A 72,089-nucleotide genomic window follows, 5' to 3' on the forward strand; every position below is an offset into this window, starting at 1 on the left:
TTGACAAAGAAGAAAGAGATCTGAATGTAAGATTAAACATTCAGCATGATCTGAGAGAAATTATCCAGCATTGGAATTTATAATACTTGATTTTCAGAACCCACATTAACTGATTGTAGAACACTGGATGTTAACTTGAATCTCTGATACCGCCTGTCAACTCTACACTAAGCTATCTGTATCACATGGATGGTATGAGGATAAAGTGAGGAAGTAAATGTGCGTATGCTTTGAAAATGTCAGTAGCTATACAAGGGTAAGTTAGTAGCAATAAATGTGGTGAGGTTGTCTGTCTGGCCCCACACACTCTCACACATCTCACCTCACACCACACTGCTCCTCTGGCTTCAGCCACACATGCCTCCATTCTGCTTCTCAAGGCATACTTTCTCTTGGGAATGGTTTTCACACATGCAGTTCCTTTACCTGGAGTATGTTTTCTTTCAGAGTCTTATATATATCCTCCAATCCCTGCTTTCAATACTCTTTATGTGGTTTAACTTTATTCATCCTTCATGTATGAGCTCAAGTTATACTTCACAGGGAAGCCTTCCCTGACAGCTTGAAAGATGAAAACTCAAGTTGAATTTCTATGTTGCAGTCTAGAGGCAGTATAAGAGGTCACTGGCCTCTTATAGACTTCAGCTGACTGAGTAAAACCTACTCACATCACAGACAGTCTACTTTGCTTAAAGTCTACTGATTTAAATGCTAATCACATTTTTAAAAATATCTTCACAGCAACATCTAGGCGGGTGTTAGACCAAACAAATAGACAAAATTCCCTAGCCAAACTAACACAAAAAATTAACTATCTTAGGTACAGATACCCACATGCCTCACTTTAGCCTCCTTCAAGTATATTCTTAAATGTAATCTTAGTGAGTACTTTCCAAACCAGCTTATTTAAAATTGTAACCTAGCCACCTCCATGTCACCTTCCTTCAAACTATACCTACACTCATTTCCTACTTCATTTTTTTCACAGAACATATTGCTAAAAGATATACAGTATAATTAATCCACACACCTATATAGCTACAATAGAATATAAGTTTTATAAGGACAAGGATTTTTTGGTCAGTTTTATTAACATGATCTTTGGGAGGTATATAATAAATACTTACTGGATTAAAGAATAAAATCATAAATAAGATTTGATTACCAAATATCTCATTTCCTATTTATGCACCTTGAGAAATTAGTGTTTCCAGGCCTAGGCTTATTAATCTATAAAAAAGTTATTATAATACTATTCAATTATATACTAACTATAATGACTGACACAATAGCACTAATGCTATAATTACCTATACTTGACAAAATACATAAATATTTAGAGAACTGTGAAACTGCTTTGATTTCTTTTTCACTGACCATCTCTAAATTGGCTTTGCCAGGCAGGGAAGTGCAGGCAGGGAAGAGAAATAGACTTTGATGCTATTGATAGCAGATTGATCAATAATCAAGAGTTTATTAAAAAGAAGTATGGTTTTGGCCTTTTTTATTGGTATTGTCGAAATAATGTTATCCTTTTCAGAGTATAATAAATTCTGGCTGAAAATGCTATGGTACACTCCCTAGATCTTGAGATTGCAGTTTTGCCTTCAAGAGGATGAAAGAAGGTAAAGAGACAATATTACACAGTGACTTTGAATACAGACCCTGAACTTAGGTTTTATAGACAAGCTTCATCACTAACCAGTTATGCAATTCAAGTGTATCAAGTAAACTCTGTAAACTTGTTTCCTTAAATGTAAAATTAGAGTAATAACAAATATATCTATCCTATAGGAGTGCTCTAAATACTAGAATACATAATATTTGCAAAGTACTTGGCACAAAATTTCATGCACAATAAGGACAAAAAGTTTGTTTTTGTTGTTTCTGTGGGCATTATTCTGTCATGTGATCATCTTCAAAACTGAGGCAAATATAAAGGCATTGCTCAAGTTACTCTAAGGCTTTTTACTAGAGTAATATTCTGACCTTCCTATAGGGACATCCTATATCATCTTCACTGTATGAAACACCATGAAGCCACTTGGGTTTCCCTGGTGGCTTAGCTGGTAAAGAATTTGCCTGCAATGTGGAAGACCTGGGTTCAGTCCCTGGGTTGGGGAGATACCCTGGAGAAGTGAACAGCTACCCACTCCAGTATTCTGGCCTGGAGAATTCCATTGACTATATAGTCCATGGGATCACAAAGAGTCAGACACAACTGAGCAACTTTCACTTCACATGAAACATTAGTTTCTAAAATTAAACAACCTATATATTAATATTGTACTATGTGCCAAATCCTAAGTAAAGTGCATTTAGTGTGTGCATTGAGGTAGGTGCATGATACAAAATATTTCAGACACACCCACTTGATGCAAGGGGTTCAAAATTTTTACTGTAAGACAATACAAAACAATAATTTGAAAAGTCATATGCACTTCTATGTTCATTGCAACATTATTTATAATAGCAAAGGCATGAAAAAACCTAAATATCCATTGACCAATGAATGTATACAGAAAATGTGCCAAATATATGCAAAAGAATATCATTCAACCATAAAAAAGAGAATGAATCTTGACATTTGCACAATGTGGAAAACCTTGAGGGCACTATGTTAAATGAGATAAGTTAGAAAAGAAAAGATAAATACCTTATGATCTCATATGTGGAATCAAAGCCAAAACTAAATAAAACATGAATAAAGTCATTTTTAAAGTAATTCATAAATAAAGAAAACAGAAAAGATTGGTGACTGACAATGGATGTTTGGGGAAGGCAAAATGGGTGAAAGAGGTCATAAATAAAGAAAACAGAAAAGACTGGTTGGTGATTGACAATGTATGGTTGGGGAAGACAAAATGGGTGAAAGAGGTCAAAAGGTACAAATTTCCAGTTATAAAATGAGTAAGTCACAGATATATGATGTATAACATGGTGACTATAGTTAATAATGCTCTATTTCACATTTAAAAGCGGCTAGAGTGTGAATCTGTAGTTTTTATCACAAGAAAAAAAATAGCTATGTCTGGTGACAGATGTTAACTGGACATACTGTTGTGGTACTTTTGCAAACATATCTTCCTCAACATAAGATGGGGTTACAAACTGATAAACTATTTGTAAGTTGAAAATACTCTGAGTCAAAAATGTTTTTAATACACCTAACCTGCTGAGCATTATAGCTTAACCTAGCCTATCTTAAATATGCCAAGATTATTTACATTAGCCAACAATTGGACAAAATAATATAACACAAAGCCAATTTTATAATAAAGTACATATTTTATAATAATTTATTGAATATACAGCTCCACCTGTCAACAGAAAATTAGAATAAAGATTTACTGAGCATGGCCCTGCCCATCAGAACAAGACCCACTTTCCCTCTCAGTCAGTCTCTCCCATCAGGAAGCTTCCATAAGCCTCTTATCCTTATCCATCAGAGGGCAGACAGACTAAAAACCACAATTACAGAAAACTAACCAATCTGATCACATAGACCACAGACTTGTCTAACTCAATGAAACTATGAGCCATGTCATATAGGGCCATCCAAGACAGACAGGTCATGGTGGAGAGTTCAGACAAAACATGGTCTAATGGAAAAGGGAATAGCAAACCGCTTCAGAGTTCTTGCCTTGAGAACACCATGATTAGTATGAAAAGGCAAAAAGATGAACTTCCCAGATCGGTAGGTGCCCAATATGCTACTGGAGATCAGTGGAGAAATAACCCCAGAAAGAATGAAGAAACAAGGCCAAAGCAACAGCAACAGCCAATTGTGGATGGGACTGGTGATGGAAGCAAGGTCCAATGCTGAAAAGAGCAGTACTGCATAGGAACCTGGAATGTTAGGTCCATGAATCAAGGCAAATTGGAAGTGGTCAAACAGGAGATAGCAAGAGTGAACATCGACATTTTAGGAATCAGTGAACTACAATGGACTGAAATGGGTTAATTTACCTCAGATGACCATTATATCTACTACTGTGGGCAAGAATCCCTTAGAAGAAATGGAGTAGCCATCATAGTCAACAAAAGAGTCTGAAATGCAGTACTTAGATGCAGTCTCAAAAATGACAGAATGATTTCTGTTTATTTCCAATGCAAACCATTCAATATCACAGTAATCCAAGTCTATGCCCCAACCAGTAATGCTGAAGAAGCTGAAGTTGAACGGCTCTATGAAAACCTACAAAACCTTCTAAAACTAACACCCCAAAAAGATGTCCTTTTCATTATAGCAGACAGGAATGCAAAAGTAGCAAGTCAAGAAATACCTGGAGTAACAGACAAATTTGGCCTTCGAGTACAGAATGAAGCAGTGCAAAGGCTAATAGATTTTTGCCAAGAGAACACACTGGTCATAGCAAACACCCTCTTCCAACAACACAAGAGAAGACTCTACACATGGACATCACCAGATGGTCAATAGCAAAATCAGATTGATTATATTCTTTGCTGCCAAAGATGGGGAAGCTCTATACAGACACAAAAACAAGACCTTGAGCTGACTGTGGCTCGATCATGAACTCCTTATTGCCAAATTCAGCCTTAAATGGAAGAAAGTAGGGAAAACCACTAGACCATTAAGGTAAGACCTATTTCAAATCCCTTAAGATTTTACAGTAGAAGTGACAGATAGATTCAAGGGATTAGATTTGACTGACAAAGTGCCTGAAGAACAATGGACAGAGGTTTGTGACATTGTACAGGAGGCAGGGATCAAGAACATTCCCAAGAAAAAGAAATGCTAAAAGGCAAAATGGCTGTCTGAGGAAGCCTTACAAATAGTTGTGAAAAGAAGAGAAGTGAAAATCAAAGGAGAAAAGGAAAGGCATACCAATTTGAATGCAGTTCCAAAGAATAGCAAGGAGAGATAAGAAAGACTTCCTCCGTGATCAGTGCAGAGAAATAGAGGAAAACAATAGAATGGGAAAGACTAGAGATCTCTTCAAGAAAATTAAAGATACCAAGGGAACAATTTCATGCAAAGATGGGCACAATAAAGGACAGAAATGATATGGACATAACAGAAGCTGAAGATATTAAGAAGAGGTGACAAGAATACACAGAAGAACTATACAAAGGATATCTTTATGACTCAGATAATCATGATGGTATGACCACTCACCTAGAGCCAGACATCCTGGAATACAAAGTCAAGTGGGTCTTAGGACGCATCACTACGAACAAAGCTAGTGGAAGTGGTGGAATTCCAGTTGAGTTATTTCAAATCCTAAAAGATGATGCTGTGAGAGTGCTGCACTCAATATGCCAGCAAATTTGGAAAACTCAGCAGTGGCCACAGAACTAGAAAAGGTCAGTTTTCATTCCATTCCTAAAAATAAGACCCAAAGCATTTCCCAAGGAATGATCAAACTGCCATACAATTATACTCATGTCACACAATAGCAAATTAACACTCAAAAGTCTCCAAGCCCGGCTTCAACAGTACGTGAACTCTGAACTTCCAGATGTTCAAGCTGGATTGAAAAAGGCAGAGGAACCAGAGATCAAATTGCCAACATCCACTGGATCATTGGAAATGCAAGAGTGTTCCAGAAAAAAAAAAAAAAAAATCTACTTTTTTTTATTGACTATGCCAAAGCCTATGACTGTGTGGATCACAACAAACTTTGGAAAATTCTTAAAGAGATGGGAATACCAGACCAACTGACCTGCCTCATGACAAATCTATATGCAGGTAAGGAAGCAACAGTTAGAACCCAACATGGAATAACAGACTGGTTCCATACCAGAAAGAAGTACATCAAGGCTGTATATTGTCACCCTGTGTATTTAACTTATATGCAGAGTACATCATGAGAAATGCTGGGCTGGATGAAGTACAAGCTGGAATCAAGATTCCCAGGAGAAATATCAATAAATTCAGATATGCAGATGACACCACCCTTATGGCAGAAAGCAAAGAAGAACTAAAGTGACTCTTAATGAAAGTGAAAAAATTGGCTTAAAACTCAACATTCAGAAAACTAAGATATGGCTTCTGGTCCCATCACGTCACAGGAAATAGATAGGGAAACAATGTAAACAGTGAGAGACTTCATTCTGGGGCTCCAAAAGCACTGAAGATGGTGTCTGCAGCCATGAAATTAAAAGACGCTTGCTCCTTGGAAGAAAAGTTATGACCAACCTAGACAGCATATTAAAAAGCAGAGACATTATTTTGACAACAAAGGTCCATCTAGTCAAAGTTATGGTTTTTCCAGTAGTCATGTATGGATGTGAGAGTTGAACTATAAAGAAAGTTGAGCACTGAAGAATCATTGCTTTTGAGCTGTGGTGTTGGAGAAGACTCTTGAGAGTCCCTTACACTGCAAGGAGATCCAACCAGTCCATGCTAAATGAAATGAGTCTTGAATATTCATTGGAAGGCTTTGGCCACCTGATGTGAAGAACTGACTCACTTGAAAAGACCCTGATTGAAGGGTCTGGGAAAGATTGAAGGCGGGAGGAGAACGGGATGACGGAGAATGAATTGGTTGGATGGCATCAGAGACTCAATGGATATGAGTTTGAGTAAACTCCGGGAGTTTGATGGACAGGGAGGCCTGGTGTGCTACAGTTTATGGGGTCGCAAAGAGTCGGACACAACTGAGTGACTTAACTGAACTGACTGAATGCTCTACTGAAGGTGAAAAACAGAATGGTTGTATGAGTACAGAATGGTTGTGGATGTATCGGTCGTTCACCCTTGAGGTCCTGAGTCTGATTGGGAGCTGTAGCTTATTGCCACTGCTGCTATCATATCATTGCAAGACAGTACTGTAATGCCTATGGATAACCAGATAAAAGATAAAAATTAAAAATTCAAAGTATTGTTTCTAGTGGGTGAGTATAGATCTCATACCATTGTGATTTGAAAAATCATAAGATGAACAATCACAAGTTGCGATTGCCAGTACTGTATAAACAGATATCAAAACATTATACTGTGCACCTCAAACTAATATAAGGTTATATCAGTTGTACCTTAATAACAGAAAATGATCGCATTTGAATCAGTTCTAATGAGGTGGATGAAATTGGAGCCTATTATACAGAGTGAAGTAAGTCAGAAAGAAGAACACCAATACAATATATTAAACCATATATGTGGAATTTAGAAAGATGGTAACAATGACCCTATATGCAAGACAGCAAAAGAGACACAGATGTAAAGAACAGACTTTTGGACTCTGTGGGAGAAGGCAAGGGTAGGATGATCTGAGAGAATAGCATTGAAACATGTATATTATCATATATGAAAAAGATTGCCAGTCCAGTTTTGATGCATGAGAAAGGATGCTCAGGGCTGGTGCACTGGGATGACCCTGAGGGATGGAATGGGGAGGGGGTGGGAGGGGTTGCAGGATGGGGAACACATGTACACCCATGGCTGATTCATGTCAATGTATGGCAAAACCCACTACAATATTGCAAAATAATTAGTCTCCAATTAAAATAAACAAATCAATTTTAAAAATATATAAAATGTCCCTATAGATGCTGTAGTTGAGATAAAGGAGCCATTTCCCATCCTAATTTCTGTTTTAGAATTGGAAATTAAACCAATTTCAAGTTTAATTCCTTAACAAAATGAGAAGAAAGGCTGTTATTACATTAGCACCTTTGTTAATTTCTGAATGTTGCTGCAGGGTATTTTTCTAGTCCTGAGCAAATCTCCTACTATTTCATCTTTTCTGTTTGCATGATCAAATTATGGTCCAGTTGATTTTTATTGGAAATGCTTTGGGTCTTGCTTTTAGGAAACTTTGCTTACTTTGGGAGATTTTTTTGGACCCTTGGGTTTATTATGCAAAGAGAACCCTCAGATTTATTTTGGCTTCCTTCTGAGTTGTTGAATCAGCTTTTGCCATTTGGATTTAACATTTGAGTTTTTAACCAACAAGTCCATAAGTTGATTTAGGTTAGATAACCATACGCACCCTAAAGAATTCTAAACTTTTCTATACATATGTGCTGGTACTTAATGGATTTAGTGAGTGTATTCTCAGTCACTAAGTTGTGTCCAACTCTTTGCAGCTCCATAGTCTGTAGCCCAATAGGCTCCTCTGTCTATAGATTTAGACAAATATTTAAATATAACTCCTAATTCAGCCAAACTCCAAGGTGTAAACTCTGTAGTTGCCTAAACACCTGGCTCATGGGAGGGATGGATCTTTACTGGTAACTGGTATTTGTGGTTTTCGGAGATCACTAATTAAAGGCAGGAATTCTGGACAAGGGGAAGAGAAGGGAGAAGTCAACTGAGGTGTAAGACACAGATCATAAGGAAAGAGGGGAAAAGAGAATGCTGAATACAGAGAGGCAATTGAAAGACAAGGAAGGGGAGAGTTTGCTAGGAAAAGAGTCTCGTTTGTTAATTGCTTAATTGCCAACACCCATTGGATGTTGGATCATTGAAGAAGCAACACAGTTCCAGAAATACATCTATTTCTCCTTTATTGACTATGCCAAACCCTTTGATCATGTGGATCACAACAATGTGTGGAAAATTCTTAAAGAGACAGGAATGCCACACCACCTGACCTGCCCCTTGAGAAATCTGTATGCAGGTCAGGAAGCATATATGTCCTGTATGCAGGACATGGAACAACAGACTGGTTCCAAATTGGGAAAGGAGTACATCAAGGCTGTATATTGTCACCCTGCTTGTTTAACTTACATGCAGAGTACATCATGAGAAATGCTAGGCTGGAAGAAGTACAAGCTGGAATCAAGATTGCCAGGAGAAATGTCAATAATCTCAGATATGCAGATGACACCACCCTTATGGCAGAAAGTGAAGAGGAACTAAAAAGCCTCTTGATGAAAGTGAAAGAGGAGAGTGAAAAGTTGGCTTAAAATTCCACATTCAGGAAACTAAGATCATGGCATCTGGTCCCATCACTTCATGGCAAATAGATGGGGAGACAGTGAAAAGAGTGACAGACTTTATTTGGGGGGGGCTCCAAACACACTGCATATGGTGACTGCAGCCATGAAATTAAAAGACGCTTACTGCTTGGAAGTAAAGCTATGACCAACCTGGACAGTATATTGAAAAACAAAGACATTACTTTCTCAACAAAGGTCCGTCTAGTCAAAGCTATGGTTTTTCCAGTAGTCATGTATGGTTATGAGAGTTGGACTATAAAGAAAGCTGAGCACTGAAGAATTGATGCTTTTGAACTGTGGTGTTGGAGGAGGCTCTTGAGAGTCCCTTGGACTGCAAGGAGATCCAACCAGTCCATCCTAAAGGAGATAAGTCCTGAATATTCACTGGAAGGCCTGATGTTGAAGCTGAAACTCCAATACTTTGGCCACCTGATGCTGGCAAAGATTGAAGGTGGGAGGAGAAGGGGACACCAGAGGATGAGATGGTTGAATGGCATCACTGACTCAATGGACATGAGTTTGAGTAAGCTGCGGGAGTTGGTGATGAACAGGGAGGCTGAACAGTCCATGGGGCTGCAAAGAGTCAGACACGACTGAGTGACTGAACTGAACTGACTTGGGCAAAAAATATTAATGAAGACGTTTTTGATTCAGAATTTCATTTGGAGGACTTTGTGAAACTGTACCTCATACTGTATACACTCAGGACCACAAGATACAAACAAAATAGAAACAAAATGATTCACCAAGACCCTCCCAAGCTTGCTTTGCAGGGTACCAGAAAAACAACACATAAGAAAAAAACTTGCTGTACATCTGGGAGGCATTTTGTAGATAAAGAAAAACTGAAAATGAATTTTAAATATCAAAGGTCGAAAATCTGCCACATATAATACACTGGGATCACATGTAAAAACACTGAACTTCACCGCTGAAAATTAGCACATGAAACCCATGAAAAACAGTCATGGTTGTGCAGAGAACTCTTGAAATTTACTATTAATTTCTACCCACCATTTCCTAGCCTTCTCCACCTCCTGCTGCTGCTGCTGCTGCTAAGTCACTTCAGTCGTATCCGACTCTGTACGACCCCATAGACAGCAGCCCACCAGGCTCCCCCATCCCTGGGATTCTCCAGGCAAGAACACTGGAGTGGGTTGCCATTTCCTTCTTCAATGCTTGAAAGTGAAAAGTGAAAGTGAAGTCGCTCAGTCCTGTCCGACTCTTCGCGACCCCATGCACTGCAGCCCACCAGGCTCCTCCGTCCATGGGATTTTCCAGGCAAGAGTACTGGAGTGGGGTGCCATTGCCTTCTCCCTCTTCACCTCCTACAGCCTACTTAATGAAATAAATATCCATTCAAAGAGCCAGCTGAAGAGACAGATCTGAGAGTTGCTCCCTGTCATCACTGCTTGACGACCCACCCCACAATAAAGCTTTTTTTTTTTTTTTCCCTCACTGCAAAGGCTGTTGCCTCAGTATTTGTTTATAAATTAAATGGCAGGCAAGGAGCCCACATGCTCTGTCACATCTTCATGCCAACAATACTGCTGCCCAACTGGTCCTGAAAAATCTTATTCTTTACTTTTCTAAAGTGAAAGAAAGTGAAAGTCACTCAGTCGTGTTGGACTCTTTGCGACTCCATGGATTATATAGTCCATGGAATTCTCCAGGCCAGAATACTGTAGTAGGTAGCCTTTCCCTTCCCCAGGGGACCTTCCCAACCTAGGGATTGAACCCAGGTCTCCCTCATTGCCAGAGGATTCTTTACCAGCTGAGCCACAAAGGAAGCCCAAAGCACTTCCCAAATGAAAAATTTTGTTCAAATTAAATGTTCTCCAGAAGAGAGAAGAGCCAAATCATTCTTAAGTGAAGTAATGCTACTTAGAAAAAGAAATGCAAGAATTACTATATATATATATATATATATGTATATATATAAATAGTTTTCCCTGGAAGGGAAAATATTTAGTCTTCAATGATCCCATAAAAACTGGCTACCATTGGCAAGAATATAATGCTTGTGCACCCTGAGTCTCAGGTCCCCAATCTTACAGTTGGTCATCTCTGAACACATATGACAATCTGCATGCCCCAGCAGAGCAGAAAACCAAAGAGAACACTCTCTCTGGATCAAAGCCAAGATCTCAGGACCAAAACACCAGGTGAAAGGAAAACCTTTTCTGATTGTATTGATGACTCAGCAAAACTTCTCCAAACACAGAATCAGGAAGAACAGCAAACTTATTGGTCTGGGTCTGTGAGACCAGCTTGACAGGTTTGTGTGCCTTTTATCTATGTCCTACCTTGTGATTCTTCTTCTTATGATAAATATTTTAAAATAGCACAACACAAGCTAGTACCAAAGAAAGCAAGAAGGAATGAAAAGGAATGCCTCATTCTACAAAAGATGCCAAACACATGGAAATCAATAGCAAAAGCCAGGTTAGTTAGTCAGTTCAGTCACTCAGTCGTGTCTGACTCTTTCTGGCCCCATGAATCGCAGCACACCAGGCCTCCCTGTCCATCACCAACTCCTGCAGTTTACTCAAACTAATGTCCATCGAGTCAGTGATGCCATCCAGCCATCTCCTCCTCTGTCGTCCCCTTCTCCTCCTGCCCCCAATCCCTCCCAGCATCAGGGTCTTTTCCAATGAGTCAACTCTTCGCATGAGGTGGCCAAAGTATTGGAGTTTCAGCTTCAGCATCAGTCCTTTCAATGAACACCCAGAACTGATCTTTAGGATGGACTAGTTGGATTTCACTGCAGTCCAAGGGACTCTCAAGAGTCTTTTCCAACACCACAGTTCAAAAGCATCAATTTTTCGGTGCTCAGCTTTCTTCACAGTCCAACTCTCACATCTGTACATGACCCCTGGAAAAACCATAGCTTTGACTAGACAGACCTTTGTTGAAAAGCCAGGTACCAAACTACAAATCAATAGCAGTTTACTGATAAAGGAACTCATCACAAAAGAAAGAGGAGGAGTACAAAGCCCATATTGACTCATCATCTCAGCATAGACTCATCAAGCCACTCACAGGAAGGAACAAGAAGCCTCTGTGGGTAACATACCTGGAGAAAGGCTGGGGTTCACAGCAAAAGCAATGCAGATGTTATGTTGGTGGAACCTCCAGGAATTCTATAAAAATTTAGATCACCAAAATGAGGTTATTTACTCAGAGATCACTATAACAAGGAATCAGCTATCATCATATATGTTTGGCAGAGACTCAAAGGCAAGCAGGAGACTGGGAAAGCTTTATAGTGGGGGAAAAAAAAAAAAGGACAGGTTCAGGTATGCTTTGATTTGAGGTTGCTGGCATGGGAATCTGGAGTAAAGTAAAGTGGAAATGGGGCATCCTATGTGATTGGTCTGTGAAGCATTTGTCTTTCTCTAGGTGGTCCTGAGTTGAAAGTGGGAGCGAAAGTTACAGATGTTGGGAGTTACTAACTCCTAATCCAAGTCTCCTGCATTGCAGGTGGATTCTTTACCATCTGAGCCACCAGGCAAGCCCAAGTTCTAACCACTTTTGGCCAACTGCTGTAGAAGTTGTGGTTTGACTTCCCCGGTTGGTTGCTTCAGAGGTTGTGAGTTAGAGTTTTGTTTTTATATGTGGTCCAGTGAGTGTCCATTTGCATATTCAGTCACTCAACTATAAAATTTCTGGAGGAAAACGTAGTGGAAAATATTTTTATCTTGGGTTTGGCAAACATTTCTTAAAGTTGACACTAAATGCACAATACATAAAAGAAAGAAGTTGACATATTGGGCTTTAAGAACTTCTCCTTTATGAAGGACAATGCTAAGAGACTGTAAATATAGACTCCTGATCAGAAGAAAATATTTGCAAATGATATATCTGATAAAGAACTTGATTCTAGGTTATAGACAGAACTCTTTAAAGGTAATTATAAGAAAACAAACAACCCAATCAAAAATGAATAAAAGATTTGAACAGACACATAAAAAAATAAAATGATGTTCAACCTCATTGTCATTAGGGAAATGCCAATTAAAACTACAATTCTCCTACACTACAAACCTATCAGAGTGGCTAAAATGACTACCCATACCAAGTGTTGGTAAGATGGGGAAGAAAGGAAACACTAATATACCTCTGGTAGGAATACAAAGTACAGCCATTGTTAAAAGATGTCTGGCAGTCTTATACGTTTATCATATAACCCAGCCATTCTACTCTTAAGTATTGAAAAAGACAACACGTGATTCACTGCAGATGGTGACTGCAACTATGAAATTAAAAGATGCTTGCTCCTTGAAAGGAAAACTATGACAAACATAGACAGCATATTAAAAAGCAGAGACATCAGTTTGCCAACAAAGGTCCGTATAATCAAAGCTATAGTTTTTCCAGTAGTCATGTATGGATGTGAGAGTTAGATCAAAAAGAAGGCTGAGTGCAAAAGAATTGATGCCTTCGAATTGTAGTGCTGGAGATGACTCTTGAGAGTTCCTTGGACTGTCAAGGGAGATCAAAACAGTCAATCCTGAAGGAAACAAACTCAAGATTCATTGGAAAGATTGATGCTGAAACTGAAGCTCCAATACTTAGTGACCACCTGAAACAAAGAGCTGACTCACTGGAAAAGACTCTGATGCTGGGAAAGATTGAAGGCAAAAGGAGAAGAGAGCAGCAGAGGATGAGATGTTTAGATAGTACCACCAACTCAGTAGACAGTAATCTGAGCAAACTCTGGGAGATAGTGAAGGACAGGGGAGCCTGACTGCTACAGTCCATTGGGTTGCAAAGAGTCAGACATGACTTAGTGACTAAACAAAAACAACAACAATAAATGATGTATGATATGAAAAGTGTAAAAGATCTCTGTCAGTAAGAATACATCAGGCGTGTGCTCAGTCAGGTCTGACTCTCTGCAATCCCACGGATTGTAGCATGCCAGATTTCTCCGTCCAGGGAATTTTCCAGGCAAGAATACTGGAATAGGTGGCCATTTTCTTCTCCAAGGGATCTTCTCAACCCAGAGGTCAAACCCGTGTCTCTTGCAGCTCCTGCATTGATAGGTGGGTTCTTTACAATTGTGCCAGCTGGGAAGTCCTACATCAGGCATAGAAATCCTTATTAACAGGTAAAGTGGGCTGGTTTTAAAGAAAACTTTTCAGCCAACAATGACAGAAACATGGTTAAAGTATCCTGCATTGACACTGAAATTACTTGACACTAAAAATTTTAGAGGGAAATATTTGTAAAATCCCAAAGAACCAATTATTCTACCTCATTTCTTGAGAGTGAACCAGTCCATGTACTCATATTCCATAGCCATTCATACAGACCATGGCTCCTGAAATGATTCTACCACATACCTACAATGACCCTTCATTGGCCAGTGAGCTGAGGTAATAACCACCATGGTAAGAGTTATTTTTTGTTCCCTGTCTCAGAAATAATGTACTTAATTTCAACTTTCCTGGTTAGCCATGCACAGACTTGGCATACTTCTTGTACTGTCTATATGCTTTGCTTTTATTTTTGTTATATAATTTATTTTTTGCTTAAATAAAAGGAAAAGCAGCATCCCTGGTTTGGAAGCTAGGGAAATAATTATTAACATTTATATCAGAACTCAAAGAAAAAGATTTTAATTTTGGCTGATACTTATTAAATACTTGGCTAAATCCTTCAGCCAAGAATAAATTGTTGTGTTCTTAGGGAAAAAAGCTAGTACTAGTCTTACCTATAAATACTTGAAAATTGCATTATCTTTAAAAGTCATCTTATTCATGAGACAGTCTTATTATTTAAAAATAATGATAAGGATGCACATAAGGATATTATTTTTTGTCACCATATTGGGAGGAGGAAAAAAGCAAATAGAAAAATAATAAATTAAATACCCATCATTAAACAAATGAGTAAATTGCTTGATAAATTACATATACATATCAAGAAATATTGCACAGCCATTTGGAAGAGGGAAAGACTGTCCTCCTCAGTAATTTGATGAATTAGGTTGGATTGAAACTCTTTCTAAAAATTCCTAGAGAGGTAGATGTTGACTTTAAAAATAGCAATATGCTTTCCTTGTTTTTTAAAATTTATAGCTGAAAGCTCAAGAAACAAACAAAAATATTCAAGTACCAGATGCAAAATATAATGAAAACTAGAGCAATAAGCATGTGAGCTGATATTTCTACAGCCATGAAACAGCTATAGATTCAGCAATGATTAGAGGGTTAGATTTTAACATCCACTCCTCCAAGGGATAAGACTCCAGGCTTCAATCCGTAGTTTACCTGGATTTATAACTTAAGTCCTTGTGAAAAAATTAAGGCCCTTTAAGGAATATATCTAATTAAACAAGGAATAAAAACATAATACATTGGCCCAGAAAATGTACACTATCTAATGCATTTTCTTGCAAGTGGGAAGGAAAAAAAAACTATCGTATGCATAATGAAACCATATTTCACAAAGTTGGAGTTAAAATTTACCAACTTACTATAAAGTAACCCCAAGTTCAAAATTGTAATTTTAAGAATTTGTCTCAAACAAGTGATGATCTCAGAAAAATATAAGTTCAATTGTTCTTGTTCTGGAGCTACACTTCAGAAACAGAGGCCATATAAGACTCTATGAACAATTAAAAATCAATATGCACTTTAAAATCATCTTACAGAGTAAAATCTTAACACATATGAAGAAAAAATACAAAATGAATAGGAGTCAGAAGATGCCATTAATTAAATGATTATGATACTAAAAAGAGAGAAAGTGTGTGAGATATCAGAACAACCTACATTAGACAATTAAACAAGTATATCTGAAAGTTTTAGGTATATACCTTTTAAATATATATAAACTACATGTATATAGAATGTTCAAACTAGCGCACAATTGCACTCATCTCACATGCTAGCAAAGTAATGCTCAAAATTCTCCAAGCGAGGCTTCAACAGTATGTGAACTGTGAACTTCCAGATATTCAAGGGATCTTGATTTAGAAAAGGCAGAGGAACCAGAGATCAAATTGCCAATATCCATCGGGTCATCGAAAAAGCAAGAGACTCAGAAAACATCTACTTCTGCTTTACTGACTACGCCAAAGCCTTGAACTGTGTAGATCACAACAGACTCTGGAAAATTCTGAAAGAGATGGGAATACCAGACCACCTGACCTGCCTCTTGAGAAACCTGTATGCAGGTCAGGAAGCAACAGTTAGAACTGGACATGGAACAACAGACTGGTTCCAAACAGGAAAATGAGTACATCAAGGCTGTATATTGTTACCCTGCTTATTTAACTTATAGGCAGAGTACATCATGAGAAATGCTGGGCTGGAAGAAGCACAAGCTGGGATCAAGATTGCCGAGAAAAACATCATTCACCTCAAATATGCAGATGACACCACCCTTATGGCAGTAAGTGAAGAAATACTAAAGGGCCTCTTGATGAAAGTGAAAAGGGAGAGTGAAAAACTTGGCTTAAAACTCAACATTCAAAAACCTAAGATCATGGCATCTGGTCCCATCACCTCATGGGAAATAGATGGGGAAATGGAAACAGTGAGAGACTATTTTTGGGGCTCCAAAATCACTGCAGATGGTGACTGCAGCCATTAAATTAAAAGACACTTGCTCCTTGGAAGAAAAGTTATGACCAACCTAGACAGCATATTAAAAAGCAGAGACATTACTTTGCCAACAAAGGTCCATCTTGTCAAAGCTATTGTTTTTCTAGTAGTCATGTATGGATGTGAGAGTTAGACTATAAAAATAGCTGAGCACCGAAGAATTGATGCTTTTGAACTGTGGTGTTGGAGGAGACACTTGAGAGTCCCTTGGACTGCAAGGAGATCCAACCAGTCCATCCTAAAGGAGATCAGTCCTGAATATTCATTGGAAAGGCTGATGCTAAAGCTGAAACTCCAGTATTTTGGCCACCTGATGCAAAGAACTGTCTCTTTGGAAAACACCCTGATCCTGGGAAAGATTGAGGGCAGGAATAGAAGGGGGTGACAGAGAATGAGATTGTTGGATGGCATCGCCAACTTGATGGACATGAGCTTTAGTAAGCTCTGGGAGTTGGTGATGGACAGGGAAGCCTGGCGTGCTGCAGCCCATGGGGTTGCAAAGAGTTAGACATGACTGAGCAACTGAACTGAACTGAGGATTAGATAACTGGAAGGTTTTTGACACCTTCAGCATCAACTTGTGTGTGTGTGTGTGTGTGTGTGTGTGTGTGTGTGTGTGTGTGTGTGTATGAGAATGGAACAAGTATAAAGAATAGATTTCAAATTGTTAACTGAGGCAAGGAAAACAAAATATATCAAAAGTAAATATAATATTAAGATTAAAAGTAAATATTATTTAAAGAGATACATTTAAAAATGATAGCCATAGTTTTAATGGAAGTCATCTTAAGGTGACTTCAAATGATACGCACTCTACTCTTTAAAATTGTATAGAATGTCAGAAGGCTTTAAAGTGAGCATGAACCACTTATGCAATTAAAAATAGGTTATTTGATTGTGAAAAAAAATTTTTCCTTATTATTATTCCATCTCTGCCATCTACCTAGTCCCTAAGATTTTAACAATGAAAGAAGGGAAAATTTGTGTTTTTGTGCTCGTGTTTACTTCTACCCTGCAGAAATCTAATAGCCTTTGCTCAGATATCTCAGTATCTTTTCACTTCTCTTTCACTTATGACTTGACTCTGCACATCACCCTACATCTTTCACTGGACTTTAGCTACTGAAATATCCATTTCCATAAGTAACTTATAAAAATAACTTTACCAAAACATATCTTCTTCAATGACCAAAATATTTTCTCTGAAAAAGGACCATAAAAAATCATCTTCACACAGATGATCAACATTAGTTACCAATTGCATGAGGATTTTTTTTCATCACTTCTCTACACAGCTTAAAATTTATTCTTGGCATTTTCATGCAATAAAAACTGTATAAAATTGTGTGTGTGTGTGTGTATATATATATATATATAGTATAATCATATAAATCACATATAATTTATAAATTGTATACATATATACATTTGTATAAATATATATTTATATATGTATGTATATATACAATTGTATAAATGTGTATATATATACATTTTTATAAAGTAAATTATACAAAAATACTTGAATAAGAGGTACATAAGACTTTAGGTTCCTCCATACAACTCCTTTAAAAAAAAAATGCACCCTTACACACACATGCACACACAAAACCCATTAATGCCAGACTTAAATATACCTACTGAATGCAAAAACCACTGATTTCTAAAAGTGGCAGTGTAAGTCATAATGTTATTATAGTTTGTTTTTGCCTTCTATTTTACTTTTATTTAGTTCAGATTTCCTCCTTAGTGCCTGAAACCATCAAGGAAGAGCAGAAGACATATGACTCATTTTATTACACATGCAATTATCTATTTTGCTTTCTCATGAGGTTGATTACTTTGACTTTCAAAGTATTTGAGGGTTTCTTTATTTGGATTTTAATGACAACATTAGACCTTTAGTGTCCCTGTTAATGAATCTGCATTCTGTCTTTCATCTTGTGGAAGATGACATTCTGCCACAGACACTGATTGGAACTATCTTTCTTTATTAGAATATCAGCAAAAATTCTGTGAGATCCTCTGGAATCTCTTCCTACTGTTAATCTCGCTAAAGATTTTGCAGAATGAAGAAATTGGTTTGATCAAAGGAACACTTGTGATGACACTTTCTCCAAACTTATTCTTACTATAAACAATATCCTTTTATGAAATGTGTGCCAAAGTACAGCTATAGATGTTATAGACTCTAAGGAAAACAGTTGTACAGTAGACACTTAGAAATATAGAACTTCTTCAGCTTGGGATCATTATTTCCTTAGATCCAAGTAAATATAATGATATCATATTTATATAGACATCAAGTCTAGATGGTTCCCTTGTTTCAAATCTCTCAGGTAATGCCTATTCTCAAGGATAGTACAGATCACCACCTTCATTGTCAATTATGTCCTTTACAAAATAACCAATACACTGTTAAATATAGTGAAATAGAGGTTACCATGGCATCTGGGGAATGTATCAATACATATTTCTACCAGGAATACTGAAAAAATAGGTTACATAGGTTATATAATTCAACTGAATAAGGACACAGACAGTAATATTTCAAAAACCATAGAATTGACTTGAAAGATATAGCATTTGGCATCTGGAAAGAGAAGATATGGCCTATAAGTGGAACATTGTTAATCATAAGCTTTCCTGGGAATAAGAAAAAGGTCTTTGTTAAGGGTAGCTTCAACTACACTTGGGAGAAAATTCTGTATTCCCCTTTTAAGAGATGGGCTATTCAGCAGAAGCTTTCCTTCATTTCCTTTCTTTCCCCATTGTTCTTAAGGATTAGGAATTTCAAAAGCCTTGACATCTTGAATTTCCTTATCTAGAAAATCCAATGGCCATCTTTCCATTTGTCTTAGAATATTTAACCCTGCTTCTTCTCACTGATAGTTGAAGTCTATGAAATGTACATGAGTCAGAAAAACCTCTGCCACTGGATGGGTGTTTAGGAAAAAAAAAAAGGATCTTGCACAAAGCCACTGCAGCCTCTGAAGGAATATGGCTTTGCAAATAGTTAACTTTGTGCAATGTAAATACTCAATGGTACTTGGCTACCTTGGTAAGATTTGTGCAAATTCACTATCTATTAATTTTATTTGCTTTTAACATGGTTCATTAAATTGTGTGCTATTAGCTTATTGCTCTGTAACAATTACCACAAAATTAGCAACTTCAAAAAATATACATATGTTGTCTCACAGTTTCCACAGAAGAGAAGTCTGGGCACCATAAAACTGAGTCCTCTACTCAGGGTTTATAGGCTCTGATCAAAGTAACAGCCAGGGCTATATTTTTACCTGAGGTTCAGTGTCCTTTCTAAGCTCACATGGTTATGCAGAATTCAGTTTCTTGAGATTGTAGAACTGAGGCCCTCAGGATTTAAAAGACAAACAGAAAAATTATTAAAAATACTCAAATGAAAATTCTAGAAATGAAAAAGAATTAGTTAAAAAGAGAAACTGGGCATTATTTCTGACAATTTTTAATTACTGAAAGATATTAACCACAAAATTAAAAGATAATTTTTAAAAGATATTCATTACATATTCAAGAAGCAATATAAATCACAAACAACATAAAAATAAATATCATAAAATCAGAAATATCATAGAAAATTGCTGAATATTAAGTTCAGAACAAAGATATGATCAGTTTATTTGATTATTTAAATTAGCCAGCTTATGGTCATTAAACTACCTTGGACATTTTACTGTGAGCAGCTCTTTAAGGAAACAACTCTCAACAGGAAGCCCCTTTTCTTGTCACTTTAGTAATGTAACTAACTTTTAAACCAGCAGCTCTACTCATCATCATCTATCCCATTTTAGGGTTCATAATTTCAATTTGAAGGTTTGCAATATGAAATATTGGCTTTTGTGGAACACAACTTTAAGAAGTTACTCTTGAAAAGATCTCAGATTCATAAATATACAGTAAATCTTCACTGTGAGCAAAAGCTCCAAAGTGGACATATGTAATGTCATCACCCCTATTACAACACCAGATTAAAACTCAACAATTCAATGCATTTAGCTCTAGATTAGGCCAACTACTAGATTCAATTTTATTAGTGAAAATCGGTCATTGGTTTTAAACTGATTTACTTAATAGGACCAATTACAAAACTTGTACTGTATTCTAATTTTTTCTTATCTGTGATGATCAGCAGGATAGTGACAATCTGGATGGAGAGTTTATTTCAGTCATGCACACAACATTTGAACCATACAGTATCCATAATAGCATGCTATATGTGCAATTGTGATGTTTGCAACTTCATATAATTAAGCATTAAAGGTAAGTGGCTATGATACCAACTCATTCATTTCTAATTCCGTGAATTACAGCTTCCTGTCAGAGCCCCAAAAAATGTACTTATTCTTTCTGATATTCTGCAGAAATGATCTACTCTGTGGGAAGGACCAACATTTTAACTTTCATGAGCTGTATAAAAGACAAAGTTTATTTTTTTATATAATAAAAAATCATTCCATATAGCAATTTCTATATATCACAAAGTCAGGGATTAGCCTCCTCTTAATTTACATTTACAAAACATGCAGAGCAGTACACTATGTAACTGGCTTCCAGATATTTTTGTATAGAACATATTCATTCAGCCTGGATGTATTTCTTCTCAGTGGTACTAGCTATAGTCAGAAAAGCAAAGCCTGCTGTTCTGCTGGCTAAAGAGAAAATCATATCTTCTACCAAACAGTAACAGATGACCAGGATTTACAGTCTTTCCTGCTACAGCATTGCTTTTTGCCAGGTTTGCATAAGCTCAAGTCTCTTTTTCTCTCATAAGATGCACTGGCAAATCTCAAAACTTTGATTAGATGGAAAAGGGGTCTACTCAGAGCACTGGTGGGCTTCCCAGGCACCACTAGTGGTAAGGAACACAGCGGCCAATGGAGGAGACATAAGAGATGTGGGTTCGATAGCAGGGTTGGGAAGATTCCCTGAAGGAGGGCAGGGCAACCCATTCCAGGATTCTAGCCTGGATAATCCAATAGACAGAGGAACCTGGCAGGCAACAGTCCATAGGGTCACAAAGAGTTGGACACAACTGAAGCAACTTAGCATGCATACCTGGGTGCACTGGTAAATTCTAACATCCTATTACTTTAAAATAACAGATATTTTCATCAGGCAGGTATTGCTGCAGTAAGTTTTTCTATAGTATCTAAAAGTACCATTAGAAATAAGGTTGTTAAATACTTTTTGGTTGCAAATTACAGGTATCCACCTTGAACCAGCTTAAATAACTAATTTAAAGATGCTAGTTCAGTTAACTTCAGTTAACTTCAGTCACTCAGTCATGTCTGACTCTTTGTGACCCCATGGACTTCAGTATGCCAGGCCTCTCTATATATCACCAACTCCCAGAGTTTATTCAAACTCATGGTCATTGAGTCTGTGATGCCATCCAACCATCTCATCCTCTGTCATCCCCTTCTCCTCCCACCTTCAATCTTTCCCAGAACCAGGGTCTTTTCAAATGAGTCAGTTCTTCATATCAGGAGGCCAAAGCATTGGAGATTCAGCTTCAACATCAGTCCTTCCAATGAACATTCAGGACTGATTTCCTTTAGAATGGACTGGTTGGATCTCCTTGCAGTCCAAGTGACTCTCAAGAGTCTCCTCCAACACCATAGTTCAAAAGCATCAATTCTTTGGCGCTCAGCTTTCTTTATAGTTCAACTCTCACATCCATATGTGACTACTGGAAAAACAATAGCCTTTACTAGACTGACCTTTGTTGGCAAAGTAATGTCTCTGCTTTTTAATATGCTGCCTAGGTTGGTCATAGCTTTTCTTCCAAGGAGCAAACATCTTTTAATTTAATGGCTCCAGTCACCATCTGCAGTGTGTTTGGAGCCCAAAAAAAATAAATTCTGTCACTGTTTCCATTGTTTCTCCATCTATTTGCCATGAGGTGATGGGTCCAGATGCCATAATCTTAGGTTTCTGAATGTTGAGCTTTAAGCCAACTTTTCCACTCTCCTCTTTCTCTTTCATCGAGAGTCTCTTTAGTTCTTTGCTTTCTTCCATAAGGGTGGTGTCATCTGCATATCTGAGGTTATTGATATTTCTCCCAGCAATCTTTATTCCAGCTTGTGCTTCATCCAGCTCAGCGTTTCTCATGACGTACTCTGCATAGAAGTTAAATAAGCAGGGTGACAATATACAGCCTTGTACTCCTTTGCTGATTTAGAACCAGTCTGCTGTTCCATGTCCAGTTCCAACTGTTGCTTCCTGACCTGCATACAGATTTCTCAGGAGGCAGATCAGGTGATTTGGTATTCCCATCTCCTGAAGAATTTTCCACAGTTTATTGTGATCCACACAGTCAAAGGCTTTGGCATAGTCAATAAAGCAGAAGTAGGTGTTTTTTCTGGATCTTTCTTTTTTGATGATCCAATGGATGTTGGCAATTTGATCTCTGGTCTCTGCTTTTCCTAAATCCAGGTTGAACATCTGGAAGTTCACAGTTAATGTATTGCTTAAGCCTGGCTTGGAGAATTTTGAGCATTACATAAGATATCTTAAAAATCGCAAGAAGATAAATGATCCTGGGCCTTAGCAACAAGCTAGAAAACAGAGCTCAGAACACTATCAGGACTATCTTGCTCTTTTCTATGCATGCATGTGTGTGCATGTTTAGTTGTGTCTGACTCTGCAACTCCATGGACTGTAGCCTGCCAGTCTCCTTTGTCTGTGGAATTTTCCAGGCAAGAATACTGGAGTGGGTTCCCATTTCCTACTCCAGGGGATTTTTCCAACCCAGGGATCAAATCCACGTCTCTTGAGTCTCCTGCATTGGCAGCTGGAACTTTACCACCTAGTTCTAAATCTCTTTATCTACTCACTCCCTCTTCTCCCTCACCCCTGGTCCTCTCATGCAAATCTATATTTAAAAATACAAATCCTTTTACAGGCAACTGACTATAAAGTCCCAAAAGGGCACACAACCTCAAGCATGTCAGTCACTCCCTAAAATTTGAAAGTTGGGCCAGAGAATGAGAGATCACTATATTTTAGGATTGCTGGATATAACAAATAAAAACTTATGGTTCCTAGTCACACTTGAATTTCAGATAAAGGACAAATAATTCCTGGCACAGATTTATGTAAAAATTATTCATTGTTCAAATGAAATTCAAGTGTAACTGAGTGTTCTGTATATTATCTGACAATCCTATTATTTCTTGATTCTGGAATATGTAAAATTTAGGAGACCAGCTTCTAATGGCCATTCACTGTGGTCTTCACCTTACACTGCCTCTGTTCAGAATCTAAGGCAGTGACTAAGTTCTAACCTCTTGAAATATTCCACCACTCTTTTCAAAAAAATCAATTTAATATTTTAAAAATGTACTCATAACAGTGAATAGCTGTTTTAAACTTAGATTTTTAAAGAAACAGAATATGTAGGGTATTTCCACATTCCCTAATTTCTATGGATATATCCTATTTCTAACTCTATAGGAAAGCATACACCACAGAAAGTATTTGGAAAAGTTCTTAAAGAAATTAGAAAAAGTATTTCCAAAGTTTATTCGCTAATAGTCGGTCAGAGAATCAGGATGGTGATGTTCATGAAGAAACAGCTAACTTAGCCCACTTAGATAAATAGAAAAAGAAGTTAGTACAAAGTGGATGTTTATTGAAAGATTTCAGTGTGAAAGTTTAACTTGCTTTGGGAATGAATACTAATCCTAATGTGCAGTTGGTCTCACTACCAGTTTGAGTTATTGCCCTTTTCCTGAGTGCCTTTCATAAAAATCCAGTAAATATACATTAGCTAAAATAAGATCTCCTAGGATTATCCAATGCTAATGAAAGAAAAATTAAAGGTTAAAATAACTTCTACAGAATTTTGTTCAGCAATTTCCAAGTTTATTAATTAAAAGTACTACTGACATAATCCATATAAAAATATCCAGGATTGTCATTTATAAAATTGATTTATATATCAAATATGAATGCTATTCATAATCCAATTTTCACTTAATAATTTGGAAAATGTTTAAAATATACAAAACATTTGCCTTTTAAGATCATTAATTTGTAAGGCTAAGGGTATAGTATTAATATCATTGCTTTCAAAAGATTCCTTAAGAAAGAGACTGTTAGAATAACCACAGAATTTTTAAAGATGTTAAAACATTCTCAACATTTATATAACTAACAAGGTTTAGAAAAATGTAATATTTTTCTAACCAAAATTTTGTTCAGAAGGCAAAAGTTTTATTAATCTCATGAAAAGAATGATCTAAAAAATACTGGGTTAGTGAAATCAATCTTGTTGCTTCCAAAAAATAATGTAAAATCAAAGTTTCATTTTGAAAATGTTAAAAGACATAAGAATTTTCAGTTACTAGCAAGTTAGTTAACTTCATTGATTTAAACATCTTTCTAATGAAACAATAATCAAGGATTCTAGCTAAAGTACCTAAGAGGATGTAAAATCAAGTACCTTGGACTTAGGTTCATGGTGCCTGGAAGAATTCTAGTTATGTCCTTGTCAAAATGATTAACCTTGAACAATTCATTTACGTCCTCAGTTCTTTTATCTGTTATATGGGATAATAATACACAGGAACTTAACCAGTGTATTATGAGGCTCAAATAAATGACCTGTACAAGGTTATTTAGATCCTTATACTTCTCTCAGGTACATTAGCACTTTGCAGTCTCTACTTTGGCCATGCCCTCCAAACTCCATTTCTCTATTCCTATAGGCTCACAACTTGGTTACCTTTCATAGACTCCACTGCATGGAACACTTCAAGAAGTAATAAACACTACTCCCAGACCTGATCATTAAAACCCTGCATGATCATCTATGATGTTTTTCCAGTCTCTGGAAAATCAAATGCACAGAACCCAGTGGAGGATCCTAAACCTCAGGGGATTTGCACCACACGAGAGTATCAGTTCCTGAAGAGCTGAAGATGAGTCCCCTGAAAACCTACATTCTAGAAAAAAAATTGCACTGCATTCAGTGACTGAGATGTGGATGTCGTACCAATAGCTGGCCAATGTGATCAATATAGGGCAAAGAATAATTCACAGATCCAAACTTTTCAAGTAAATGTGCATAATAGACCCCACAACCTACTACTGGTAGATGATTTTAAGCACAGATTCAATGTCTGTAGGGTCATTAATATCATTCACATATATTCCTTCAATAATGGTACAATATTATATAATGAAATAATACTTAACATTTATTGAACATAGATTATATGCTAAGCACTATTTGAACATATTACATGACTGATCTCAGTTAATACTCTCAACAAGTGTATGAGGCAGGTATTATCATTATCTCTTTGACTGTTGGAAATTTGAGTCTAATGGTAGTTAAATAACTTGACCTATTCATCCAGCTGGTAAGTAGTAGAAAGATTTTAAAACATGTTTGTATAAAGACCAGGTCCATGGAGTTTACCATTTCACAAATCTATACAGCACGCAGAGAGAGCTGGGATGACAGCCAAGGCTGTGGATATCCAAAATCCAAAACTAGCTCTAAGGATGTGTGATCCCAAGCAGATGATTTTGTCCATCTGTGCCTTAGACTTCAATGGTTCCTTTTAGTGGTACTTTTTTTGGTAATTCTTGTCCAGGATTAGAAAAATTTAAATCACTCAGAGATCAACCACTTCTAAATCAGCTTTGCTCATGCTTATGTGCTCATCTCCTGAGATAGAGGATATTTCTGAAAATTCTAATCTTGTGACAAGAAAGCTGAGATGAAAAGCTGATGTCAATCTGTGTTTAGGCATTTTCCTACTCAGAATACTATTATGACGTGTTTTCCTTGGGAAAAATAGTGAAAGTCACACATGTTTAGAATTCTGGATCAAAACCCACTTTTGCTCAAAATATTGTACAATGAATCAAAGACAATTTTGGTAAGTGAGGAAAAGGTATAGACAGAGATCTAATTAGAGGAATGATGTGTTTCATAAGTTGCAAGATTCCTGTATATATAGGACATCTCCTATAATTAATGATTTTGTCCTGCATACTGTGTTGGTTTTTTTTCAGAATGTCTTAAAGGCTTTGTATTCAGCTTTTCTCAATACTTTAAAAAATAATCATAATTATTTTTAGGCTATAGTTATTAATGCTTAAATCACTTAAATGGCTACAGTAGCTAAGAATCATACTACCACAGATAAAAATCTGGATATTCCTTATGGTCTTTCCTGAAAGTCTGGTAGAAGAGAAAGAATAAAATGAGGAAATGAGAATTAAAAATATTTATTTTTCATATTCAAGAAAGCACAAGACTGTTCATTAGCTACAATCTCAGGTGCTGAGCCAGGGGTAACCACCTTTAGAGAAAACTAGATCAGTATGCCTTCTGTAAAAGTCAGCCAGTCAATGACAGCCCCTTACTCTGGAAAACAGCCAATTAGCCACTGCCTTGCTTCGGTGCCAAAGAGTCTGAAAGGCAAACATCCATGGCAGCCTTACTCCCAAAACTATACTAACAGGACTTCCTTCGTGGTCCAGCGGGTTTGATCCCTGGTCTGAGAACTAAGATCCCACATGCTGTGGGGTGACTAAGCCTGAATGCCACCTATTGCAACTTAGACCCCATACACCAAATAAGTAAATAAAAATTTAAAAACAAACAAACAAACAATCACACTAACACAGATGCAAATCTGTCAATCCCTAAATAAACACTTCTGCGTCTGAAAATTTACCAATCCCTGAATACTAGGCGTCTCAAAATTTTATGTAAGATTGGAGAGATGGTGTCTTCCAAATACATCTCTTTCTTGAAGGCAAATGGGAAGTTCCCCATTTTTATATCAGAATGAGCTTGACTTATAAATGTGCATATTCCCCAGTTCTTAAATAATTCAACACCTATTTACTGTTAGTTATAAGTTCAAACCTGTGAATGACAGATACACCCATTACTATGAGATGATCAAATTCAATGTCCAATTCTGGTTATTGCTATTATCTTATTTTTTTTTTTTTTAGTTTGTGTATATATGAAACCCAAAATTCCAAAACACCTGATATTGTGTATTTCTGAATGAATTTTATGAACATTTATTAAATGAGGAAAAATTTATTTTGAAGTAATTTGTACAGTGTGCAATTATTCATCCAAAATCAAAACTGGTAGAAAGTCAGATATAAACCAGCATATACTAATAGCTAAGCATATCTTATTGATTCAGCTAGTACCAAAATAAGTGTCAAGATAAAGTTTTTGATAGAGAAATTCAAATGAAGACAATGAAATAATCACAAAAAGAAATTAAATTTCCTTTTAATTAAAACTTTCACACTATACAATTATGTATATATAATTAACCTTTCACACTATATAATATTATCAGTCTTGCTATACCCCAACAGAACTATTTTCAATTCCAAGCAAGTTTTCAATTGCCAGGAAGATACGAGCTAGAATTAAAAAGCAAACAAATAAAAAAGTAATGGCTCTTTTTACTCTTACAGGTATTATCAAAGCTCTAAATGTATAATTTTTTAATGGCATATCCAAGGATGGAAGTAATGAAAATGAGTCTCCCTAAAACTGGGTTCTTCTACTGAGTTTATGATTAATCTCTTTTCCAAAACTTTACTCCTTTCCATTTCCTGAAACTGTTCCCTTCAAGATTAAGGAGTATCAAAGAAAAGGGGCTGATAGAAAATGTAAACAAGCACCCATGTCCGTGTTCTTTGAAGTAAAAGGCTTTTACTTTATACTCCCTTGTGCCTCAAAAGGCTGACTCAAGAGTTAATCATATTTAAAAAAAAAAAAGTTAAACATTAGAAAATGTGAAGATGTAGAAACAAAGAATAGCCATTGGGCCAGAAAACTGGTAACAAATTATTCTACATATCTGCCACATGGCAGAATCTCTGGATCAGTTTCTTGAAAGATATAGATAAAGGACTGACCCACATTCTTAAATCATTTTTATAGGAAGCAGACCACCATCAGATGAAAATTGGTAACTGCAAGAACATAGAGGTTGAAACCAGAAGGTCAATGATTCTTGAAACTTTACCTTGAGGCCAACCAATCAGAGAATTGTGCATGAGCTGATTATGTACCCTACATTCCCCTCCCTTATAATTCCTTTCAAACGCCTTCCTTGAAAGCCTTCTGGGAGGTCTTTTGAGCATGAGTTGCTCAATGAGCAACTCAATGAGTTGTCCAGTCTCATTGTTTGGTGCCCTGAAATAAATATTATACTTTCTTCACCACAACCCAGCATCAATAAATTGACTTAACTTGCATATGCATGAGCTGACCCAAGTTTGGCGTGGTAACAGTAATAATAATGCAGAAGTAATTCTTTCATTTGCTAGTGCAACATTTTTTTTCTTGTAAAAAGGACCCCTTATAAGACTATTGTGAGCAAAATCTTATCCAGATGAGACTTGAGAAAAATACTACGCAGAGCCTCATTAAGTTAGAAGTAAATGAGAAAAACTGTATTGTTTTTGGTAAAGAAAATACATATTTTCATGAATGTATAAAGGTGCAGACATGTTATTATGAAGTTGAAGAAAAGCATAATTGAGTCTATAGAAGGAGATGACTGTCTATCCCTATTTTCTAAAACATTATTTAAACAGTATCTGATGATCTTTCTATTGACACTGAAGTAGTTGTGTTCTTCCTTCAGTAATTATACTCTTTGAACCAAGCAGTTATTTTTATAGATTTCTTATCAGTATTTTTCAGTTCTCTTACTTTTAAAAATTCATTTGTCCACCTTAACAAACATAGTTGAGAGGTATCTGAGTCTATTTGAAGTAATGAATTATACTTCACTTCTGAAGAAAAGAGGCAAAAATTTCTTGTTTAAAATAATAATAATAATAATAATAAGCTATTGAATGAGCTCTTATGACAGAAAGCAAAGAGGAACTAAAGAGCCTCTTGATGAAGGTGAAAGAGGAGAATGAAAAAGCTGGCTAAAAACCAAACTTTCAAATACTAAGATCATGGCATTCAGTCCCATCACTTCATGGCAAATAGTTGGGGAAACAGTGGAAACAGTGAAAAACTTTATTTTCTTGGGCTCCAAAATCACTGCAGATGGTGACTGCAGCCATGAAATTAAAAGACACTCCTTGGAAGAAAAGCTATGACCAACCTAGACAGCATATTAAAAAGCAAAGACATCACTTTGCCAGCAAAGGTTGATCTAGTCAAAGCTATGGTTTTTCCAGTAGTCAGGTATGGATGTGAGAGTCAGAACATAAAGAAGGATGAGTGCTGAAGAATTGATGATTTTGAACTGTGGTGTTGGAAAAGACTCTTGAGAGTCCCTTGGACTGCAAGGAGATCAAACCTGTCAATCCCAAAGGAAATCAATCCTGAATATTCACTGGAAGGACTGATGCTGAAGCTGAATGTCCAATACTTTGGCTACCTGATGGGAAGAGCCAACTCATTGGAAAAGACCCCGATGCTGGGGAAGGTTGAAGGTGGAAGGGGAGGGGGATGACAGAGGATGAGATGATTGGATGACATCACTGACTCAATGGACTTGAGTTTGAGCAAGTTCCTGTAGATGGTGAAGAAGAGGGAGGCCTGGCCCGCTGCAGTCTGTGGAATTGCAAAAAGTCACGCACGACTGAGTGACTGAAGGCAAATTGAATGAGCTCTACTTACTTATCGTTTGTTAATATCCGAAATCTCTTTAGTAATATAATTATGCAACTTGAGAGAAGTACAATCAGTGTTATTAAAAGTATTTCATTGCTTAAATTTGTTGAGTACATTAAAGAAAGAACTGCTAACTTTGTATACCTTTAAGTATGAGGCTGTACTTAAAATGGACAACATTGCTTATTAATAGGAAAAGTAATTCCAATTTAAGGTGGATAATTATTATATCATAAAGATGGTATTATGCTTCAACAAATCAAATTTATAGAGCAATTCTCACAGTTGTTAACTTTATGTCAGTACATGTTCAGTATACCGGCTCATGATGCTAATTATGAGTGTATTTTCTCACTAATAAATATTCAGTGAGCAAAAGAATAAAATAGGTTGAATGTGACCACAGTAGATGTTATGCTATTATGTAAATGGAACATATATTGTAACTGCATGGAATTTTTTTCCGGAAAATTTTGCAAAACAAGTAATTGTGAAGGAGAGATGAATTATCAGAGGCATATAATCAAAAAACTGTAACTTAGGGACAATTTATTACATGTTAACAATTCTTTTTAATGTAAGTATAGTTCATATCATACTTTTATTTTACCTCAATGAGCATATGGATAAGGCAACTGGGAGTAATTTAATGGGGCATCCTACTTTTTTTTTTTTTTTGCTAAATTTGGCAATTCTCTTTGTAAGATTGTTTTATTTTTCAAGTTAAATAAATTAATTGAACCACTCTGCTAGGAAAAACTACCCTTTGAATAAAGTGTCTGCTTCTATTGTAGCAATGTCAGGAAGAAAAAATTATGATAGAGTAAGACTGAAGTGTTACTCCTTGAGGCTTCTTCAGGGAATATATTGATTTTAAAAGAATGCTTTGAGACAGAGTTTAACCTTGATAATTTTTCCTATGAGAACAAGTCAAACAATGGCATTCTCATTGGCATAAGTATCCTGTGAAAAAATTTCCTTCTTGAGAAATTTCCTGCCTGAACAAGAGGTTAATGAACAGGGACATGGGGGACTGATCATAATATATAGTAAATTGGCTTTCTTTTCATTGTTAGTAATTTGTATTTTGATTATGCCATGTAGGTGGGGAAACAAAAAGTATAATAGAATGTTTGTAATATGTTTAAGATATGTGTATCATCTAAGAAATGATCCTTCAGTATTTGATCCTAGGTATGAGTGCTGAGGAAGAAGGAGATAAATAGAGAGAGGGAAGGAGGGAGGGGAAGAGGGCAAGGGAGAGAGTGAGAGGGAGAGAAACAAAAGGGAGAAAGGAGGAAGGGAGGGATGGAGGGAAGGAGAGAGATTTACTTAACCCATGGGTAAGAATACAATGTATGAGGAGACTCTCAGATTCACCCTACACAAATTAGTAGGCCATCCAAATACTTCTAAGCTATGAACAGCTATAGCCAACTTCACCTTGGAGTTGTCACACATCACAACACAATTGAGACATCTTCCAATAACATTACTACTAGGAATATGAGATAAAGAGCACATCCAAAAGCTGTGCTAGACCTGTTTTGGATCAAGTTAGAGTTACTTCTTACAATGGGGAATAAAATGAGAACAGAAAGTTTCATTCTCAGTTAGATCAAATTCAAAAGGTAAAATAGCTCTGCATCACATTTTTCACAACTGTCAGAGATACTAAAACTATAACACTATCATGTCATTCAAGCTCACCCTTTAGCTTCACTAGCATCTGGTAACTGCTCAGCTACAGTGGTATTGCTTTATTGCTTACACATATATGAAAATGTTTAGAAAGTTCCAGAATTTTGCCCAATGTGGAATGATTCATAGTCAATTCTTACTTGCGCTCTGCTACCAGTGTCTTGGTTTCAGGTGTGGCTTATTTTCTCCATTAGTGTTTCAAGATTCAACTCTAAGGGAGCTGGTGAAGCAACTATTCTCAAATCCTTGCCACAAACTTCATCAATCTCATAAAAAAATCACATTTAACTTTAAATACTAATTGCTATGACTATACCTTTTCCTCGTCAGATAATAGGTATCTTCACTATCCCTGGTAAAATCTAGTCTCACTTGGGTTTTGCCCTCACTCAGAGTTCATCTGCCAGTTGATCCTGAACTTTTGATGCTTTTCTTATGCACCTTTAACATCTGCCTTCACTACTCAGTCTGTGTTGTTTAGTCACCAAGTTGTGTTTGACTCTTGCGATCCCATGGACCATAGCCCTCCTGACTCCTCTGTCCATGGGATATCACAGGCACATTTACTAGAGTGGGCAGCCATTTACTTCTCCAGGGGCTCTTCCTGACCCAGGGATGGAACCCACGTTTTCTGCATTGGCAGATGGATTCTTTACCACTGAGCCACCAGGGAAGCCACACTCAATCTATGTACCCATACTCACTATAGCCATTTTTTACCTCCACTTTCTACATTTTGCCTTTTGTACCTGCTTGATTTTAAACTTTTCACAGATGTTCCTTCATTTTCAATACCTCCTGTTAAAGATGAGGACTTATTTTCAGGGGGTCCAACAAAACTCTTATTGTCCTGCTCCTCATTTAATGAACAAATCAAAACAGCCTCTACCCAGTTCCTATTCAGCTCAGTGAGGATGTTAAGATTCAATAATACACTCTTAATCACTGGACTATAGGTAAACTTTAAGTATTCAACACCATGCTATGACTAAGCTAGTATCCACTATTTATCACAGTTTATTATGTGTAAAGATGGTTTCTTATATTCTTTATTTTTTTTTATAAATAGCATTGTTTACTAACTAGATCATATCTTCTCTAGTTATCAAGTACTAGATCATATCAAGTACTTGATATACATAAATTAAAGAATAGGCAGGCAAAGTAAATAGCTACTAATGCAAAGACCTGCTCTAGTGACACTAATTAAATAAAATACATTCTAATCATGAAACTTCTTTAACATATATTTATAGCTAATGGCCAACTGGTAATCATTTCGTGATTATCATTTACAGGAGAAAGTAAGAAGTTTAATTCTTCTAACCTTTCTGATTGAATACGCTTTATATTTTTAACCATCTAAATAATATGACATTCAACATTAGGTGAAAATGCAGTAAACTGGCATTTATTCTTCAAATGCCTTTTGTATGCTGTGTGTTAGCAAATGAATGCTGTAGTGGGTCAACCTTAGCTTATTGACATGTTCTATATGAACCACATCTTCTTGGACTACATAATTTTAAAAATTATTTGCAAGCACTTAAAATTTGGTAAAATTCCAATGTAAATCTGTTTCATAATTTAAACAGTTTGACTATCTGGCAATACTAGGCCTCTTTCCTGCATGCTATGATCCACCCTACCACAGTCTCCACTATTCCCTACTCTTCTATCTACACCAAAGTGTAGTGTTGATTGTAATGTTATACTTATTTTTATAGTAGGGTCAGTTCAGTTCAGTCACTCAGTCATGTCTGACTCTTTGCGACCCCATGACCCACAGCACGCCAGGCCTCCCTGTCCATCACCAACTCCCAGAGTCCACCCAAACCCATGGCCATTGAGTCGGTGATGCCATCCAACCATCTCATCCTTTGTCATCCCCTTCTCCTCCTGCCCTCAATCTTTCCCAGCATCAGGGTCTTTTCCAATGAGTCAGCTCTTCACATTGGGTGGCCAAAGTATTGGAGTTTCAGCTTCAACATCAGTCCTTCCAATGAATACCCAGGACTGATCTCCTTTAGGATGGACTGGTTGGATCTCCTTGCAGTCCAAGGGACTCTCAAGAGTCTTCTCCAATACCACAGTTCAAAAGCATCAATTCTTATGTGCTCAGCTTTCTTTATAGTCCAACTCTCACATCCATACATGACCACTGGAAAAACCATAGCCTTGACTAGACGGACCTTTGTTGGCAAAGTAATGTCTCTCCTTTTTAATATGCTGTCTAGATTGGTCATAACTTTCCTTCCAAGGAGTAAGTGTCCCTTAATTTCATGGCTGCAATCACCATCTGCAGTGATTTTGGAGCCCAGAAAAATAAAGTCAAATATAAAATAATTAAATGTTTCTTCTGCCCAACTCTCAGAAATGAGAAAATAAAGTAAAGGAGTGTTTAGGAAAAAGAGCAGAGCATATATTCTTCTTATAGAAGCCCAAGTCTTTGCTACCCAAAACAAGAGTGTTCAGGTAAAGACAAATGTACCTGGTTTGCTGCTTCATGTTTTCTATTTAGCCACTGTGAGCATTATTACTAGATTTTGCTGTAGATCAAGGTTCTGTAAACTACAGCTTGATGTTCAAGTCCAGCCTATTGTCTATTTTTGTTAATAAAGTTTTATTGGAACACAGCCGTGCTCATTCCATTACATATTGTCTTTGACTGCTTTCACATGCAATGCAAGAGTTGAATAACTACCAAGAAATCTGACCCCCAAGACATTTACTCTCTGGCTTTCACAGAAAGTTTGTTGAATCCCACTACAAAAATATCCAACAAGTTAGCAGCTCTGAATCTGATGGATCTTAAAACCAAAAATAATGACTAGCAATAATATAATACAGCATATAATCAATTACTGAATTTCCTGAGAAATACTTATAAATATGGTAAAACTTTTTAAAAGTATGAGGTCAATATTAATATTATTAAATTTGGGAAGGAATTTATAAATAATATATCTAAATATATTTTAAAGATATTTAAAATAATAAATATAAATGCTTCCAGTTTGCCTAGGTTAGAAAACTCAGAGAAGAAAAAAATAATGTTAATTATAGCTCAAAAGAACATTTATGAAGACAGAGGACTTTGGTAAAAAGAAAGATATAAAAACTAAAAATGATGTGCCTTGATTTAAGATAATTCATGCATTTTCATTTTTATATTTCCCAATGGAATGTGAATTAATATATTCTGACTTTTAAGAATTGATGATTGAAAATAAGATATTATCTCAATGTCAAAACAAGATATTCACAAAGACATCAATATATTATCTGTGCACATATTATTGTCAAAATTAAATCATTTTTGACATTTTAGATCAAAATCTTCACTTTTTCCAATAAATTTGAAATATTGCTATGACCAAGTAAAAAATTTTACCAAAGAGAAATTATGATTGTGGGAAAAGCATTTGTGAGCATTTCCTATTTATCACATGTTAATACACTCATATCTATAAGACATTATGTAGAATCAATAAAGTGGCATAAAAACAGAATCTTCATTTTCTAATTGTGAGGAACAGAAGAAAGATTATTTTTAAAGAAAAAGGAATTATTTCGAGAGGGGCTGTGTTAATTATTATTTGGTTTATAAATTTTAAAGTACTGAATTTCAAAAATATACATTAGATTCTGTTCCCTAAAAGACTATCAGTTTTACAAGATTCTAAAAAAGTAAGACTCTTAAATGAAATAGCAGTAATTGTGCTTGAGTCAACTCCCTGGCAAACAGTGCATGAATTAATAAAGGTTGACATTTGTACATCATTCATCTCCTTGCATGATATGAAAGAAATTCAGTCACATAATTACATTAGCTATGAACTGTTGAGAGGGTAGAATGAGCGGAACTTGTAATTTGAGATTGAGAGGGAGAGGAAGAATAGGTACATGCCAGGCTGGCAAGTCGCCAGTGCTATACTGGACTTTCATATAGAAGAAATGGTTGAAGTAAAAAGTATTTCTCTAAAAATTATCATCTATAAATGTAAAGAAGCTCAGATGTTCATAGTTTCCAACTCAGCTTTTCTGATTTGTAACCCTCTTCCTTCATAAAAACAGAAACAGTAGGAGCTGCAATTAGTAACAGAAAAGTTCTGTGCTGAAAACTAAATATGTATAATAATTAAATCTATACTTTGTGCCGCTTTTCCATATGTGTGGTATTTTTGTTTCAGGATCAACATTTGTTTCTTATACAAAATATATTAAATATGATTTCACAATTATATGGGAAAATGAATTAAGGTCCAATTGTAGATTACCCATTTCTAACAACATCCTTTCTTTTCTCAGAATGAGTTTAAACCAGATAAAATTAGAAGAAAGGGGAAATATGTTTGAGATTTTAGACCAAAATTGAATTAGCTGGTGTTTGTACTTATTTCAGGTCTTATTTTCATAAGGTGTTGGGGTGTTTTTGGTTCAGCCCCTTAGCCTGACCCAACTAACCAAGTTGGAGGGAAAGCAGATGACACTTGTGAAGGGAGAGCTATTAGGATTAATCTGTAACTGGCCTTGGGCTCCTGAGTCTGCCCTGCAGCACTGGGGCGCTGCTCAAGTAAATGCCCCTGTCTGACTACACCAGAGGTGACACGGAAATCAGTTTACTTCTATAAGTAAATAAGAAGAAATCACTTCTATAAGTTCACAAGATTCCAGCTCCTTCCTTTTCTCTAATAGTTCTTCAGACTGTTAATCACTCAGTTGTGTCCGACTCTTTGTGAGTCCATGGACTGTAGCCCACCAGGCACCTCTATCCATGGAATTCTCCAGGCAAGAACACTGGAGTGGGTCGCCATTCCCTTCTCCAGGGGATCTTCCCGACCCAGGGATTAAACCGGGGTCTCCCACATTGCAGACAGACTCTTTATTGACTGAGCCACCAGTTCTTCAGGTTATCATAGGAAATATTTTTATCTTGATATTCAGCAGTTGCCAGGCATTGTGTTTCAACAAACCTTTTATATAATTTAGTAATAGTAGTGTCAGTTGCTCAGTCATGTCCAGCTCTTTGTGATCCCATGGACTGTAGCCTGCCAGGCTGCTCTGCCCTTGGGATTCTCCAGGCAAGAATACTGGAGTGGACTGCAATTCCCTTCTCCAGAGGATTTTCCTGACCAGGATCCTAAATTCTAAGCACAAGCGCTTCTCAAGTGGCTCAGTGATGAAGAATCTGCCTGCCAATACAGGAGGCTTTACAGATAGGGTCAATTCCTGGATGGGAAGATCCCCTGAAGACATAAATGGAAACCCACTCCAGCATTCTTGCTTGGAAAATTCCATAGAGAGAGGAGCCTGACAGGCTACAGTTCATGAGGTGACAAAGAGTCAGACATGACTGAGGGACTGAGCATGCATGCACAGCTAAGTTCAAGTACAGATACCACCAAAAGTTTTCATTTGCTAAAGTGACATGAGCAAGCCAGCTAACATTTGAAAAAAGTAAAAAGAAGAAAGTGACTTTGTGGATCTAATGATGTGTTAACATTAAAGGAGGATTTTAGGAAGACATCTGGACAGGATTACTGATGTATGGTAAAAGTCAGAAAGTTTTATCTAAAAATTGATTCAACTAGCTAGCTAGTTCAGTTGGGTAGAGCATGGTACTCCAGAAATTGAAACTGTTTACTATTTGGGTCTTTGTCTTTTTCTTTATCTTGCTTAAAATAGGCACACTATTATGTAATATACAAAGAATCCATAATTTTTCATATAGTTTACATTCCAGCTAAAGTCTTGCTTTTTATTTTCATTTTTAAATTGAGATATAATTGATGTATAACATTAAAACACATTTTTTTATGAGCAGTCTGATCACTCTTACGTAAACTGTATTTACATATTTATTTCTTCCTTCACATCTGTCATTTGCTAAGCATTAGAGAATGCTCCTAAACCAATGGCATTGCTATTAAGTGACCTATTCATCTTCCTGTTCTCCCCACAGGCCTGCCTTAGATAAATTCAGCAAATTGACAGCTCACACAATCCTTGTATGAAAATATACACTTCCTTGCTTACTAATTCTATTTCCTTAAATCTATTTCTTCAAATCCTGCAAACAAAATAACAATGATAAAAGTTTTAAAATCTTCCTATCTTTGGCATGATAATCTGGCTCTATTCACCTCCACGATATTCCCAGAATGGTAGATGATTCCCAGAGTGGCCTTGAGTAGTAAATGGCCCTGCTCTCCTAAGTGCTCAGCTTTCAAGGCTCACTGTTTATGAGAAGGGAGTTTATTGCTTTATGCCTTGTCTTCAGCCATGGGATTTTTGCTTACACTTTGGACTGGTTTGAAAATGCCTCCTGGTTCTTCATAACCACAGGTGGGCACTTCTCTCAACAATAGGATGATATACATAATATGAAAAGAGGATAAAAGACTTACGCCAAGACATTAACTTGGTTTTATTACTAGCCTCAGAATAAAATGTTTTTTTATTGAAATAGTAAATATGAGATGTAATAAGAGAACACATTTGGATACATGAGTGAAAATTTATAAATATTTTATAGGAACATAAAATATATATTTTAAAACTTTTCCAACATATGCCTATTTAAATGCATTTTATTTTAAGAATTATTAGTTATTTAGAAGCTAGTGTATCTCTGTGATCAATGGATTTCAATACATATGCAAATGAATATTTTATCAGGCTGAATTTATTAAATAAGTTCTCTAAGTCAGATTGGGTAACTGTGATGTTATCTGTTATTGTTGACATAGAGTTTGATTTGTTTGTTTATAGTTTTATTTAAAGAGTCTAAAATCAGATATTTTATTATTATTCATGACACATTGACTAAGAATCATTGAGGAAGGAAATTTTCAATTTTCAAGCAGTTGTAGGTTTAACTTTTTTACATTGAGTATTTAGTATAATTTTCATTGTTAGAAAACATGAATGGTTTAGTATTAAATTAAAAGGATTAAATTAAATTAAGTATTAAAGGGAGTATTATTCAAAGTCCCTTTATCTCTATTTTTTAGTCTGTTTGGTTTATCAAAAGATGAGAAAACAAATTTGAAATTTTATTATCTTTTTCTCTATTTTTTTCACATATTTTTGAAGTGTTATTATTTATTAATTTATCCACTTATTCCTGTAGTCAGGAACATTTTATTAAACATAAAATTATACCTAGCTTTCTTTACAGAAAAAAAAAACCCAAAACCTGAGGATAGAACTTCCGGCGGCATGGGGTATTTTTTCTTAAATAAGGGAAAATAAAGGAGAAACAAGGGAAAATAAATAAACAAATAATTTTTTCAAGCACTGAGACATGCTATGGAGGAAAATAAAGCAGGGATAGGGAAAAAAGAAATTGAACATTGCCACTGAAAATCAGATAGTCAAGAAAACATCAGCAAAAATCTTTATATTTCAGGAGACTGTTGAAGTAGGGGAAGAAGCAGAATTCAGCCATCTTGGTAATGAGACTGCAAGCAAAAGGAAAACAAAGACAAAGACCCAAAGTAGAACTTTTTCTTGGAGCATTAAAGAAGTAGCAAAACCTTTGTGCCTCGAGCACTGTGGTAAAGGTGGACAGTGGCAGGAGAGGATGTAAAAAAAGAGATTATGGAACACTTAGGGGAAGGCAAGAAAGGCAATGGTTCTAATGGACTACCACTCAACCATAGAAAAAGAATCAAATCCTGCTATTTACAATAACATGGATGGACCTTGAAAGTATTATGTGAAGGTAAATCAGATAGAGAAAGAAAAATACCTTATGATGTCTTACATATGTGGAATCTAAAAATAAAACAAATGAACAAACAAAACACAAACTGAGACTAGATTAGTGGTTGTTGTTTAGTTGTCCAGTCGTGTCCAACTCTTTGCGACCCCAAGGACTGCAGCACACCAGGCCTTCCTGTCCCTCACCATCTCCTGGAGTCAGCCCAAGTTCGTGTTCATTGTACCAGTAATGCTGTCCAGCATCTCATCCTCTGACATCCTCTTCTCTTTCTGCTCTCAATCTTTCCCAGCATTAGGGACTTTTCCAATGAGTCATTTGTTCACACCAGATGACCAAAATACTGGAGCTTCCACTTCAGCATCAGTCCTTCCAGTGAACACTCAGGGTTTATCTCCCTTAAAATTGACTGGTTTGATCTCCTTGCTGTCCAAGGGACTCTCAGGAGTCTTCTCCAGCACCACAGTTCAAAGGCAACAGTTCTTTGTCATTCCACCTTCTTTACAGTCCAGCTCTCACAAACATGCATAACATGGAAGACTATAGCCTTAACTATACAGACCTTTATCGGCAGAGTAATGTCTCTGCTTTTCAATACACTATCTAGATTTGTCATCACTTTAGATTAGTGATTACCTGAGAGGAAATGAAGGAGGGTGGGTAAGTTGGGTGAAGGAGATGATTTATGGCAACTACATTTGTAGTGGTGATCACTCTGTAGTGTACATAGATGTCAAATCATAATGCTGTTCTCCTGAAACATATTTTTTTAAAAAGATAAAAATAAAAATTGCCAAATCATATCAGCTCACAAGAACTATTACAATACAAGCCAATAATTGTTTAAAAGCTTGCTGCTTGCAAAGAAATGCATTTTACATACATACATTATGCTATTTACCTCTTTCAAGCACCTGTAAAAACAATAATTTTTCCAACATCACATTATTAGTAAAAACTAAATTGGGGTAACCTTGGTCTCACTGCATCAGGTTTCTGTGCATTTGCTGCTTGCTTGAGTTTTAGTTTGCTATTCAATAATTAGTAAGTATACATCACTAATATGTGACATATTTAGTTAAAGACACCATTACATCAGCATCTTCTGAGTAATACAAATTGCAGACTCCATCTAAAATCTACTCTCTGGGAATTGCCTCAGCTACAACTTCAGAAAAAGAGTGTAGAAAGTTCTCTAGGATATTCTAATGTTCAATCAAATTTGAGAACCACTAAACTCGATTAAGGGCTTCCCTCTTGACTCAGAGGCTAAAGCATCTGCCTGAACTTTTCTTCAGTAGGAAAAAAGTATCAATTTCAGAAAAAAGTAGATAATAGCATGATACCCAGAGAAGGACTAACTATACAACAAAAACCCTGAAATCAAAAAAGACTTATGAATTTGCAACCTATGATTTATAAAATTTGCCGTTTTAAACAGGACTAGTCTGCATATTTGCTCTACAGCTGATCTTCGAACAATGTTTTGGTTAGGGGCGCCCATCCCTGCACAGCTGAAAATCCGCATATAACTTTACAGTTGGCCCTCAATATTCATGGCTCTGCCTCTCTAGAATCAGTCAACCACAGACTGGGTGGTACTGCAGTATGTACTTATGTTTTAAAATCCAAATATAAGTGGAGCTTTGGAATACAAATCTGTGTTGTTCAACTATTAACTATAGCTTGAGACATATCAATTTAACTCATTCAGTATACTATGTAAAGTTCTCATTATAGACTGTGTCTAATGATGCTCAACTAATCCTTCATGGTCATTAAAGTTCCAAGTTAAAGAATTCCTTCAAGGATTAGTTAGTTTTGTTGTCAAACCAGATTAACCAAATGATTAGCTGTATCAAAATAATGGCATCCAGATCGGACAGATAGAATTATCAGGACATTTAACAGATGCTAATTTATCAAGAAAAGTTTATTATAGTCTATGTATATGATAATCTTCTTTAGATAAATCTAAATAATTCTTCTATCAAATCATGAATGTGAAAAACTCAGAAAAGAATTCCTCATGTCACAAATTCTTCAAAAGGGACATTTTCTTAAAATATGAATACCAAAATGTAGGCATGATTTCTGTGGTACTCATGAGGTAGAAATTGTTAGGCAGTCAGTGTAAGACTCTGAGACTTCAGTCTTGTTTTCATTAGCATCTTATTCCATTAACCTTTGTCCTGAATTCCTCAAATGTGTCCTTGGTCTGACATATTATCAGCACTCAGATCCAGGGAAGGGCAGTAATTAACATCTACTCCCTATGCCTAAGAGAGAAACAACAGGTGATAATTAATCTTAAGCCCATATATCTGGTCCACTGTAAAATGGCCAGGAGGCATGAAAAAAGGTGTCAACTTAATTCGAGAATCAAGAGAAACCAGAAGATGTTAAGGGTCTTGACCTTTAAAATGATTGGCTAAAAATAACATATTTTAAGGATAGGGGCCAATCAAAAATGTACAGACTAAGGATATAAAAACTGCTGTAAGTCTCTCTTTGGGGGACTCTTTACCCCCTTTCAGTGTCTATGGTGAGAGGTTTATACTTTCCTTCTCTTTAAATTTCCTTCTCTTTAATAAATTCTATTCCCTTACTACCATGAGTGTTTGTGTGCTTGTGAAGTTCATTCTTTGGTTCCACGAACAAGAACTTAGATTCTCTTTTCACTCATTAGGACTAATTATGAATATTTTGATTTTCTCCTTATGAGCAAATAACAGAATTAAACTTTCTTTGTTCACTTGAATTTTGACACAGCCATGCAACTCTCTTTCAATGAAAACGTGAACAGTAGTGTCTTGCATCACTACCAAAAAAGAAGCCTTAAGAGATAGTACATTTATACTACATTTTCTTTGGCTCCAACATAATTTGAAATGTCTCAGATGATTATTATACTATCCTTTGTCCTGGAGTGAGAAGAACATGGAGCAGAGACCCAGGTAGTCTATGATGTATCCACTATGTGAGCAAGAAACAAACCTTTGTTACTTTAAGTTCCTAAGATCTGGGGGTTGTTCCTTACCACAATGTTTCCAAACTTATGGTGACCCATTTGCATATCAAAAGGTCTCATGCCTCTCCTTAAAATATATGTCAACACCAAAAGAACCAAAATGGTCCTTTTCAAATTCAACTTAATTTGAAACTAATGGAAAAAAATAACTATTGTTATAACAATCTACTAAGAAAACTCAGCTAGAGTGAGTTGCCATGTCCTTCTCCTGAGGGCATGGCAACTCATTCTGGTATTCTTACCTGGAAAATTATATGGACTGAGGAGCCTGGCAGGCTACAAGTCCATAGGGTCTCAAAGACTTGGACATGACTGAAACAACTAGCACTTATGCACAAGAAAACTCCAGTTTATATAAATGTGTAATTCCCTAACAATTGTGGGGTGCAATATCAAGAAGAAAAAATGCAACTTTTTGTAGTGAATGTTAGTGAGAGTTATGCAAAAGGAACAGAGTAGAATTTAGCCTTGTTAACAACACAAAGCAATGGCCTTAAGGTTTCTGAAAAGAAAGGGCAAAACTCTTCAGGCTGCAATTAATAGACAGTGGCAGCAAAGGAGCTGTTTAGTGTGTTAAGTTTAAAAGACAAATTGCTCTTTTATTGACAGCCAGTCTGCTGTGACCTGTCTGAAAGACTTAAAGGAACCAGTGGGGCTTCAAAATAAGCAGCAAAACAAATTCATCTCAAAAGAAAAACATGCAAATTCACAAATATTTTTCTTAAAAAAATAGTTATAACAATCTCTATGCAAAAAAAAAAAAAAAAAAAATGCCTTATAATCAAGACTCTCTTCAAAACAAGTTAATTTCAAAATTATGAAACTCTGAAGGTATTACTAGCCTGGTAGGGTCACAGCAGTTGTTTGTTCTTCCCAAGGATTATTTTGATTTAAGATTAGTTTTCGCAGAAACTTGCCTCACCTTCTTTAAGCTGAAATTTCTCATCTTGAGAAGCATTTCACTGTTTATTTTTGAGGCTGTAGATATATGGAGTTTGCTCACAATGGCATAAAAGTTGGGAGTTCAGGTATCCATTTTTTAAAATTCAGTTCAGGTAGGGACTTCCCTGGCAGTCCAGTGGTAGAGACTCTATGTTCACCATGCGGGGGGCACAGGTTCTATACTGGTACTAAGATCTTGGGTGCATTGAAATCATACTACAGCACTGTGCACACTGGTACATAATATTCCTCTATTCTGTTTCCAAATTCAAGTGAAATGCATTCCATCTTAATTCATAATTTCATATTTCAGGTTTTGATATAAAATACAACTGGTCCTTGACATAAGTCATTCCTGTTTAGGGCCATAACCACTAGTATCACCTGGATTTCATTTTTCAGGTAACATTTTTCCCACATAAAAGATTTACGTTCAAACTCCACAAAGAAAGAGGAAGATTTCTGAAGACGTTTTTATGAGCCATGGTCTTGCCTAGTGCAAAATATTCAATGAATTAGACAAAAAGTGTCCTCTTTTATTTTTTAGTCAAAAGAACTTTGTAATTTTCCATAAATATGTATATTGTGCAAACTATATTTTACTGCAATGCCATACTAATGATACTGAAAGTCTAATATGAAGTATAACAACAAAGCCCCCAAATCCCTACTTTCTTTTGATTAAACAGAATGAGTACTATACTACACCTACTTTTCCAGTCTACAAGCAAACTAATGGACATACTTTCTAGAGAAGGCAAATCCCTCTTTCTAAAGACATAGACACGAGAAAATGGATGATAGTGATGATGCAGAAGTAGGAGGGGAAAGGGGGAGGAAGATAGATACATAGATAGATAGATATTAGATAGACAGATAAATAGAGTAGCTAGATGGGTAGCTAGATAGATGATAAATAGATAGTTAGAGAGATAGATGTGAGTAACCAATTACAGAATGCAACTTTCCTGAACTGTTCATTTTTAGAGAAAGGATATGATGGATGATATATTTCTTTGGCAATGTTTTTACCAAAAAGTAAATTCTGATATAATAGTATTCTCTCAAAAGAAAACTGAATGAGACTGCGTAACATAACATTTATTCATTCAATAAATATTACACAAATGCTTTATGTATAAGAGGGAAATGCATACATCTAGACTGAGTTGCACTCCGGATTCTAATCCTAGCCTCTGTTCCATTTCACCATGTCACTTACAGGTAAACACTAAACCTACATAAGCCTTAATGAAATTATTAATAATTATGCTACATAGCTGAGCTTGGTACAAGTAGGAATTCAATAAATGTTAGTTACGAGGGTGGATTTTACTAGTGCTGGCCAATATCCAGGTTATCTTTCTTCCCAAAACATACAAGGTTATACTTTCCACCCCTCTTACAGTTACGCATCACCATGTGACTAGTTCTAACCAAGGTACTATGAGCCAAAGTGCTAGTAAAGGTTAAAAAAAAAAAAAAAAAGGAGACCTCATATTACACATAGTGAAGCTACAAAACCAAGTAATTATCATCATTCTAGTTTCCTGAAGTAACCATGTTTAACAGAGCTACACTCCAAACAAAACCAATATAAATAAGAAATAAATGTTTATTTTGTTAATCCAGAAACTGGTATAGGAGTGGGTTGCTATCATGAATAAAATAACTAAAATATGTTGCATTGGATAAGAAATTAGATGGAAGATAGGAAAAAAAAAAATACTATAATTGGAGAATGCAATATGGAAATTGTCACCACAGGTGAACTGGAAAGCACAGGTTGAAGCTAGCGAACTTGACCTTTTAGGAAAAGAGAATATAAAACAAAAGGATAGCATACTGATATCTGGCATGCAGTATCATACCATACAGTATCTGGCTGATACTGGCAGCATTTGGAAAGATACTGAAAGAAATGGATGAGCTCAGGAATGAATTACAGGCAGAATTAAATGGGAATAGAGAGGTATATAGTGCTTTTGTATAGTCCACTTGATCAGAAATCAAATGTATTCAGAATTGGCTGAAAAGTAATTGCAAATTTCCTATTTACATCTCTTTACTTCCATTTCTTTCAAAAATTTCAATAGTAGAATATTACCTATTTTATTGCTAAAAGATAAATTTTCTCAGATGATTTGTTTGTGTTCTAACAAATCAATTGTCAAAACTCCTTTTAAAAAAAGTATATCCCAAGACTCTACCAGAAAATTACTAGAGCTAATCAATGAATATAGTAAAGTTGCAGGATATAAAATTAATACACAGAAATCCCTTGCATTCCTATATACTAACAATGAAAAAACAGAAAGAGAAATTAAGGAAACAATACCATTCACCATTGCAACAAAAAGAATAAAATACTTAGGAGTATATCTACCTAAAGAAACAAAAGACCTATACATAGAAAACTATAAAACACTGATGAAAGAAATCAAAGAGGACACAAACAGATGGAGAAACATACCGTGTTCATGGATTGGAAGAATCAATATTGTCAAAATGGCTATTCTACCCAAAGCAGTCTATAGATTCAATGCAATCCCTATCAAGCTACCAACGGTATTTTTCACAGAACTAGAACAAATAATTTCACAATTTGTATGGAAATACAAAAAACCTCGAATAGCCAAAGTAATCTTGAGAAAGAAGAATGGAACTGGAGGAATCAACCTGCCTGACTTCAGACTCTACTACAAAGCCACAGTCATCAAGACAGTATGGTACTGGCACAAAGACAGAAATATAGATCAATGGAACAGAATAGAAAGCCCAGAGATAAATCCACGAACCTATGGACACCTTATCTTTGACAAAGGAGGCAAGGATATACAATGGAAAAAAGACAACCTCTTTAACAAGTGGTGCTGGGAAAACTGGTCAACCACTTGTAAAAGAATGAAACTAGAACACTTTCTAACACCATACACAAAAATAAACTCAAAATGGATTAAAGATCTAAATGTAAGACCAGAAACTATAAAACTCCTAGAGGAGAACATAGGCAAAACACTCTCCGACATAAATCACAGCAAGATCCTCTATGACCCACCTCCCAGAATATTGGAAATAAAAGCAAAACTAAACAAATGGGACCTAATGAAACTTAAAAGCTTTTGCACTACAAAGGAAACTATAAGTAAGGTGAAAAGACAGCCCTCAGATTGGGAGAAAATAATAGCAAATGAAGAAACAGACAAAGGATTAATCTCAAAAATATACAAGCAACTCCTGCAGCTCAATTCCAGAAAAATAAATGACCCAACCAAAAAATGGGCCAAAGAACTAAACAGACATTTCTCCAAAGAAGACATACAGATGGCTAACAAACACATGAAAATATGCTCAACATCACTCATTATTAGAGAAATGCAAATCAAAACCACAATGAGGTACCATTACACGCCAGTCAGGATGGCTGCTATCCAAAAGTCTACAAGCAATAAATGCTGGAGAGGGTGTGGAGAAAAGGGAACCCTCTTACACTGTTGGTGGGAATGCAAACTAGTACAGCCGCTATGGAAAACAGTGTGGAGATTTCTTAAAAAACTGGAAATAGGACTGCCATATGACCCAGCAATCCCACTTCTGGGCATACACACTGAGGAAACCAGACCTGAAAGAGACACGTGCACCTCAATGTTCATCGCAGCACTGTTTATAATAGCCAGGATATGGAAGCAGCCTAGATGCCCATCAGCAGATGAATGGATAAAGAAGCTGTGGTACATATACACCATGGAATATTACTCAGCCGTTAAAAAGAATTCATTGGAACCAGTCCTAATGAGATGGATGAAACTGGAGCCCCTTATACAGAGTGAAGTAAGCCAGAAAGATAAAGAACGTTACAGCATACTAACACATATATATGGAATTTAGAAAGATGGTAACGATAACCCTATATGCAAAACAGAAAAAGAGACACAGAAATACAGAACAGACTTTTGAACCCTGTGGGAGAATGTGAGGGTGGGATATTTCAAAAGAACAGCATGTATACTATCTATGGTGAAACAGATCACCAGCCCAGGTGGGATGCATGAGACAAGTGCTCTGGCCTGGTGCACTGGGAAGACCCAGAGGAATCGGGTGGAGAGGGAGGTGGGAGCGGGGATCGGGATGGGGAATACATGTAAATCCATGGCTGATTCATATCAATGTATGACAAAACCCACTGAAATGTTGTGAAGTAATTAGCCTCCAACTAATGAAAAAAATAAAATAAATTTAAAAAAAAGTATATCCCTATCGGGTAAGAACGTAAGTTTTGATGTTAAAGATTCCCAGTTTCAAATAATTTTTGACAGTGTGTGCGACCTTGAGCATGTAATATATCATCGTTAAGCATCAATTTTATCAGCTACATGATAAGGATGATACTTAAAACTCACTCCTGGCTTTATTATGAGGAATAAATATATAGTCACAGAGTGCCTGGCATGGGCACATAATAAATACTCACTACACAATAACTATTAGTATCCTAATGCTGGGATTTACTTTTCATCTTAAACTTACAAGTCTTACTGCATACAACAAGGCAGCTAAAGGATCATGTCATGTTGCCATATTTATCTTAACTACAGATCACATAACACTGCAAAATTTTACTTTAAATCTTCTCACAAGTGATAAAAGTAATTTTATTTGATCTAGGATTTAGTCTCATTTTTAATGTATGAAGGAATTAATAAAATTGAGAACTAGCATATTTTCTCTTTTTGAACAGAATATAAAGTACTGCTTGCCTTCCATTTTATTAATATTAAACATCATCATGCAATATACATGCACTTAAATCTTATCAGCTTGTTTTCCTTCCTCCTTGACTTATTTTGACAGTTTAAGTACAGTCAGTGGCAAAATTTGTGTTGTCAAATTAACGCTTAAGTTTCTCATTATTGGAAAGAACCAGAAATGTACCTCAAGTGTTTTGGAGTCATCTGGAATCTACTGAGGAGGAAACAGACCTCAGAGATGGGAAGGAAATATTGAGTGATTCAGCGAAGGTTATGCTTGGTGGAAAGATGAAATGTACTTGCTGCTTCAATGAGCTAGCTTAAATTTATTAGTCTAGATGGATGTGAATGAGCTCTAAAAACGTTTTCTTAAACTTTTACCCTTTACATAGTTTGTTGCTGCTTTCTTTTCTGACTATATTTTTACCAGGTTGTAAACATGTAGTATAAATGTCAGACTTTATAAAAGATTATATAGATGCCTTAGATAAATAAGAAAGTAGGGATTACCTTGAACCAACCAGTCATTGCATCAAGAGTAATTAATCAATCCAGATATAATCAATCTAGAAACAAGAACATTGGACAAAACATTACAGATCTGGGAAACATATCTCTTAGATGACAAAGAACATTTCCCCATGATAAGTGATATTCTTACCATGCTTACTGGCTATATAAGAAATTATCAGTTTTATTTTTCAGAGGATGTGTCACAGAGGTATAAGTTGTATATTCTAGGTCTTATAATATAATTTTTTTTTTTCAGTTTCTCATCCTCTGACATTTATTGGTGCATCAAGCGGTCTCCAAAATTCAGGGTTCCCATTTTCAAGACACTGTCTAGCAAATATTAAGGGGAAATAACAAAAGTCAAGTATATATTAATTAGTTGCATCTTATTTTCAGTTAGAATATCAAAGACTTTTATATAAAAATTAGATAATAATAAGAGCCACTTTCTACAACAAGAAGTTTTAGCATTTAGATATAAACTATTCTTTTTGCTATCCACAAAACAGTCTTAATTTTTTCATAGGAACAAAAGTTGGAAGGGAGCCCTCCCACACTATTGGTGGGGATATAAATTGGTACAGCCGCTATAGAGAACAGCATGGGGGTTTCTTAAAAAAAAAAAAAGTTATCATATGACCCTGTAATCCCACTCATGGGCATACATCCAGAGAGAAGCATGATCCAAAAGGATCCATGCATCCCAATGTTCATTGTAGCACTGTTTACAATAGCTAAGACATGGAAATAACCTAAATGACCAACAAAAGAGGAGCAGATAAAGATGTACAATGAAATATTACTCAGCCATTAAAAAGAAAGAAATAATGCCTTTTGCAGCAACATGAACAGACATAGAGATTGTCATACTAAGTGAAGTAAGTCAGACAGAGAAGGAGAAATATCACATGATATCCCTGGGATCTAAAAATAAATGATACAAATTACCTAACTTACAAAACAAACAGACTTTACAGACTTAGAGAATGAACTTATGGTTTCCAGGGGGAAGGATGGAGGGAAGGGATAGTTAGGAAGTTTGGGATGGACATGTATACACTGCTATATTTAAAATGGATAACCAACAAGGACCTAGTGTATAGCACATGGAACTCTGCTCAGTGTTATTCAGAAGCCTGGTTGGGAGGGGAGTTTGGGAGAAAACGGATTCATGTATATGTATTGTTGAGTCCTTTCACTGTTCACCAGAAACTATCACAACACTGTTAATCAGCTATATCCCAGTACAAAGAAAAAGTTAAAAAACAAGTTGGAGAGACGCAACAGATTGAAAAACACAGACTATGTAGTTGCAATACACATCTAGGCCTGTACCCAACTCTAACATGGAGTCTTTTGTTCCTCTATCCAGAAAGTATAATAGACGAGAAATTGATTAAATCACAGCAAAAGTTTAAGATTTGAGGATTTTTATGCTTTTTACTTTATTATCTTCATTTCTTTCACACTCTCAGTCACTGCCCCCCTGCACCCAGAAAAACAATTTCGTCATAATATTGGCTATTAGATTTCTTGTTGCATGTGTGTTAGTCTTTCAGTCATGTCCAACTCTTTGTGACCCCATAGATTGTAGACCACCGGGCTCCTCTGTCCATGGGATTCTCCAGGCAAGAATACTGGAGTGGGCTGCCATTTCCTTCTCTAGGGGATTTTCCCCACCCAGGACTAAACCTAGGTCTCTTGCGTCTCCTGCATTGGCAGGCAGATTCTTTACGTCTCGTGTCACCTGGGAAGCCCCTGATTTCTTACTGAGGGTTCCCTAAACTTGACCTATCTTAAAATGTTGCATGCTCCAAAGTTATGTCTCTTCTTTCTTTTTCAAAAATCCACCATTCCACAAAATAATCTAAATTGGATATTAGAGGGAAAAATCTGATTAAACTAAGTCACTCTAAATAAAAACTTTTTTATGACACTATTTATTTACCTAAATTTGCAAACCTTTCCAAATACATTCACTTTTTAATTATAATGATTTTCAGATATCAATCTCAATGAGATATATATTTTCCTATTTATTATATTTTTAAATCAGTGGTTTTCAAATATCTTTTTCAACTAAAAAGTATTTTCTGGAAGATTATGGCTGCTTGTGTTATTGTAAGACTGCAGCTAAAATCACTGTAGTAAATAGATAAGCAATTACTTCCAGACAATTTAGAGTAACAGAGATTACCTTTTCCCTCCTACCAAAAACAATCAAATAAATAGGTAACATATATGCAATATTATTTTTCAAATCCTTGACATATGGCAAAAAAGACAGTGGGGTCTGAGCTATAAGAAATAATGAAATAATACTTATAATTGCTCTAGTTTACTGTATCAAGACATAGTAAAAGAGAGGTGAAGGGACCCAGGCAGAGAAAAGCAGACTCAAGTGGAGATGTTGCTGAGATTACAGGGTTACTGAAGCAGATAGAATTCCAAAAACAAAATACCAGAGAGGAAGAATTTGGGAAGAGGGAAAACGTTGAATGTATACAGAGTATTTCCCTTGAGAATTCAGTTGAGTACTGAATAGAACATAAGTGTAAGGAAACTACAAGAGATTGGTAAAAACCACCCATAAGATTATAAAGAAAAGTATACAGTAGGAGAAGATGGCCAGGCACAGTACTTATTCCCACTGGTAAAATTCATAATTCAAAGGAAATTAGAGTATGCAGAAGACTCTTTCCTAGTTAGTGGGGAATAGTTAGCCCTCAAATAAATATTGTTCTGGTTCATTCTAGCAAGACTCAAAAGATCAAGTACCTTGCCTTCAACCTAGAACAACTTCAAGAATACATATAGGAAAACAAAAATATCCAGCATGTAAAAAGTAAAATTAATAATGTCTGGGATCCAACAAAAAAATTACCACATATGAAAAGAAGCAAGAAAAAAAATGACCCATAATAATCAAGGGAAAAATACATTAATCAATTTTAAATAAAAACCTTTTAATCAACTTAATAAATAAGCATTTCCATAATCCTAGATACTTAAGCTATAGACCTGGATACATCCTCGATTCCTCTCTTTCTCAAATAATCCACATCCAAGTTATTAGTAAGTATTGCTGTTGGTTATTCCTTAAATACATATTCTGAATATGTCTACCTCTCTGTATATAATCAATATGCCTGTTCCAAGCCACCATGAATATCACCTGTCTTGTTTTTTATTCAGATTTTTTTTTTCATTTTTAATAGGAGAATAATTGCTTTACAGTGTTATATTGGTTTCTGCCATACAACAGTGTGAATTAGCCATAAGAATAATTATAATCCTCTCCTCTTCAGCCTCCCTGCCACCCATCCCTTCATCCCCTCCCTCTAGGTCATCACAAAACATCAGACTGAGTTCCCTGTGTTATATAGCAACTTGCTTGTCTTGTTTTAATGACCTTCTAGTGGTTCTCTTCCTCCCTTTCACCAGGCTCTTTCTCCCTTCCCTGTCTTCTCTTCATAGCACTTCTGGTATTCTAATTTTTTTTTTTTTTTTTTACTTTTTATTTTCTTTAGAAAACTGTAGAAAGTTAGCTCCATGAAGACAGTAATCTTAGCCTGCTTTACTCACTGGTTTATATATTTCCAAAGCCTAGAACTCAATAAAAAGTTGTTGAATAAGTGAATGACTGATGAGCAATAAAGATGTTTGTCCTTGCATGCCATGATCTTCCTGGAACACCAGATGATTAATATCCTTTGTTAGAAGACAGGGCTTTCATGGTGGCTCAGATGGTAAAGAATCTGCCTGCAATGTGGGAGATCGGTGTTCAATCCCTAAGTTGGGAAGATCTCCTAGAGAAGAAAATGGCAACCCACTCCAGTATTCTTGCCTGAAGAATCCCATAGACAGAGGAGCCTGACAGGCTACAGTCCATAGAGTCACAAAGAGATGGACACGACTGAGTGACTAACAGTTTCACTTTCAGAAGACAAAACACCCAGCTTTCTGAGTTTCCACAGCACAACTTCCTGCTCTGCTCAGTTGCTTGTTCTCCCCCCGGACCAAAAAATACCTTCCTTTCTCTACCTCCTCGCCTCCTCAAGCCAGTTCTGGCCTTTTTCTCACCAGATAATTTTGGATAGTTAATTTTGCCCTTGCTGGATGAATATAGTTCCCAGAGTTGAATTTTTTCCTTGTTCTGTGAAGGAATCCTCTAGCCTCAGATCATTCTGGAGACCCTTTCAGAAAAAGTCATTTCACCCTCTGGAAGCTGGGGTAGGATAAACTTACCTGCACTGAGAACTAGAAATGTGAGTTTTTACTGTTCTTATTATTATTACTGTTATTTTAATGCCAACCTTTCTTCCCATGCATGTCTATCTGCTATGGGGCACAATAATGCACCTGTTCAGGACTTCATTTATTTCTGAGTCAGTTATAGGACATGTTGGTAATCAAAGTCTTCCATTTACTTTAAATCAAAGGCAGGCTCTGACTTCAAAGAGTGGAATAGAATAGAGAGTTTGTCCCTTGGTCTCAATAAAAGTGGACATTAAAGGCTAATGTACATTTTTATGATTCCTGTGGGCCACGGGGAAGTGCAGATAGGAAATTAAAGGCCCCTCAGAGCAACACTGAGGAACCATATACTCCAAGGGCAGGGTAGAGACATTGTTAATGTAGGAAATATTATTTCTAAATATGAACTAAAAGTATACAATCCCTTAAAATATTAATATTTGTCCTTGGAGAAAAAGGTAATTATTGAATAGGTCAGTATTTATTATGTAATAGTAAAAGACCAGCAAGCTGCTGCTCCCATGGGAAGGAACATTGTAAGCGAAACTTTAATTGAAAGAAAAGTACTTCTCTGGCCCATGGGAGTGACACAGGATCCTACTTACATCACTCACCAATCCTCCCAGATACTTGGAAACTAAGACCCAATCAACATTAGTGTTAGGTGTATCTTGTAAAGATGTCACCCACAGTAGAGGTTGGCACAGGGGGAAGATGGAAGAACAGCAAACAAGCTCTCTCATTGTGGGAAAAGATGTGAGTTTTAGACAGAGTGGCTTGATTAAAGGGCCTCTAAGAAAACCCATGCCAACTTGAAGTGATGATATCCAGGTCATGATGAAGTGCTCTCCACTGAAGATCCTCATTTGGACCCTCAGAGATCTAAGAGGAGACCAAGTTAAGCAGAATTTTAACCTTTAACTTCTTACAGTATAATTTCCTTCATAAGTTGCTCAGAGCCTTCAAAAAAGAAATGTACATATTAAAAGTTGAATGAATAAACCCTTTGACTACACACTAAAGGCTATGATATTCCCAGTGGTCACTTACAGTTGTGAGAACTGGACTGTAGAGAAGATGGAGCACTGAAGAATTGATGCCTTTGAACTGTGGTGCTGGAGAAGACTCCTGAGAGTCCCTTGGACAGCAAGGAGATCAAGCTAGTCAATCTTTAGGGAAGCCAACTATGAATACTCAGAAGGACTGAAGCTGAAGCTGAAACTCCAGTATTTTGGTCATCTGATGTGAACGAACGACTCGTTGGAAAAGTCCCTGAGACTGGGAAAGATAGAGAACAGAAGGATAGGAGGGCTTCAGAGGATGAGATGGCTGGATGGCATCTCCAATGCAATGGACATGAACTTGGGCAAACTTTGGGAAATGGTGAAGGTCAGGGAGATCTTGCATGCTGTAGTCCAGGAGATCACAAACAGTCAGACACGACTGGGCAACTGAACAACAACGTGCTAAATAGCTGTGTTAAATTAACAATTTATCCCAAGCCAAGCCTGAATATCACTGCTGCTGCTGCTGCTGCTAAGTAACTGCAGTCATGTCCGACTCTGTGCGACCCCATAGACGGCAGCCCACCAGGCTCCCCCATCCCTGGGATTCTCCAAGCAAGAACACTGGACTGGGTTGCCATTTCCTTCTCCACTGCATGAAAGTGAAAAGTGAATGTGAAGTTGCTCAGTCATGTCGGACTCTTAGCAACCCCACTAGCATATAATAAATATTTGAGATGTACTAAAAAGGCTGAAATGCATTCCAAAATTGTAGACCTACAACTCTATGATTTTTTAAAAGGGTAGTGTTGAGAACTTCTTGGTTACTATTTTGACTTTACAGAAAAATATAATGATCAACTATATTTCTTTCTAATTCCTCCTGCAGACACTACACTGAATATTTTTAATGCTAAATAGATGATAGCTGTAATTTAAATCATTGAAGAAGTAAGATATATTTTGGTTCAGCTAAACCTTAATAGATTATAATCAAGAGTGATCCTGCCACACATTCTTAAGTTTTCTTTTATCTCGAATAACCAAAGACAACTTTTCTTTAGACATGAAGATTTGGTTGATGGTGATACTGCAATTTTGTTCCCTGAAGCAATTCCACAAACTAAAGCTCTGTACACAACTTGAGAAGACACTTTCTATTTACAGAGGTAGATATATTACTCTTCACTCTGATTTTTATTTCTGACATTTTAAAATGCATTTAGGCTGCATAACACAGTCATTTGAGGAAACTACCCTTAAATCTTTGATTTATAAATGTCATAATGAAGCTATACATTTGACTTCATGATAGTAAAATTGCCTCTGAATTCCAAACTGCATCTCAGATTTAATAGCATGTCTACTAATATTAGCATTTTTCCCCCAGGCATAAGGCACAACATCACATAAGAAATGCCTGAGCATAGCAGATGAAGGTTTGACTGTGTGGTTCAGTGTTTTCTGGTAAACAAATTTCTTTCTTTAAAGGAGTCAATGGTTGTCAGTAAGAGTAGTTTGGCCTTCCCAGGCTCAAGGGTAAAGAATCTGCCTGCCAATGCAGGAGATGCAAGTTTGATCCCTGGGTCTGCAAGATCCCATGAAGAAGGAAATGGCAACCCACTCTAGTATTCTTGCCTAGGAAATCCCATGAACAGAGGAGCCTGGAGGGCTACAGGCCTTGGGGTCACAAAAGAGTCACACATGACTTAGTGACTAATAAACCACAAGTCTACTTTGGTATTAATACACCATTTGTTATATTTCTATTTCAGTAATTGTATTGGCAAAGCATTATATTCAAACTTTTTTTTTCCCAAGAAATCTATTAAACATGTAATCATCACTCTTTAGATATTTGAACATTTTGTATAAGTGCATGATAGTTTCCAGTTGTTTTTGCATATTGTGCAGATTTTCCATAGTTGAAGAAGATGCAAAGTGAAAGTGAAAGTCACTCAGTCATGTCCAACTCTTTGCTACCCCATGGACTATACAGTTGATAGAATTCTCCAGACCAGAATACTGGAGTGTGTAGACTTTCCCTTTTCCAGGGGATCTTCCCAACCCACGGATCGAACCCAGGTCAGGTCTTCCGCATTGTAGGAGGATTCTTTACCAGCTGAGCCACAAGGGAAACCCAAGAATACAGGAGTGGGTAGCCTATCCCTTCTCCAGCAGATCCTCTCAACCTAGGAATTGAACCGGGGTCTCCTGCATTGCTGGCAGATTCTTTACCAACTGAGCTATGAGGGAAGCCCAAAGAAGATGAAAGTGGTCCATTTTCTCTTTGCTAGAGTGAATCATTCTGCAATATGTACCCTGCTGCAACTGCATTCTAAACACAAAACTGGGCAATGGTAGTATGGTATGCTATTGGTAGTATAGTATATGGTATGCTATGGGTAGTATGGTATGGTAGTATGGAAATATGGTATGCTTCCAAAATCACTGATAACACTCTGTGTTTGTTCTGTACTTGATGATATTGGCTTTTGGTCACTTTACATTTTATGCTTTCAAAGGATTTGTGATAAGACTTTTTATGTGAGTTTGTTACAACACACACTGTTTTAATAATATCATAACTCACATCACTGAGAGTATCATAGCTCACAAATATTATTTGAGTTAACATAAAGGATTAAATTTTCAAATCAGACAGAATCAGATCCAAAATGACTGATGTGCTTATTAGAAAAGAAAGAGAGCAGCAGTAAAAAGGTCATGTGAACCCGCAGTGAGAACGCAACCATCTGCACACCAAGGAGAGAGATCTCAGGAGAAATCAAAAGTATCAACACCTTAACATGTATTTCTACCCTATAGAACTGTGAAACAATAAATTTCTATTGTTTAAGCAACTCAGTCTCCAGTATATTTTGCTATGGCATCTAGTCAACAAATATACTTACTGAAAGTATGTCCTAGACCGACCATGAGTTCAGAAGTATCAATCTTCTATTCTTTTTCTAGGCTCTGTTCCTGCAGGCTTTCAGGTTTGTACCTTGCCATGTTGTTTATGAATCAAGTGTTTGAAAATTATTTATCTATCTTATCTTATCATTTCTTGTAACACTGCCTCTACCTGAAAGCTAGCTACTTCATTTGGGGCTCCAGAACTATGAAATAATTAATTTCTGTTGCTTAAACCAGATAATAAATTTTGTTGCTCAGTCTGTGATATTGTTGTATGGAAAGAAACCTCAGCAAACTAATAAACTCAGTATCAAACTTTATTAATAATTTTAAGAATTTAAGAAGCAGGAAGTACAGGAAAAACAGAGTGAGGTCTACTACAATCTGCTTGGCTCCCCAGGGTTTCCTTCTTACATTAAGCATGTACTTTCTGGCCAGAATCATAGACAAGGTCTCTAAGTTAGGTTGTAAGCTGTTTTACGAAACAAGGAGTGTTAAAATTATGAAATATCTGCATTTTATATCCCTAACAGTTGTATAGCTTACATGTCATTCTCCAGGGAGGTATGGTTCATAAATCTATACTTTGTAGGTTTGTTTACCATAAAGAAATGCAAAATACAGACATCCCACTCAAAGGACTTCATAGATAAGAATTCAACTCTTCGTAAATACTGGTATATTGCCCTAGAGGTTCATTTATCATGTATACAAGAAGAGTATACTAATTATGTGCCTTGTTTCCATTCCTCCTGGAATATCTCAGTAATTATGAGAGAAACAGATTACAAGACAACTGTTTTAAATCTTTCTTTCCCACATTCAAATCCTAAAAGATAACCAAATTTGGAAAACTCAGCAGTGGTCACAGGACTGGAAAAGGTCAGTTTAATTCCAATCCCAAGGAGAGAAAATGCAAAAAAATGCTCAAATTACCACACAATTGCACTCATCTCACACACTAGCAAAGTAATGCTCAAAATTCTCCAAGTAAGGCTTCAACAGTACATGAACCAAGAATGTCCAGATGTTCAAGCTGGATTGAAAAAAGGCAGAAGAACCAGAGATCAAATTGCCAGCATCCACTGGATCATAGAAAAAGCAAGAGAATTTCAGAATACTTCTCCTTCATTGACTACTCCAAAGCCTTTGACTGTGTGGATCACAACAAACTATGGAAAATTCTTAAAGAGATGTGAATACCAGACCACCTGACCTGCTTCTTGAATAACCTGTATGCAGGTCAAGAAGCAACAGTTAGAACTGGATATTGAACAATGGACTGGTTAGTAATTGGGAAAGGATACCCCAAGGCTGTATATTTTCATCCTGCTTATTTTTATATGCAGAGTACATCATGCAAAATGCTGGGCTGGATGAAGCATAAGCTGGAATCAAAATTACTGGGAGAAATATCAATAACCTCAGATACACAGATGACAATGCCCTTATGGCAGAAAGCAAAAAGGAACTAAAAACACTCTTGATGGTCAAACAGGAGAGTGAAAAAGCTTGCTCAAAACTCAACATTCAAAAAACCAAGATCATAGCATCCAGTCCCATCACTTTATCGCAAATAGATGGGGAAACAATGGAAACAGTGAGAGGCTTTATTTTCTTGGGCCCCAAAATCACTGCAGATGGTGACTGCAGCAGTGAAATTAAAAGATGCTTGCTCCTTGGAAGAAAAGCTATGATAAATCTGGACAGCATATTAAAAAACAGAGATATTACTTTGCCAACAAAGGTCCATGTAGTCAAAGCTGTGGTTTTTCCAGTAGTCATGTATTGATGTGAGAGTTGGACCATAAAGAAAGCTGAGCACCAAAGAATTGATTCTTTTGAACTGTGGTGTTGGAGAAGACTCTTGAGAGTCCCTTGGACTGCAAGGAAATCAAACCAGTCAATTCTAAAGGAAATCAATCTTAAATATTCATTGGAAAGACTGATGCTGAAGCTCCAATACATTGGCCACCTGATGCGAAGTACTGACTCATTGGAAATGACCCTGATTCTGGGAAAGATGAAAGTCAGGAGGAGAAGGGGATGACAGAGAATAGTATCATTGCATAGCATCACCGACTCAATGGACATGAGTTTGAGCAAGCTCAAGGAGATGGTGAAGGACAGGGAAGCCTGGCGTGCTTTAATCCGTGGGGTCACAAAGACTCGGACATAACTAAGCAATGAACAACAACTCCAATAAACTTTGGTAAATTTGCCTTGGATATCATAAGCTTCTCTGAAGCTTTTGACCAAAGAAACTGCTAATTCTAGCTGAACTATAACTGAAGTAGAATGAACTTGAATTTAATTTCTACTGTGATCATTTCTGAATCTTATTTATTATTTACATATACATTTTAGGTATTTTCACTATTTACATACGGAATACATGTTCACTGAAAAATTAAAAAATATAGATAGCAAAAAGAAAGCATTGGCAAAAGTACTATTAACACACTCACGTATAATTAGCGTGATATTTTCCTTATGCATAAACATAAGATTTATTTACAAATATTACATTTTTGTTTCATAATCTGCTCTTTAAAACTAAGATCTTATAGTAAACTCATTTCTAGTCTTCTAAATATGATTTTACAAGATAATTTTATTATATAGCATATATTACATTTATACTATATCATGACTATATACCAAATAAATAACATGTTTTGTTGCAGTGGTTGATGAACTAAAAGCATTCAATGATTCATCAGGTAATAAAATACATACTGAATGCATTTGACCATTTCTTTTTTGATTAAAATAAAGTCATAAAATACAGTCAGCCAGTGATAGATACTTCTAAATGTCCACTGAAATTTATTCCCTCTTACTTCCTCGACATACAGTCAAGGAGTATCCTTTGATTCAAAGTATAGCCATTTGACAAATTTCTCACCAAAAAGAAGAAAAAAGGTAGGAAGAAATTTTATGCTTCCTATATTTCATATATACTGCTACCTATTCATCCTTCTTCCCTACCTGCTGGAAACCAGATAAGGAAGTAATCCAGTTTTTATCATGCAATTTTGACTACAATGCCCTAGGAAAAATCACAATGACTTAAAAGAAAATGGAGTTCCTGAATGGCTGAGCGGAGAGAGCTGCTCCATCAACCTATGTCTTTCACCTTATGTGACTGTATTACTGAATAAGTCTTGCTTTACCCTAACTAATATTCCTCAGTGAAATAAGAATTAACTATAACAACTCCTGTACCACTGCATCTCTACAGTGCACATTTGAGCTTCCTCTTTCTGACTTCCCTGGTGGCTCAGATGGTAAAGCATCTGCCGACAATGCAGGAGACCCTGGTTCAATCTCTGGGTTGGGAAGATCTTCTGGAGAAGGATATGGCAACCCACTCCAGTATTCTTGCCTGGGAAATCCCATGGACAGAGGAGTCTGGTAGGCTACAGTCCATGGGGTTGCAGAATTGGACATGACTGAGAGACTTCACTTTAAACTTTTTTGATGTCAATAAGTTTATGCATCAGTAACAAATACATTTTAATTTCCATTCCTGTACCTCCAGAAATCATTTAGAAATAAAGATACTCCTCATTTTGTCCATAGAGTCAAGAGAGCTCCTAAATGTTTCCTGCTTCTGAGGTTATTGAAATATCACAAAACAAGACAATACCCATCCTCTACCCAGCTTGTATCCAGCTAATTTCTCTGCTCTATTGTTGATGTCAGAGCATTTTTCCACATTGTCATATAATTTTGTTACTCAAATAACCTTTTAAATTTTGGAGTTAAGTTTCTTTTTTATATGAATACAAAAATGAATGCTAGTTAGAAAACTTGTCCAACATCACAAAGGTAGCTTTTTGCAAAACTAGGATCAGAATTCATAAATCCTATTTCTTAATTAATATGCTAGTATGTTTTCATTTGCTCAAAAAATGAGTATGGAAAAGTGGAAGGAATTCTAACCCAACAATTCTAACCCTAAAATAACTATTTTCCCTATCTTCTTTTATGTCTAACATATTCCAGTGCACACAATTCATTTCATTCACCCAGGCTAAAGTTTAATTGATCCTTTTTTCAACAGTCATTTATTACACATCAAGAATACACTGATTAGTGTGCCAAGCACTAAGAATAAATGCTTAACAGAATACAGTTCCTGTCCTAAAAGAGATCACAGTTGGTAAATAGCCAATTTACAGATGTACTTTGTCCAATAAGGATAATTATGGACTTGGATGATTCAAGTCCTCCTTGCAATCTTAAAGTCAGAAAAGCTTCCTGGGCGGGGCGGGGGGGGAGATATCAAATGTAAAAAAGTCAGAAAAGGGGAATAGAGAGGATGGGGAAAATCATCACCTTCAGGTTTAATGAAACTTTGGAGAAATACTAGTCTTCACTCTGTCCCTAACTCCCCAGGACCCTTGCCTACTCTCACCTTCCTCATATTCCCTTTCTCCTAATCCAATCCCTGTTGTAGGCAATGCAATAATGCTAGTTTATAGCGACTGTAAACATTAAGATCCTATTCAAAAAAAAAATAACTAGAAAAAAACCTTTGTTTTACCCTGCATTTACATCTCTTCTTTACCATAGCATTATTTTCTCTAAAAAATGTAACTGGGTAATACTCAAAATATTGATGCTTCTTGTGCATGAAGGACTATGATTTTCAAACACTGTTGAGCAGATTCTTATAAGTTAATGAGGCATTCAATAATTTGTATAAATTTGAGAATGAGAAAACTGAGGAAGCCAAGAAACCCACAGAGTAGTCTCTAGACTATGAATAATCTTCTCCTCCAGTGTCAACAGTTAATTAAGGAATATCTCTGATTGATAGTACAAAGGCAAATTATTTCACATACTGCTATACTTTGGAGGAAAGAAATCTTTTAAATATAGGAGTTTAGGTTTATTGCATTTCATTAAAACACGCATATGTTATATGCCCTAATATATTTCCATAAAATTCAAAATAATTTTCTATAAATTAGAGACCAACATAGGATGAATATTTAAAATCTATATATTATGAATATAAAATGATGACTTACAAAGTACCTAATGTGTTAATAAAATAGTCTTTTTTAAAAGATATTAAAAAAAATATTTTAACTATAATATTGAAATATCACTAGCCAAATGCACTATTTTCAATATACTTCAAAATGGCCTAACAAAGTTTCAACTAGATATTAATAGGAACAAAATAGGAACATATCTAATTATCCCTGGTGGCTCAGAGGTTAAAGCGTCTGCCTGCAATGCAGGAAACCTGGGTTCAATCCCTGGGTCAGGAAGATCCCCGGAGAAGGAAATGGCAACCCAGTCCAATATTCTTGCCTGGAGAATCCCATGGACGGAGGAGCCTCGTGGGCTACAGCCCACGAGGTCGCAAAGAGTCAGATACAACTGAGAGACTTTACTTTTACTTTCATATTAATTTATCATTAATGAAGTTAAAGGACTTTTGCTACAAACAGATACGCAGCAAATTACTTTAAAAAAAGCTTTATTCTTATTGGAAGAAAAGTCTTCTAAATAATTTAACATTTAAGATTACATGTTAAAATTATATTAAGATTAGATTAGATCAACTGGTCATTTTTAGGACATTCAGATTTAACATAAAAATTACAAAATGCCAAATATCATTAAAAATGCTTTGAGCTTAAAAACAAATAAGTAATGAACACAATGAAATATATGCTAATCTTTTCAATAGGACAATATTGACTTTCAGAGTAATAATGTGTTTAAAGATACAGTTGTTAAAAAGACTTCCTAAATATTAAACTCATAAGGAAGCAAAACTCTAAAGGTTTGCTGTTTCCATTGTCATAAAACATTAAAGTTCATGCTATTAATTCACAAGGAATAGTTTCAATTCTTCATTGAGTTTTGCTTTTCCATCAGCTTAGTGTCATCAGCAGATTAATAGATATCTAGATTGCTAAATTTAGTAAATATACAAATTTACACTGCAGATGGTGATTGAAGCCATGAAATTAAAAGATGCTTACTCCTTGGAAGGAAAGTTATGAGCAACCTAGACAGCATATTAAAAAGGAGAGACATTACTTTGCCAACAAAGGTCCATCTAGTCAAGGCTATGGTTTTTCCAGTGGTCATCTATGGATGTGAGAGTTGGACTTATAAAGAAAGCTGAGTGCATAAGAATTGATGCTTTTGAACTGTGGTGCTGGAGAAGACTCTTGAGAGTCCCTTGGACTGCAAGGAGATCCAGCCAGTCCATCCTAAAGGAGATCAGTCCTGCATGTTCATTGAAAGGACTGACATTGAAGCTGAAACTCCAATACTTTGGCCACCTCATGCGAAGAGCTGACTCACTGGAAAAGATCCTGATGCTGGGAAAGATTGAGGGCAGGAGGAGAAGGGGACAACAGAGGATGAGATGGTTGGATGACATCACCAACTCGATGAACATGGGTTTGGGTGGACTCTGGAAGTTGGTGATGAACAGGGAGACCTGGTGTGCTGCGGTTCATGGGGTCGCAAAGAGTCAGACATGACTGAGCGACTGAACTGAACTGAACTGAACTATAGTAAGTTAATCAACTTTTGTATTCTCAATGCTTTTATATGGTATGACATATATATGTAAAATAGCTATTAATTCACTTTTAAATATAATATGATAAAAAAGGGTAAAGAAAAGAAAAAAGTTCTAATTATTAATATGAACTATAATATGTCTTATAGAAAGCATTTTCAACTAATAGAATTCAAGAGTTCAAATTTAATACCAAAATTATGATACTTCTCTGAGATAAATGTATTCATTCAATTCCCAACTTTGCCCAACTAAATCTCTCACTTTCATCCTAGTGATGTGTTTACAAGTATACACTGTCTCTCAGGAAACATGTGAAGAACTCAACTCTTATTTAGTCCACAAAGAAGTTCCTTATAAACACCAAACTGATGCTCTCCCTCCTAAATTAAATTTCAAGAATTCCAGAAACAAGACCACATCTTTTGTTGACATCAGTTAATCCTTAATGGATTAAACTCTTAAAATAATATCCTGCCCCATAGTTGATGTCTTTGGTTGCATTTTGTATACCCTCTTTAAAAGTCATATAGGAGCCAGAAAACTTTCAATGATGTATTTTGACCCATGAGAAGCTATGTAATTTACTGTCAAGTCAGCTACAACTACAGTGTGGTTTACATAATTTCCTTCCAAAACCATACAGTACCTACATTTTAAGCACTGGCTTCCATTTCATCTATCCTGATCAATATTCTTGTCTGGGTTCTTCCTCTTACTAGCCAGTTGTCACCTCTGGTCAGTCTGTTTATTCTGATTTCTCTAGAAGCATCCCTTCCTTTCCAGATTTTACTCAGTTTTCCTATTCCAAGTACCCAACTCAAATTTAACTGTTCTCTTAGCTATTTGAGGCATTTATCCATGTTCTTTTATTAGTCAGACTACTCAAGAATATGTGCATTCCTTACTGAAGAAGTCCTGTGCATCTAATCTTCTTGTTATAATCTCATTATATTTCTGCCATTTTATTTGGAGCTCAGTAATGTCACTGAATCCAAGTAACCTCTATAATATGATAGCATCTTGAGTTGTTAAAGGAATTGCCATTATTATTTAAAGAACATTCAGATGTATATTAATGTTAATCCTTCAATTCTCAAAAAAATTAGCACATGTTTACAACACTAATGAAACATATTTAAGATTATCAACAGTGACCTAGGGACAAGATTCAGCATCTGTTTTCTTTAATTCTATTTGCTAAACATGTCTGGTTCTCTGCATTCTGGGCACATAGCAAGACTTCATGCTATTCCATCTCCAAAGTTAGGCATGGCCGTATAACCTTTTTTGGCCTGTAAAATGTTAGCAAAAATGTCAATTGCAGACAGTAGCTTAAGAAGCCAGTGCTAGATTCAATATTCTTCCTCCAGCTAGATGAGAATGGAAAGAAGAGTTAAGAATCCCTGTCAAACTGGGTAACAGGTGAAAGGAGCCCCTGCTAACATGTTGGACATACAGCATTAATGAGAAATAAAGTTTTATTGGATTAAAGTACTGATTTTTTAAGGATGTTTAATTCTACAGCATTATGTAGCCCATTTTGACTAACACAGCTACTAAAGACAGCCTGAATAAGTTAGTTATACATATATATAAACATATATATATATATATATATATATATAAATACTTGATAGGCTTTACAATCTAATTTATACCTACTACTTTCAGCATGAGACAAAGTTCAAGGTTGTCACCTATTGATATTTAATTTCATAAAGAAAAATAAGCAGTTTCTCTTATTTTTCTGAAAATAATTATGCAAACTTACTCTCCAAAACATTATTATCCTCCCTTCTAAAACAATGGTGAAAGAGATCAAGGTCAGCCTATTTCAAATGCCTATATATTTCAAATACCTATAACAGAACTTCTTCGATCTTTGGCTGAATTGCAGTGCATTAGTTTAATTATAAGAGTAGGATTCACAAACAGAACGTTTTTGAGAATAGTAGGTATAGAGATAAGTCAAAATATTTAAAAACTTTTGTGCTAGTAAGCATTTTATTTTTACCTTTGTTGCTAGATATGTCAGGCAAAGGACCACACTTTTGAATGCTGTTGAAAATACATGAAGTCAAGATGTAACAAAACAATTCTACATCTAACCAAAGATGAGGAGAAGATGTAAGATTTATGGGTGCCTAAATATTCCCTTAAATCATAAATATGGCCCATTAGAGTATACATGAAAAAGAATGAAATTTCCTAACTCAAAGTCAAGTAAACTCTAAGTCTACAGCAGGGTGTCATTAATCTCATACATCCTTGCATCCTTCCCCATGCATGAACCATAATGCTAGGTGCTAGCCCATTTCTGTCCATTCTGTCTGCTACTATCACCTTCACACCAGCAACATCTCGCACCTTGACTAATACAGAAGTATCTGACTGGCTTATGTGCAACGTAAACATTTCTATATTCATCTTGTCTGATCATCTATCATTGCAGACATCTCCTCTGGCATTCTTTTAAAAGATGGTCTCAGCTTTGTTCACATATCTTCCTGAAAATTTTCACTCACTAAACTTCATTCAAAAATTTAATGAAATCTGCCTCAGTGTATTAGTTTTAGTTCTGCCCAGTGTAGTCACACAAATTAAAGTTATCTTTACCATTTTAAATCTGTGAAGATCCTGCTTCCTGGAATCCTTTCCATATTTTAGTTCTCCTAAATATTGCTCATATGGCCTTATTTTCAGATCCATTCTCAATCAAATTCCATTTTTTTCTTTTTTTTTTCCTAAGCACATTTCATTTGTCAACATCTCAGTTAATAAATGACAACTAAAGAGGTAACTTCTGGAATGACAGTGTGAGACGCTCTGGACTCTCTCCTCAGTGAAACAATCATAACTACTGAAAAGTATTAAAATAATGCATGCAACTAAAGTGTCTGTAAATTGTCCTAAGGGCATATTAACCAAGAAAATCCACTAAATTCAGTAGAAATTGCAAGAGTCTGTGACATTTAACCCACAACCCCCTCCCTCCCCATCTCTCCAGCTTGACGTAATAGAAACTCTACCCCTAAAGTTGCAGCCAAGAACATAGTTTTCCTCTAACTCCCAGTGTAGGGTTGTGGTTTCTCCTTGGGTGAGTCAGAACCAACAATGTTTATAATATAGACCCAGGCTATGTGTTGCAGAAACTCTACTCAACAAGAGCAGCTGAGAAGCCTGGGACTGTCTTACTGAGCCTCCTCTTAGGGGGCAGAAGGACCCTATCAAGCACTATAGATCCCTTATTGGAGCCATTATCATCCTTGCCCAGGACCCTACCAATAAAGCTAAAGTGGAATTTTAAGAGAAAAGGGTGACTGTCTTGCTGGTATTTCCTTGAAAGTTCATGTCTATTACTGTTATCCAGGAATAAGATTCATCTGAACTTATTGATGCAAATTCATTTAATAGTTAAAATTAAAAATCAACCTCTTGTGATTTAAATTGCTCCTGAATATTTCTTTCTAGTTTTCTAGTCTACACATTGTATTTTAACCTAATCCAAGTAAACTTTACTCTGTCTCTGCCATATTTTTCATGTATATGTAATCACCCTAGGTGATGTTTCTCATCCTCCTCCTTTCTTCTCCATTTCCAATGCAGGTATCATTACTCAGATACTCATTGTTTCTTACCAGCACAATTAAAATGAACTCCTAACTTAAGTTTATGCTTTAATAGGTTGTAGATGTCTTTGCCAAATTAACCTTCCAGAGTCCATAAGAAGTCACTTTCCTCTAAGAAATCTTCAAAGTTTCTTCACAGTCCACAGAACAAAATTCTTACCCTTACTTTCTTTCTCCTCATAATGTGGCCTAATCTTTCTTCTCCAATCTAATCCCCAACTGCTTCCTGAATTATATTTTAAGAGTTAATAAAAGAACCACTTCTAGAAAACATGACTGACAAATCATACTTGCATGAGTTACAAATTAGAAAAAAAAAAAAAAAAACCTGAGAACAGTGTAGTTAAAAGCTTAATCTGTTAAAAAGAAGTCACATAATGAGGTTGTTATTATTTATCCAGTTTGTTGAAATTCTTGTTTAAACAAGTGCTAAGGAGAAAAATCTTGGTTTAATTCTGCTTAATTCAACCCTTGTTACTAAAAATATTTATTAAATGTTGTAGACAGTTAACAACGTATTCCCCAAAAACTTTTCTACATAGCAATGCTTTGTAAATCCTTTTTGTCACAATGCATTTTGTATTAAATTGGAATGGGAGGGGGGGCATGAAAGGGTAATTGCAAAATGACAAATATTTTTAAGCCCCAAGAAAGTTTAAGACTCAAATATTTAAGGGGAGAAAATTACAGTTTTTAGATATTATATAAAAAAATACTTTGAGTCATAAAAGATCACTGCAAATGAACAGGGTTTTTTTTTTATACTAAGGAATGTATCTTAAAGGTGTAAAGAAGATAAAACCACAGTTCAGCTCAACAAACCTGTCTGTGCTGAATATCCACCACCCCATTATTTCAACAAATAGAAAAAAAGTTAAGTCATAAACATAATGCTACCATAAGTAAATAAGTTATGACAAGCTAATTTAACTTAAATAAAAGTAAAATATATTTTTAAAAAAATAGATCTTTGAGCTCATTCAATTTGATTTGCTATAATTTCAGAGCTTTAATTTCTTCCTCTATAACATGAAAAGGCTGTTCATGAAAATTTCAGACATTCCTCAAGCTATCACTCAAAGTAGATGTTTGTTCAAATAAATTAATTTATATAATAATAATAATAATAGTATTATGAATACCTAACATTGTTGAGTCCTGAAAACATGCAAAGGCCTATACTAAATGCTATATGTGCTATATCTAATTTAATCCTCCCAGAAAACTTATGAGGTACTTTTATTTACATTCGTGTTATAAACACCAAAACAGCACAAGAAGTTTAAGTAACTTTTCAAAAAGTTTAATGAGGAACTCAGGATCCTGAGCAATAGACTATGTTTCTTTGGTAAAAATGTCATGCTTGGAAAATAATGTAAATTATGTACAAGTAATTACAAGTACACAGACTATCACATGTATTATCTATGATGGCCCATGGAAGGGAGAAGATTTTATGCTAAATAAGGAAACTGTGAGATGACATGGAAAGTGCATGCACAGGAAAACTTTGGTTTGAATCCCAATTCTGCCAGAGCAAGTGCTGATTCCTAGTTCATTTCTCTTTCACCTATTTCATACTATCTCCTGTGATTTTCCCAAGATCACAGGCTTAACAGTTACCTGAAGTGATTACTTGTTTTAGAGATAACACTTATCTCAAGTCTGGAGAGATTCACAAGTAGCTGCCTTCCTAATTGGCTTATTTCAACCTAAACTCAATTTAATCTAAAACTTCATTTTAAAAAATCTGTGACATCTTGCAACTTTTACATCCTCACAAGATCTTTTGCAAACAAAAATCTCACCCCACAAATAATAGACATTTCCTTAATAATACACATGTTAGATTAAACATTTATTAATCTAATAATCAAAATTAATTATATCACAAAAAATCTATTACATGTACACATTTTTCTACTACTATGTGTTTCTCAAGTGTTGCTTGTTCAAACAGCTGGTCTCAAATCACCTTCCAAAATGCTTCAAGATCATTTGCATGTTTGTCCCTATAATATTAAGCAAAATGAAAAGCAATTCAATTACAATTATTTAGGGCCACTTTGATCTAAGGAAAACACCTTAAAAGAGTCATGCACTGTAATAGCTTTCTTCCAAAGTTCTTCTAATAAGGAATTAACCCAGAGGTAATACTATCATAAGTTATTGATAAAATCCAGTCAATTTCCTCCCTTCAAGGCCCTCCTCCAACAGACTCAGGCCTTGAAATGGGAATGCAAACATAAAACTTCAATATAATCGATTCGGCGGAAGTATGAACAATAGAAGGAACATAGACTGTGTGTAGGTTTCTTTAATTAAATAATCTTTATACAATTTTTAAAAGTTACATTCCATTTATAGTTATGACAAAATATTGGCTGTATTTCCCACATTGTACTGTACATCCTTGTAGCCTATCTCACACCCAATAGCTTATACTCCTACTCTCCCACCTATATATGGTCCCTCCACCTTCTACTAGTAATTACTATTAATAGTTTGTTCTCTTCATCTGTGATTTTGCTTCTTTGTTTGTTATATTCACTAGTTTGGTGTATTTTTTTTATTCCATTTGTAAACAGTATCATAGAGAAATTTGTGTTTGTCTGACTTATTTCAATTAACATAATGCCCTCCAAGTCCATCCACAATCCTGCAAATGGCAAAATTTTATTCTTTTTATGGCTGAGCAGTATTCCTGTGTGTGTGAGAGAGACACCTTCTTTATTCATTCATGTCTTTAAAGACACTTAGATTGTTTCCTTATCCTGGCAATTGTAAATAAAGCTGCTATGAATATTGGGGAGCATGTATGTTTTCAAATTAGTGTTTTTGCTATCTTTGAATTAGTGTTTTTACTTTTTCCAGATATACCCAGGAGCAGAGTTTCTGGGGCATATGGTAGTTCTATTTTTAGCTTTTGAGAACCTTCCATATGTTTTCCACAGTGGCTACACCAATTTAGATTCCCACCATCAGTGTGCACAAGTGTTCTCTTTTCTCCACATCCTCGCCAACATGGCTTTTTGATGATAATCATTTTAACAGATGTTAGATGATATTTGTGGTTCTGATTTGCATTTACCTGATGATTAGCAATGTTGAGTATCTTTTCATGTGTCTATTGGCCATCTGTGTTTCCTCTTTGGAAAAATGCATTTTCAGTTCTTCTGCCTATTTTTCACTCAGTTCTATGTTTTCTTGACACTGAGGTATATGAGCTATTGATATATGTTGGATATTAATCTGTTATCAGTCATATCATTTGCAAATATTTTCACTCATTCAGCAGGTTGTCTTCATTTTATAAATGGTTTCCTTTGCTGTGCAAAAGCCTGGATTTAAGGAGAGCAACATTCAAATAGAGACTCTACCATTTCGCAGTTGTGTGACCTTAACAGCAAAAATGGAGATAATGGGACCTAACTCTTGGTTTGTTGTGAAGGTAAAATAAGATAAGGTACTAAAAAAAAAAACTTGTAAGCTTAGTGCTTGACACGGAATAGGTACCCACTCCCCTGTGGGAGTAATTATTGACAAAATAATTAGGAAAAGAAGGATGATGACAATTCACTGCTTTCCAAACAAATTGCATTTTGTGGTGATTCATGGGGATTTTTTTATTGCTGAATTTAGGAAAATAATAATTCTAACCCTAATCTGAAGTATTAATTTCTTAAGAGTCATTGTTCCATTCTTGGATCTTGGACTGGCCAAAGAGATTTCAAATAAGTCCAAGGTGATTTTTTGATGAAAGATAGTGTTTTGCTCACAGAGATCAGTAAGAGATTGAGGCCCAGTAGTGTGCAAAACAAGAAGGACAGAAATAAGATCTAATGTCAGGGCATAAAGTAAGGGATGACTATACATGACACACGGTGATAATCACTCTTTTATCTTCACTTACCTCTTGCAGATTTCACTCTTGTCAGCCAGAAGGTAAAAGTGTAGAGCATCAATACTGCGGGTTATGTAGCATGTCTTTTATCTGTCCCTTTGCCCATACAGTACGCTGGCTTTTGAGGACTGTTGGGGTCAAAAACCCCAATAGTAAAAAGCTGAACTGACAATGTAATTGAAACTTTGTCGAAGCTACATAACTTTTGAAAATCTGTCTTTCCCAGCACTAAGAAAAGGATATTATCTTAAATGTCCAGTTAGACAAGGTGTGTACTGAGTAAATGCTTATTAGCAACAGGATCACCAACAACACAGAGCATTTTTCTGAGGATTATATTAAAAATACCATAAAAGTCTTAGGAAAACCTGACACATACTGAGCAAAATTAACTATTTCAACTTATGCAATAACTTACTCACTAGGTCCTAAAAGCTATTTGCTGAAAATACGGCTGCTTGCTGATTTAAAAATAATTGTGAAACACAAATCTCTAAGTTTCAGGACTAACTTCCTGGAGTGCTGCCATACTAAACACAGCTGAGCAAAATGTCCCTGGGGATTAATTTTGCATCTTGCAACTTTATCAAATTCTTTAATGCACTCTATAGTTTTCTGGAGTGTCTTTAGGATAGTCTGTGTATAGTATCATGTCATCTGTAAACAATGGCAGTTTTGTGTCTCCTTTTCCAATATGGATCCCTTTTGTTTCTTTTTCTTCTCTAATTGTGATGACTAGGATTCCCAAAACTAGGTGGAATAAAAGTGGTGAGTGTATATCCTTGCTTTGTTCTTGACCTTAGAGGAGATGTTTCCAGTTTTTCATCAATAAGTATGACAAAGTGGGTTTGTCATACATGGCCTTTATTATTTTGAGATTAGTTCCCTTTATGCTCACTTTCTGGAGAGTTTTTATTGTAAATGAACATTGAATTTTATGAAAAGT

The sequence above is a fragment of the Dama dama genome, chromosome 15 (assembly GCF_033118175.1).
Source record: "Dama dama isolate Ldn47 chromosome 15, ASM3311817v1, whole genome shotgun sequence".
Lineage (NCBI taxonomy): Eukaryota > Metazoa > Chordata > Mammalia > Artiodactyla > Cervidae > Dama > Dama dama.